This window comes from Anser brachyrhynchus (genome assembly GCF_964034855.1).
Source record: "Anser brachyrhynchus genome assembly, chromosome: 1".
Lineage (NCBI taxonomy): Eukaryota > Metazoa > Chordata > Aves > Anseriformes > Anatidae > Anser > Anser brachyrhynchus.
In genome coordinates, this window is record NC_137694.1 from 175,609,927 (window position 1) to 175,682,015 (window position 72,089).

The following is a 72,089-nucleotide window of genomic DNA, read 5'->3' on the forward strand; positions in this document are numbered from 1 at the left end:
AAATTGTAGACTTGACCCTTCAATGGGTTACGTACATGTCATGATTTTGGCTAGGATAGAGTTAATTTTCCTCCTAGCAGCTGGTATGGTGCTGTGTTTTGGATTTAGGATGAGAATTATGTTGATAACACCCTGATGTTTTAGTTGCAGAGCAGTGCTTATACAGAGCCAAGGACTCTTCAGCTCCTCATGCTGCCCTGCCAGCAAGGAGGGTGTGGATGCACCAGAAGCTGGAAGGGGACAACCAGAACAGCTGACCCAAACTGGATAAAGAGATATTCCATACCATGTGGCATCATGATCAACAGTTACTGTGGGGTGGCTGGCTGTGTGGGGGAGACCGCTGTGTCAGCGGGTAGTGAGCAATTGCATTGTGCATCACTTGTTTTGTACATTCTTCTTCTTCTTCTTTTATTTATTATTATTATTATTATTATTATTTCTCTTCCAATTAAACGATCTTTATCTCAATGCAAGAGCTTTTTTTTTTTTTCTCCTAATTTTCACCCCCATCCCACTTCGGGGGGGGGGGGGGGGGGGATGAAGGAGCAAACAATTGTGTGGTGCCGAGAGCTGCCTGCCTGCCCAATTAAACCACAATAGTACACCTTATCTGAATACTGAAAACACTCTGCCAAAGCCAGATTTAAGAGGCCAGATATCACTTCATGAAGAGAAATGACATAAATGCAGCTGAATAAGAAAGGTCTTGACAAGTATATGTGTCTTGTGGGAGAATACTAGATACATGGCAAGGACAAGAAAATGGGATGTTAGGAAAGCGTTTTTGGTTTTCCCTTGTAGAATAAATTCTGAAGGAATATCAAGAGTGTTTGATTTCTGCTTTTGAAAAGCAAGAAGCATGGTGTGGAGGGGAGGGTGTATTATCTCTTCACTAACTGTAAAAATGCCTTCCAAAATAAATTGATTGTTTCAAATTCCTATCTGATAAATATACTCAAATTACTTTCTAGCTTAAACTTTTCAATGCTAATTTATTCCCCTCTCTCCTTTCACAGATCAATTGCATGTCTCATTTTTCTCTTATTTAATTAGATTTGGGCTTCTCAGCCTGCACAGAAGAAAAAGCAAGATAGCTAAACTGGTCTGCCAGAACAGAAGGGGCATTCAGTACAGCTGTGTCAGAGTCTGGAGTTTCACTCCTTGTCAGATGTTCTTCCTGTGTACTTGTACAGACTGAGAGATTGTTTTCTAAATGTTAAATAATCTCTAGTTGAAGACAAAGCTGACTGACAAAGGTCAGTAGGCTGAGGGTAGGCAAGAGGTTGGGAGGGGACATAGCCAGTACAGGGGAGCCCAAAATGACCAAAGGGATGTTCCATACCATATAACATCATGCTCAGCAATAAAAGCTGAAGGAAAAGAGGAAGGAGCAGGGGAGGGGATGCAAATTCATGGCTAAGGCATTTGTCTTCCAAATAAACCACTATGCACACTAAGGACCTGGTTCCCAGGAAGTGGCTGGACACCTGCTGATGGGAAGTAGAGAATAAAAAGGCTGCCTGCTGATGGGAAGTAGAGAATATTTTTTTTTCCTTTGCTTAGCTTCCATGCATGGCCTTTGCTTTTCTTTTTATTCCAACCTACAAGCTTGTCCATCTTACTTACTCCCTCTGTCCAGTTGAGGAGGAAAAGTAGAGACTGACTGGGTGAGGGGTCTGGAAGCCAGCTGAGGTCATCTTACCACAATACCATAGGAACAAGATTTATCCAATGGATAAATCTTTCCAGACAGTGAAAGATATTCTACACAAAGATTAGACAAAATCTGTGTAATACTTAATCTTTAGTCACTTTTGACCATATATATATATACGCATATATATATTGTTTATATATCTTGTTTATATATATATCTTGTTTATATATATAAACAAGATAGTTTCTTTGACACTGTGATGGAAAAGAAGCCTGTTTCAGAAGATAGAAAGAGAATGAGAATTGACAGGTCTTTTACAAAGAAACTGTCGTGGTTTTACTTGGGTGGGCGGCCGAGCTCCACCACAACCGCTCTCTCACTCCCCCTCCTCAAAGAGGAACGAGGAGAAAATATGATGAAAAGGGCTCAAGGGTTGAGATAAGGACAAGGAGATTGCACAGTAATTATCATGACGGGCAAAACACATTCAGCATAGGGAGACAGTAAGATTTATTACTTATTACTAACAAGCTAGAGAAGTGAGAAACAGAGGAAAGAAACCAAAAGCACCTTCCCCCCCATCCACACTCTTCCACCTCCTCCCCCCGAGCGGCGCAGGGGAACGGGGGAATGGGGGTTATGGTCAGTCTATAGTGCTTCTTCACTGCCGCTCCTTCTCAATCACACTCGTCCCCTGTGCTGTGAGGTCCCTCCCATGGGATGCAGTCCTTGCTGAACTGATCCGGCGTGGGCTGCCCACAGGCAGCAGCTCTTCAAGAACTGCTCCAGATATGGGTCCGTACCATGGGGTCCATCCCTCAGGAGCAAACTGCTCCAACCTGGATCCCCCACGGGCAGCAGCTCCTGCCAGGTCACCTGCTCCTGCATGGTCTCCTCTCCACGGGCTACAGGTCCGGCCCGGAATCTGCTCCGGCAGGGGTCTTCCACAGGCCGCAGTCTCCATCAGTGCAGGTCCACCTGCTCCAGCATGGTCTCCTCCACGGGCTGCAGCGTGGAACCCTGCTCCACCGTGGTACTCCATGGGCTGCAGGGGGACAGCCTGCTTCACCATGGTCCTCACCACAGGCCGCAGGGGACTTCTGCTCCGGCACCCGGAGCACCTCTCCCCCTCCTTCTTCACTGACCTTGGCGCCTGCAAGGCTGTTCCTCACTCCTCTCACTCTCCCAGATGCTGTGTGGTGCAGCATTTTTTTTCCCTGTCTTAAATATGCTCTCACAGAGGCACAAACAACATCGCTTATTGGCTCAGCTCTGGTCAGCAGTGGGGCCCTTACCAAACATGGGGCAGCTTCTAGATCCTTCTCACAGAAGCCACCCCTATGGCCCCCTGCTACAAAAACCTTGCCACGTAAACCCACTACATTCCAACCCTCGCCTCTGTGAAAAGCATATTTAAGAATAATCACAATATTCTCTCACTTTACTGTCATCACAATCTTCATAAACTTGACTTACATCAAAAAAAGAAAAAGAATTCCCTGGACTTATCTTCAGAGAGATTAAACATTTCTGAGCTTCTGGGATATGAAAAGTCACCCAGAAAGCAGAGTCTCAAGAGGCATTTACTATTCACTTTGAAACAACACACCCACTAAAACAGAGCCAATAGCAGCTCAGATAAATCAACAGGTAAGCACTCTTTCCCATACTGCTAGGAAAACGATTCTACCACTGGATATGAAAGGTCCGTAAGAGTTCTCAGATTTTGGTTTTCGTTTCTGCCAACACGATCTGCAATGGCGTAAACTTGGTCCATAAGCCTAGGAAATAACTGCCTCTAAGTTTTCTGATGAATGCTTTCATCATGTTACATGTAAACAAAGCTTCAATTTCAGCCTCAGAAAGAGAAGTGCTGCTCTTTTAGGTGCTTGGAGCCATCAAGAAGGTAGATTAGGTACACCACACAAAAATAATTTTTGAAGGCATCACCAGCTAAGGACAGATGTTAATCACTAGAAAAGCCTATAGCCTAGTTGAAGGCTAAACAAGATAGCCTAAAGAAGAAGCAATGCCAATAAGTCAAAAATTATGCAATGGCCTTACAAAAGGCCTTACCTTTCATGCTTCCATCCTTAATACATCTTTCCAAGTATGTGGCAAGACTTCTGTAAACTGCAAGAGAGTAAGCCCAACAGTCACTGTGTTTAATTTTCTTTATCTGCAGGGCTAAGATGCTCTTGTCCTGCCTTAGCACTATTGGAATAGTTGGACAGAAATCAGTACCCCCTAGGCACATAAACCTTGGATTGCTTCTGGAGATGTTTCCATTAAGTTTTCCATCCGGTATGCTAGAAGGGTCACCCCTATAAATATATTGACATATTGAGCCATATAATTGATTCACTGCAGAACACTGTTATTTGTCAAAGACCCTATTGAGAAAGCTGCTTCAGGCTGTACAACTTTCAAAACAATGACTTTCGTACATTTTCTGCAAATATATGTATTTTTTGCTGCTAGTGATTCATACATACATCAAATAAAATGTCTAAAAGGCTTTTATGTTGACATTGCCAACTTGATTAATCAAGTCTTGTTGATTTTTAGTCCTTCAAGTTTTGCCTTGAAAATATTCATCAAGTTTAATCTTTCAATTATGGATGCTTGCTTTCGAAATGTCACAGCAACAGCAACTTCACACTCTCAACAGCCAGCACTTTAGAACACACTACAACTTTTATTTTGAAACCAGCAAAAATCATAAACTTTATGTATGTCATATTTCTTCTTCACTTTTCTGCTTTTTGAAAGTTCCATTAGGAACTTTATCCCATGATCCAGAAGGAAATAGAGTTAGTAAAGCATTGCCATATCTAGCAACAGTTTCACAGGCTTTATACTGAGGTTGCAGTTTCTTAGGACTGAGGCTTGTCTAACTTGTTTTGATCTATCTGCTGCTTTGTTTTAGTTTGTTTAGCTGTGGCAGATTTTTTCCTAATGAACAGGTGGCTAAACTTAATTTGTTTTGCTTTTGTTAACGTATCTATGGTACAGCCATCATTTTATATAGACAGTAAGAACAACTAGTTATTCTGTACAAAATGACATATTTGTGACACTAGCATAATGATGCAGTGCAAAGGAATATGGGCCTGATATGGCAGCAAGGGTCTTGGACTGGGGACACAAGATAGACAGTAGAGGGATTACAGGCATGGGGTGACAAGAAAATGAGCACAAACTGGCACCAGAAGACTAGAAACAATTCAGCAATGGTCATTTGAAGAAGCACAGGCATGGAGCTAAGCAAAAACAGTTTTAGGAGTAACAAAAAGAAGAAAAACAGATATCTAACTTAAGCAAATCAAATAAACAAACAAACAATAACAAAAAAATATGTAGAAATTTCAGATATAATGTGACCTTGCACACCAAGGAAGAAAAAGCAAAGTGTAGTGATTGTTAGGAAATAGATAAAAATATCCTGAATGGATCCTAGAGTAGGGAAGAAGAAATCGTTGTCATGATCATACTTCTCCCAACAAAGGTTTTGGGATGCTGATAACACATCAGAATAAAATCATTCATCTTAGGATCCAGAAGAACATTGGTAAGGTAACCATAACACCATTTTTGTGGGTTTATTGCACTCACAAAACCACCATGTCTGAGCACTCAGTATGAGACAGACATGGACCAAAAGACAGGACAGTCCAGCAAAGGGACTGGAAAATCTCATATGAGGAAAGGTTGAGAGAGCTGGGACTGTTCTATCTGGGGATAAGAAGACTCAAGGTGGTATTTTTGATATGTATAATTACCTGACAGTGGGATAGCCAGGCCCTTCTCAGTGGTGTCCATTGACAGGACAGGAGGCAATAGGCACAAACTGAAATATAGAAAATTGTACTTAAGCATGAGAAAAATGAGGGCGGGGAAACACCATAACAGAGAAGCACCAATCCTGAAGATATTCAAAACCTAACTGAACATGGCCCTCAGCAACCTGCTGTAGTTCACACCTCCTTTGAGCAGGGTGATTGGACTAGATGATCTTCAGAGACGTTTCCTATAATTCAGTGTGAATCTATGATGCAGTATGTATAAAAGTGTTAACTTTATTGTTATCGTTTTTCCTTCAATATTACTCTCTTTTCTTTTTACTTTTTTTTTTTTTAAGAATTACATCTGAACTTATAATAATTTGTTGTTGAAACTGTTAAGATTTCAAATACACTAACAATAAATTGACGGCTTTGCATATGATTTGTGTTTCTTTTCTCTCTGTACAGAGAAAAAAATACTCAAAAAGTACTGCAAATTGATACCAAACTGCATACATACTGTGGTAATCAGTGTCAAGGCAACGTATTCATACACAATTTCCATTGGATAGTTCATTTTGTCAGGTACGGTATGTATCACTGCTTCACTTCAATAGAATGATTAAATCTTCTTTAAAAAGTGTTACATTTTATTTTGTTGAAGGTCAGCCCAGTCACATGGACAGTTACAGCTCTAATACAATTTGACAAGCTGGTAAAGATGTTTCAGGAAGGTGGATGCCCTTACTCAAAACCAAGAGCAATCATGGTGATTCTCAGGTTACAGCAATAACTGCAGCATGCTTTGTAAGGTTTCTGTTGTACATGCGTAAGCTTCCAGAGTGCTTGTGGGTTTTTTTTTGGTTTTGGGGGATTTGTTTTGTTCGGTTTTATTTTTTGGTTGGCTGGTTGTTTTGTTTTGTTTTGTTTTGTTTTGTTGGTGGTGGTGGTTGGTTGGTTTGTTGTTTTTGTTGTTGTTGTTGATTTTGTTTAATGGTTATGAAACATGTTATTTTCCGATTTATATTTCACTGGTTTTGTTTTGTTGCTGACTTTCTCTACTAGCAGTAATACTACCCTAGTTTGGAAAAAAAGGAAAAAAAAAGAAAACAGAAAAAAAAAGTAAAAAAAAAAAAAGTAGATTATTATGAAGTACTTCTGAGTTGCTCTGATTATGGCCTTTGGCCAAAAGGGTGGATGACACTGAAAGATCCCATAAAATCCTGAGTAAAAGAGTAAACACAGGAGAAAATGAGAATTTGTTAGTCCTACAGAAAGAACTGAGAGACCTCACTGAATAAAAAAAAAATAAAGCAAACATTTCTGAAGCTTCAGAAAGAGAAGCAATTTTGATTTAAACTTTTGCATTCTATGGAATATAAGTCAAAAGTGTCCATCAGATTTCTTACTCAGATTTATTGAGAAAACTAGTGGGTTTTGTAGCACCACAGATATCAGTGGATGGCAATTACAGCTGAAAATCTCATGATAATCTTAAATATGAAGAGCTCTCAAAGATAAGTTCTGGTCAATGGGTGATCTAGCATCAGCCTCAAAGTGATCATCACATAAATAAGAGAGAACATCAATGAGGACAAAGGAAGAGCTGAAAATACTTATATATACTAGAAATAAGCAGTTTGGAATTGTTCCACTACTAAGCTCAACTGAACTGATCGTAATTGTCAGTTTATAATTCAAAGAGTAATGCCACCATTTAGTCAGCCTTTGATTGTGTTGATGACTCCACAAATAGATACGTCTGTAAACAAGGAACATAAAAGTCAGGGAATTACTGATTAGTCTCAGAGCTTTTTCTAATACTTCATGCATGTATTTTGATTACAGTTCACTGTTTCTATTCAGCAGCAATACTGATATGTTGTTTTTTTATTCTCTGTGTACATAGAAATGAACAAAACACATACAAAGAAAGGCATGTAGAGGAAATGTAGTGCTGTGTAATCTAAACTATGACGCTGAACCTAAACTATGGTGCATCAGTCAGCAATAAAATATCAAAAATCTGTCTGCCAAAGGAGGAATTGCAACATTTTGCTGGGGTTAAGTGGGCCAAGACCCATCTCTTTTTAAATGCAATGAGACAAATATAAAATGTGCTGCTTATACTATCATTGAAATAATATCAGCTGCAGTGGAAAATACAGGTATAACATTTGAGACAGAGAAACTAATCTGGTTGTACAATGTTGGAGTGTTGTCGATAAAACTTCTGCAAATAAAATCAACAGTAATGCAGAAGCAATTTCTGACTCTGTCAGTCAGTTTCACCCTGGTAAAGCCAACCAATGTTCAGAATACTTGTTGTGGTTTCTGTCAAAGAAAAGCATTGGGATTCTGAATTAATTCTTGTGTTTAATGAAATATTACATGACTACTGCTACTAGCAGTAACAGGCAAAGACATCAGCTTTGGTTTCTTTCACCATATCCTTTTTGTCAAATTTCATCAAAAGAAGCACAATGTCATTGTTCCCCTTTCCTTCTGTTACAGCTATCATGCTGGTTCTCCATGATGAGGGTCATACTAAGATCAATCAATATCTGTAACTGCTGCTCCTAACAGCAGAAATGGTATATCACATCATCTGTCTTTCTGGTAATTTAAGTGCATCCTTCTTGTGACATTTATACAAGAGATTAAAATATAAGGTAAGAAGAAAAGACTCTTATTAACCTGCAACTTCTACTGGCTTCTCACCATGGGAATTATCCCTAATTCAACTGTCTCACATACAATATAGCAAGTGTAATAAAGCTGTAAGGAAACCAAGAGTCAACAAATATGACAAATGGTGGATCACTTACTGAACAGGGAGTATCCTTAGAGCTGGCCTACTGGGAAGAAATCCAGAGCAGTATCTCTATTCCCCAATTTCTCTGATTTAAACACCTGAATTAAACAACTCCATCCATTTAGAATAACTACTGTTTACATATGCAAATGTCCAGGACTATTCTCTGGCATCTAACTTACTTACACAGAACAGCTCAAATAAAACTATTAAATTTCTACACACTCCAAAATAATGTGGCCTCTGTAAACCACCTATTTCAAATGACTCCTAGTTGTTTGAATGGTGATAACTGGCACATTCAACAGTATAAGCAATAGAGATTGAAACGTACAGGAACATTACCTGGCATTTCTTCACTGATACAGTTAATTATAGTAAGTACTATTGAACTACTTCCGGGAGATAGATACCTAACTGTGTTCATTGACCGTAACACAACAGCCCAAGGCTTAGAGCAGGAGTGTTGGGTCCTAGACTGCATAAAGTTTTGTTGCTATTTCAGAAGAGATAGTTTTCCCTCTTTCTATTGTTTGTAGTTTATAATGCCAGAAAGTTTAAAAATTCTGAGGCTGGGAGAACTTAGCACTAGCCTGCACATTTCACATTCATAAAAAGTCATGAACCCATATATTCCAGGTGTCTAGCTCATATAAATAACACATAAACCCATCAGTTTTGACCCTCTTAAGAGATGTGCAGGGAATAACATCAATTATAAGAAAGATTCCTTGTTTTGCACTTTTATGTGAAGAATCTCAGATCTGTTTAAAGCCAGTGAAAATTGGTTATTGAAACTGAAAAGTTGGTTTCAAATTTCTATTATGATGTAATGACACTGCACTGTAATGCTTGGTGTGTTACAGCTTCTAGGTGTGCACAGTGTGAACCAGAGACTTTCAGACATCTGGGGTGAGTAAATTTGAAATGGATATTTGTACCAGTTCATCTTAAATGCTTGCTCCCCAAGTGCTTTCTGAACGTAAGAACCATTAGGAGACTAATTGCTTTTTCCTCCCTCTCCTAATACCTCCTGTAGATTTATTGAACTCGGTATGTCAAAAAATAGTCCAACTAAAAGACAGTGAAAATGTGAATCTACTAAGCAGAGATTTATACTACCTGATAACAACAAAAATAACAAAACATAGATCCAGGAACTGCCCAGAACTTACACCTATAGAAGTTCTTCCATGGCTAATGTGCCTGATACTTTTCATGTAATGCACTAACTCTTTTTCATCTTGCACCAGAGGTGTCAGCGTTCTCAAAAAGTTGGTAGATCCTTAAAGCCCTGTTTTACCAGCCTACGCTGAAAGCTCATGCCATTGTATTTCCTCAGATGATTAAATGCTGGGTTTGGGGTGTCTGAGAACTATTTATAACTTTAGAGGTATTAAACAAAATTCTTCCCCATGTCAAGTGAGTACAGTAATCACTGAACTCATGAATAAAAGGAGGAGGGACACCTCTCCGACAGACATTGTTTGAACGTGCCTTTGTACAAGCTTTAAAAGGGGTTCAGAGTGGTAAGTCCTATCAGGGGACCAGCTCCTCTGGCAGTCTCAGAAAATGTGCTTAGTTTCTTGGAAATGAGGCAAATGACTTCAATCACAACCATTTCCTCTCTGCTTTCTAGTGGCTAGTTATGATGAGTGAACCCAAGTTGGGTGAAGCAAGTTTCAAATACTTGCGCATCTAATTCCTGAGAACTTTTCAGGCAAGGGTGCAGCATAGGTAAAAATTAGGCTTTGCTGTCGTAAATTCTTCTGGGGATCTTAACTTTCATGTCCTAATCCTGCCTGCAGCTACCACTTTCATTACATCATTCAAGGGACTCTCTGGATGTCAGCAGAACTTGCCCTCAGACAGCCTGGCAAATCATGACTTCGGAGAGAAGCTCCATCCTATGCCTCTTCTCAGGTTTGCAGTAACAAGTTCATAAAAAGTGTTCTCAGAAAAGAAAAAAAAAAGAAAAAGAAAAAAAAAAGATTCTTATTTGATTCTTATTAAGTGATGCTTATTACAGACTACAAACAAAAATGAAAATACTGAATCATTTTTAAAAGACCAGAGACATGATCTGTTTCAGTTTGGGAGCACACTTGAACTAAGCATTTTCAATGAGCAAATTGCAAATTTCTGATTCAGTATTGACTGACATAGGCAGATTTTGTCGCACTTTCCAATATTTCAGTCACAACTGAACTTTACTGAATTTTCTTCTGTATTCAAAATGTTACTGAAAGCCTGTATGAATACAAAAAAAGCACAGCCATTCTCTATCAGATGGCTACTAACACTGTGACAGGTATGTTAAACACAGATAATTTCTTCTAACCCAAGAGATAGAATGTTTTTTTGTATATATATTTGTAGCTACAATGATTACCATGTATAAGAAAGAGGATACAAGGGAATCACAGATTTCTTCCCTTTGGGAACATTTATGATTCATATTACAATAAAAAGGAGTTCCTTTTGCACATGTACAGAAAAAGGCCACTTAGTATGCAAATTCAGTCTGTCCAGCATTAACTTATCTCTGCTACTCAAAAACACTTCAGCTGAAGCCCCCCAGGTACATACTGTGGGAGTGTAGATGTATGACTTTCCTATCACTCATATAAAAATAAGTAATTAATTAAAATGGGAGTGATCATGAACAAGAAACATCAAGTCTATGAACAAATTATTATCCATGTAAACGGCCTTAATATAGCCTTATTTATGCAGAAAGACTTCCTAATTACCATAGCAAATTGAGATTTCTGAGCTGGCACAAACATTCAAAATAAAACAGGATGAATATCAAATTAACATTTAATTGCAGCTGCCAGTTACCGTCCATCATTCCCAAGTCTCTGGACACATAAGCATCCCTTTTTTCTTGCCCAAGCATAAAAGTTCCAAACTTTTACAAAAGACATTTTTTAAGAATGCAAAGGAAGTCATGCTTAGGTTGAAAGGAAAACTTTCTTTGATCCGCTAATTCACAATTCAGGGACTTCCCTGCTATTTGGTCTTGTCTTGTCTTTGGAGTTTTAAGATTTTTAAGTCCTTTTCCACAGGATTGTTATGTTCTTTCACTAAGAATTTCAAACTAGATTTTAACCTTTTGTATTTATTTGTATAATATGATGTATTTGTCAACACTAATTCAAACAACTTTATATTATAATATTTCATTTTGCTGTTTTTTATGTTATTTTGTAGTCATTCTATTTCAGAATTCAGAACTCAGAAATAAAAAAAAATCAAACTCAATCATTTAAAAATTACCACTTCAAAAGCCCAGAATTCAGGTCTCCAAGGAGAAAGACTTAAAGCCACAAGACTTAAAAAGTCAAAAATTTGCTTTCTTTATAATTATCCTTAAGATATCAGTATGGTTATACTTTAGAATTTTCTCTGCAACTATAAGGAATACCAAAAATTCCACAAATTCAGTTTAAACTGAAATCATTTAAACTCCAAAAATTAGGACTTGGTAATAAACCAAACATTATGAAACAATACCTGAAGCAACTCGGGCCATTTCAAAAAATATTAAATTTCATTTCCTTTATTAATCAGCAATTCGTTATTTTAACTCATAGCAAATATTTTATAAATTATTCTTCTAAATTAGTTTTGATTTAATGCATATAAAATATAACAATATGTAAATTGTTTTGATTTAATTAATTATTTGTTATAATTAATAGCATCAGTGGCTGAGATAAAATTCTTGAGTCTAGCAGTTAAAAGGAACTCATGAGACAAAAGCAGAATTTACATATTTATTCCTGGCAGTATCTTGTATGGTTAATATTAATGTTTCCCACGTGAACAAAGTCTTATTTCTTATAGATATCTAGATACAGCTGAACTGCTGAACATTTATCACAGGCCTGTACTTTAGAAGGATTCAAAAACTGCATTTTTCCTCCAGCCTGGTAATGCAGATCAGGTACCCCTGCACCCTCTGGACATAGTGGCCATCACTTCATTTAAAGCAGTGCTAGGAATATGTATGCTGCCTAGAGGACCTTCAACCCCGCTCTCTTTGAGAAGATCTAAATCCATAGCTCTGTTCCACCGAAAGGAAAGCTCAGGCTGTTCTAAGTTAGGGTATCTTCAAAACTTCCTACCTTTTTTCCACGCATAGCTGTTGGTTGATTCCTAGGGGTTCTGCCCAAAATGACCTCATGTTCCCCATGTGGTAGATAAAAGCCCATCTATCTCAGGTGTCTGCTTTCCATAGTAGCTACAAACTGATACCCTGGAAAAAGTAACAACATGAAACATGAAAACATGAAATAATACCTTCTAATTCTTTCCCAGCACCAACTTTTTTTTTTTTTACATTACAAAAGAAATGGATCTAGACCTCTTAAAAAAAAAAAAAAAAGAACAGTGAGCCCCTCTTTCCTATTCCAATATGTACATTTCCATGCTGCAATGCAATGCAAAATGATTGAATAATGGAAGCAAGCAGCAATTATTCCTCTCATTAAGTGAGTAGTTTCAAGTACATTAATAATTACTCATCCATTTCATATTGTACCTACAGAAGGTAAATTATGAGAAAGGTAAATTACTAGAATGCTTCCTCTATAATCAAGATTAATATTACTTGTTGACAGTGCTTATTACTATCAAAACTACCTTCATTGAACAACTACAACACTAGTGACAAATTATATTTATACTGCTATTGATCACATTTATTATTAACCATGAAAACAGTAATTTTATTACTCTTAATCACAACTATTGCTATGCATTTACATGGTGCTTTGCAAACATGCTTAAATATATTGGACAAGATTTTTGCTTCCCATAAATCCAGTAATATTCAACATAATCTGTCCACTGTCTACTGCAAAGAACTCACTTTCAGATTAAGCTAGACAAAGAATAAACACAGAATGATAATTCGGGAAAAAACTGATCAGAGGATTTAGTTGAGAAAACTGAAATGTCAGGAGAAGTCCTGAAAAAAATGTGAGATTTAGTAGTATTCAAAAAAAAAAAAAGGGGGGGTTTAGGTATGCTTAAGGGTATGTTTAATTATCTTTTTTTTTTTTTTTAGCACTGTATGTAGAAATGAAGAATCAAAAATAATAAATGATAGTATTAGATCACTTTACACTGCCAGGAGAAAGACCATCATTGCCAAGATTTTTTTTATCTGTATAAATATAATTCAAGAAAAACAATAGCTTTAAGTGTCTCCAGAACAGTAAAGTGTCTCAAACAGTAAAAAAAAAAAAAGAGTAGGTCAGAGGAAAAAAAAAAAAAAACCTGTAATTGACATCTATATAGCATATTAACGCTGGAGAAAAAAAAAAAAAAAGGCCTAGAAAGTATGAGCTTGATCCAATCAACGTCTGTGGCACAGATGAAAGCATGGTTGTATCCACAGCTAAATCATGTATGTCAACAACCATTTAATATGTGCTGAATAGCATGAACTAGATTATGGGCCTTGGAAACAAATGGTTAAGCATTTATGCTTTGTGTAAGGAGATACTTGAATGAAGGAAACGGCACATAGAGACACACAAAATCCTGCAAGCGCAATAACCAACTACACACAGTAGAATATTTCAAAAAATATGAACACAAACTTAGAAATTTTAGAAGCCAAACACTCATTTCAGAAGGTACTCTGAAGGCTCCTTAAGCTATAAGCTTTTATCTATTTCTAAGGTCACACAGCCCTGACACTGTAAAGATCAATAAATTTTGACTGGGTTATAAATTCACAAAGGTTGTGTACTTATGAGCCATAAGTAGTTTTTCTATGAGGAGTTAGCATGAGCCCCTGCAACTTCTGAACCAGAAGCTTAATGGAAATAAAAATAAATGTGCTACCAGCCCAAGTTTTTGTGCATTTTTTTTTCCTCTCATTGATATGTATTTATTGTAAAAAACTCTTGAAGGTCTCCAGCTAAGAACTAATTCCATTCCCCCTCTGTCCCTTGTCATAATCACTAGCCTATATCTACACTACTCAACTTTTTCAACTCACTCAGTGATTTTGCCTAAAATGTGATGGTGTCATTTGAATTCATAGAATCATAGAATCATTGAGGTTGGAAAAGACGTCTAAGATCATCTGGTCCAACCTTTAGCTTAGCACTGCCAAGTCCACAGGTAACCATGTCACTAAGCACAACATCTACATATTTTTTGAAGACCTCCAGGGATACTGACTCAACTACATCCCAATGACTCAACTACAGTAAGTCGTCATTTACCAAACTAACAACAGATAAACATATATATCTACATCCTCAGGAACAAAAACATAAAAGACACAATCATTCATCCACCTACTAGGATTAAATCACTATAAACAATAAAATATCCCTGTTATCTTTGGAACCACCACCACAATTTTGCTCTAGGTGTTCAGACACTTAAATCTGTATGTATCGCATGCATCTACTTCTAAGGTGTCTAGGCTTCCGTTATAGATGGTGCAGCTTTAGTCAAAAGAGTCAACAGAGCCTAGAGAGATCTCAGACCTCATGCACATCTGTTCAGCTAAGAGCTGCCTCAGCTCCAACTAACTGTATTAATTAGATCTCTCTTGACTATATGGGATCTTTTATATACAGCTTACATATAGGTATCTGAACTGCAGAGACTTTATATTAAGGAGTCTGAACCATGAACTGAAACCCACCTTTTGCCTTCTCTATCCAGTTTTTTAAACAAGATCAAACTCTGGTTTGTTGGTGCTCTCTGATGTAAAAATGCTATAGTAGGGAAGCCAATCTACATTGAAGCAACAAAGTAGAATAGGATTCGCCCCATAAATTTAAACATAAACAATTTAGATATTAACAAATGAGCTATTCACCCTAAGCTCTCTTGGTAGCGTTACAGCACCATTCAGTTGATCTGTTTTAGACATCCACTTTACGACAAGAAGAACTGTGTCCTGGAAGTATTTATTTCTCTACATTAACAGTAAGAGAGTTTAGGATACCTAGCTCAAATCTGGACACCTATAACAGCAGTCTGTCAATTACAAACATGAAATGGCAGAGCTGTGCTGTAAACATTTGCTCTGTTCTCTGAGAAGCAATGAAATTTTAAAAGCAAGGCTACCTGTGTCTTCTTTTTCAAAACCTACAGATGAGTTAATTGTAGCTTCATTGTCTGATTCACAGTGGAAATTAGCTAATGTGCAGCCCTCTGAGAATTTAAAATGAGATCAAGTCTTTATTTTCCTACTACTGCTTAAGCACAGACCAAACGGAACAGAACTATGAAATATCAAGTATGGCATGGTTAGACATGCTTTGTGTCTTCGGTGATGGCTTTCAGCCATAACCCTTTAGTTCAGTAGCCAAACACTTTGAAGCTAAAACCTATTTTTTAAAGTACTGCAACACAAATATAACTATGGAAAGACAATACTCTCCTGGACAAAAAGTTAGAAAAAAGAGTAAGAAAGATACACCAAACTCCCAGTCAACAAGCCTTACAAAGGCAATTCAACGCCATGAAGTTGCTGAGGAGCCTTACAGAAGCTTACTATAAAGTGCCCTTTTGTGAGAGTTGTTACCTTGACTGCTGTCAGCTCTGGGCATTATATAACTACATGTGCTAGTCCTGGGGAAAAAAAAAAAAAATCACAAGCAAAGCAATATTGCTTCCAAATCTCATAACTACTTTATTTCAGGCAATTGTAGAGAAAAAAGAAAAATGTCTCCTTGAACACTACAGTGCAGATTAAAACACAAGTGTCAGGTAAGCACAGTTTCATCAGGGAAAGACCAGAAAGATATCTTCTGGAAGTCTGGTCATGTACTTGCCTAGAAGAGGGAAAACTGTTGGACACTGACTTCTGCTGTGCCAATCTTACATCAAAGGAAAACTTCACAGCATCCTGACTCTGTTCCTGGGCCAATCCCCAGAAGCGGATCATAGTGAAGCCTGGAGGCAATTCTTGCAACAAGTTGAAAATTATCCCAACAGGCTGCCACCAGCCGAGTACTGCCAGCATGTACAGCATTCTTGTTACTTTTTCTTCTCCATCTTCAGTATGCACCTAATACTGAGTACTGTAGAAAGGAATAGGTTTGTTTAGCAGTGTCTGGGTTGCAGACAGAGCTTTTGTGGTCATGGAAAATGGAGAAAGCATGACAGAAAAACTGCCAAAATTCAAGACATATGGTGGACAGTTATTGCATTAAATAAATATTTAATGTTCTTATTCAAAAGATGCAACAAAATATCTCCCGGTATGCATGTGAATAAATTTTACTTTTATTTCTTTGATATGTCTTTGTCTTTTATGTCTCTGATTCTTGTCACAGGAAAAGCATGTCTGACATATTGTTTTAAAAGACTTAGTGCCTTGTGCAATGTAGTCAAAGAAATCAGCAGGCTAGGAATCTATGGGAATAAAATGTGAAGATCCATGAATAAGTCTTATTTTTTGACCCACAGTTTGAGCCTCCACTTTAACTGTTGAGGAGAGTTATGTGCTGTTTAACATGACAACTAGATTCCAAGGACCTGAAACAATATAAATGGCTATAGACTAAAAAAAAAAATAATGTATGAAAATTTGAAGGAAAAAGAATCCTTTATATGTCACTCTAGGTTCTCAAATAAAGACATACTCCATACATATTATCTCCTCTACCAGTGCTCATTGATTGACCTTTTTCTTTTCTTAACAAAAAATAAAAAAAAATGAAAAAAAAAAAAAAGAAATCTGAAAGACTATTAGGTTACCATTTTACAGATACATGTTCTTCTCAGCAAATGCCATCATATTTACCAAGTTACAGTCTTGTTCTTGATTAATTCACTCTTTTACTGTGACCAAATTATTTGCTTCATTCTGGAATAAAAATAAATAACTGTTTTTGCAAGAACAGCAAAACAATCACAAATGGTTAATAAACCATTTTTACCAAATAAAAAAAAAATTAAAAAAGTAAATATATTTTGACTTAAAATTGGAAATATTTTTACATAATTATCATATCATATGCATTAATAGCAGAATGTTTCTAGGTCTGATATTTTAATAATAAATTTCCCAATTACTTCAAAGAGAAATTCATCTTCTTTCTATTTTACGTAAGCTAACGAATCAGATACATGATCCCTTTTATATCTCCATTTTAATCTGTATTTAGGTATGCCATTAGTGTCAGAAAAATATAGCTCAAAGTGAGCGTAGCTCTCAAGCCAAAAGCATGTAACATTTCATATAAATGTCACAGGGCTGTCCACTCATTTTCAGATGATTAAAGTAGAAAGAGGATTGGCTAATAAAGAGCTTCTTTTTTAATATCTCGAGATAATAGTCATGGTTTGAAGTCACAAAGTGGAACATCAACTGCTTTTGTCTGTACAAATCACTTTGACTCATATAAGGTTTTGTCTGAGTCAAATTATGCACAAAAAAATTCTTGTCATAGCTGGAAAAATCTTGTTCAACCTCCTGGAGCACTTTTTCTCTGTAGTATTTATCACCTTGGTTGGTATGGAGTAGTAATTCTCAAGAGTACCTTAAAGTTACCATTTGCTCCACTGACACTTTAGAGAATATAGAAGTATACCGTAAATAGCAGACGAAATTCTATGTTGATAAATGCAAAATGTTGCCCATGGGGAAAAAAACAATCTTAAAATGCATGTAGACTGATGGATTCTGAAATAGTTATTACCACTGAGGAAAAAATCTTTGAGCTATAATGGACAATCTAAGAAAATGATCAGCAGCTGTCAAACAGGCAAGCAAAATGCTAAAAATATATTGGAAAAGGAACAGATAACAAAACAGGGAACATAATTATTTCAGTGTTTAATTCTATGGTGCATCTGGATCTTGCATACCATGTGTAGGTCTAGTTCTCACATCTCAGAACAGACTACAATAACCCTAGAAAATGTATGAAGAAAGGCAGTAAACTTCTTCAGAGATGTGTGGTGGGTTGACCCCAGCCAGCACATAAGCACCCACCCCATCACTCCTTATGCTCCCCACAGTGGGATGAGGGAGAGAATCAGAAGGGTGAAAGTTCCACACATAGGTTGAGATAGAGATAATTTAAGCAAAGCTACATGCACACAAAAAGCAAAATAGGGAATTCATTCACTGCTTCCCGTCAGCAGGCAGACGTTTAGCCACTTCCTGGAAAGTAAGACCTCATCACATGTAACAGTTACTTCAGAAGACAAATGTTATCCCCACTTCCTCCTCCTTTCTCCCAGTTTTTATTGCTGAGCATGACATCATATGGTATGGACTATTTCTTTTGTCAGTTGGGGTAAGCTGTCCAGGCTGCACCCCCCACAACTTCTTGTCTACCCCCAGCCTACTTGCTGCAGGGGCCGAGAAGGAAAAAAAAAAAAAAAAAAAAAAAAAGAACTAATTGCTATGCAAACTCTGCTCAAAAATATCCGAAATACTGGTGTGTTATCAACACTGGTTTAGACACAGATCCAGAACATAGTACTGTATATATAGTACTATATAGTACTGCTCTGAAGACAATTAACTCCATTCCAGCCAGATCCAATCAAGTAAAAAAAGGCTTCTGTATAAGAAACGACTACATAAACCAGACATTTTCAACCTGGAAGATCGAATACTAAGAGGGATAGAGTGAAGGCCTGTGAATTTATGAGAAGTAAGAGAAAAGGTGAATGAAGTGTCATTGTCTAGTCACAACACAAGCTTTAGGAGCATCAAGTTTAATGATCAAGTAGATGACTCAAAACAAGTAAAGGAGGAATTGTTTCACACAATACTGGAATTTGTAGCTACCAGTTGTGAATCCCAGAGTTTGCATTTATTCACAGAAGAATTATAAAGAATCATCAACGATAAAAAAATCCAACAGTAGTTAGTAAATGTAAAGGTATTTTGGTCAGATACTTATTTCCCTATACTTGCAGATCTGTGAAGGTAAAGGAAATATACCTGGGAAGAAGAATTCCCACATACTCTCCAAATTTATGTATTGTCACCTAGGTATCTACTTTTGATATTTTTGTATACAGGACTCTCCTCACTTTTGAAGATCAGATACCTTAGTTTTCTTTAGAAACAGTAAAGAAGGATAGTTTTAAAAGCAGTGAGGTATTCATTTTAATGACCTTTTAAAACATGACACTGTTTTCTTTCTCACCTATTTAGCCCATTACTCTTTAAGCTGAGTCACAAACAACAGCAAACACATTCATGCCATTCTCATGTCTCAATCCGTTTCCTCTCCTTTCCTTTCTCTATGGAAATATCAGCTTGCTATCATTTTTATTTTCACATAGTTACATAGTTACCTAGAGCTAATAGGAATAACACTTTTGCAAAGCCTAGATGAGAATGGGCACATGAGCTCCCTTTATAGCAGTATGACATCGATGCAGTGGACTGCAAATAACATTGAAAAGTTCAAAGTGAATGACCTGAAAAACATCTTAAATTTATTTCCGATCTGGTGGCTTCAGTACTTACGTGTAACAGGGGTAAGCCAAACAATAAAGGTCTTTGTCCCACAGAAGTCAGTCCTAATTAATTCATGAGAGTCCCATGACCTGTGGTATCCAGGATTTCTGTGATTTCTGACCTTAAAATATATGAAGCTCATGGTCTTCTTTTCTTTTTTTAATTAAATTGATGTGATTGTTTTGTCCCACATTCTGTTTCACCATAATAGCTACATTCCCTAAATACAGCTAACTGATTTTAAAACTGCCTGAAGTCAATCTGTACTGACCTTGTTATTGATGGTAATGACTGAACCCTGGTTACTAGAACAAGTTTGGGTATTGGCTTATATCAGTTTCATATAATGCAATCTCTTCAATAAAATACTCTTTCTTCCATACAGTTTCCTACTACTACTGAGTTCTCTGCTTGGAATCCATGACTGAATTAACAAGTGCACTGTGCAGATAATTGGCAGAGCTCTATTTCTGAAGTAGAACAAGAAGAAAACCAATTTGACGATATATTTGCACCTAGTCCAACCCTCTTTCTGCCCAAGCTAAGAATGTTGCTATTGATTTTAATAAAACAAGTAGACCATCTGACTGCTAGTGATGGTTTGACAGATCTTAAAATGACTACTGACTAGAATTCTAGTTCATTGGTCCAAACATAGTCTTGAGAAATAATGACCAAAAAAGATTGCATGTATGTTATTTAAAATAATAATAATAATAAAACTAAAAAAAAAAAATACAATAGCCAAAACCAAACTAGATTGGGGCTACCAATCCAGTTCCATGCAAAGGAACATTTATATCCCATAAAACAATCTTCCAAAGCGTTCGTCTTCTACTAGTCTCATCAGACAGACAAGAACTAAGCAATTAATTCATCTGTCTCCCATCTCTAGATCAGGAATAGAATACACGCTAAATGAAACCTGGACAATCATAGCTGTTGCTTTACCCTTGGTGTAGGAAAATGTTTGTTTCATATTGATGTCAAGGCACAGTTTTCCAAAACCATTAAGCATATTTTTGAGAAAGTCCACACCTAATGTTTTAAGGAGAAACAGTCACAATACAAATAAAATGTTGTTTAATTTACAATTCTTTTTCTAGACCTTTGTGTATATAAATGTTTCATTTGCAGTAATGTGTTACCTAGACCAATACAAATAAGATCTCACAGAACTTATTCACTTCAGCTAATAATTTCTGATTAATATTACTGTTTTGGCATATAGATCCATAAAATTAAAGACCAAAAAGGATCTGTTAGGTTATCTAAACTGTCTGCATATGACTGGTGATTAAATTGCAGACAGTCCTTTCCATAAATGAACAAAAAGCTCACATGTGACTACTGAATGTCTTCTTAAGAAGTCTTAATCTGAAGCTACAAAAAGGTGAAAAATCCACTAGTTGCTTTGGTAGAATATCAATCCACTCCTTCGTTCATCAACTTATGATTAATAATTTATATCTTACTTACAATCTGAGTTTGTTTGGCTTCATCTCCTATAAAAGGTCTTTTTGCTTGTATCTTTTTCACTTGTTTACAAAGTCTTTCATATCACTCTACTTCCCTCTCTGGGTATTTATGCATTATAATCACACCGTTTTCTCACCCTCTGTTTTAAAAAGCTAAATAGGCTAATTTTCTGAAGTGTTCCACTAATTGTATTATTTTTGGCTCTCCAACTACTTCACACTTTTTTTGTACTCTCCAGAATTACTCTGTATCTTTTTGAAAATCTGTGCATTAAAATGATCTCACTATTCTAATTAAGGTCTCAGTAGGTGCACTTATATACTGCATTATACAAAAGAGGGCCAAGGAATGAGCTTGAACACCAGTCATCTACCCTGACTGTTAATTCCTTCCCTGGATATGCTTTGGAATGCTCCAACCTGCCCCTTCAGGACAAAGCTGCTGTAGAGAAGGCCTTAAATAGCATGGATGTGAATTAGTCAGTCCACCTTGACCCCCGGGCACTGATATCATCACTAGCTCTCTTTTATTTATCTGCTCAGACAGAGGAATTAAAGCCACAGACAGAAGTAAAAATCTCTAATTCATAGCATTTCAGGATTATTGGCTTTTCTCTCCACAGCTTCATAATGGGAGCTCAAACTCAGTTTTTTATTTATTATGATCACTAGAAGACCTTTTCAAAAGGTTACATTAGAAACCTTTTCAAAGTGCAGTCCACAGATTTTAGCTAAACTCTTCATTTGTCATTTTGAAAGGGCTACATTTGTATCTGGCTGCACAGAGATACATGTTGTTGGAGAGGCCACAGATAAGAGCTCAAACTACCTGTCAAATTTCTGTGTTCCGTGCATTATTTTCTACTCCAGCAGTTTGCATGATTCTGCAAAATTTATCAGCAGGGCTTTTATATTTCCTTTCAAATTATTGACGGACATCTTGAAAACACTGGTCCTACCATTAACATCAATGAAATGTAATTAAAACTGTTCTTTTCAACGATCTTTTCCTCACTGATAACAGCTTTCCTAAAACACAGAATCAACATAGAGTGTATTTTGGTCATTCTGGATAATGATGCTCATTTAATCAGCATGTCAATAATATGAAGTTAATAGTTTTACACAACTCTAACTACATTCTGTCTACGTAGCTACAAATTTCAATCAAATATATATATCTGTTGGAGCATGAAATTAAAGGACCTAATTTCTCACATGGGCTAGCATTAACAGCTCTTTCCCTTCTTTAATGTCTTAGCAATTGTTTCAGCAATTACATATTTTATCTAGTAACTGTCTTGTGAAGGTATTTAAGATGAAAATAGAGCTCATACTCTTTCTCCTTCCTTTGTACATGACAATCCTGACCATTAAATGATTGCTATGCTCTCTATTGTAGGGCGATTATCCTTCGTATCAAGGCATAGCTTCAATATGATGGGTGGAGAGCATGTATAGACTTTATCCTGACAGGTGAAAGGGGTTGACTTTATCCCCTCAGGTGCTACAGAGAAATGAATCCGTTTCTTATTCCTGGTATGTATGCTCACTATAGCTATTTCTTAGAGCAGTAAAATATTACTGTTCTTGCCACCAAAATGGTTGGTTTTATTTTTAAGAGATTTTTTTAAGAGCTTTGTACCATCATTATCAACCTGTTGCTATGCAGAGGACAGTTACTTTCCTGCATTGTTATCAAGATGTGCAGCAAGTGGCATATGGGGCTTGTACCTGGGCTTGGCATTTAGTGGCTATCAGGATAGCTCTCCCAAAAGGATGATTTCAGGCTACCCACTGTTCAGAGTGCTGGCTATGTGGATTTCCTTCTCACGTGCCCCAAAGTTTGTGCACATGGATCCATATTGTTATGGGATGTGGGGCTCTGTAGGATCATGTCAATAAAACTTAGGCATGCCAGAGGTACACTTGAAAGTTTACAGCCTTGTATTGGCTCTTCCATGGTGAGCCTTAGCAGTTCTGCCCTATTAAAACTGGATGTGCAGAACTAAAGCTATATTTGGATTAGGAGCAATTTAGTCCCAGTGTTATCATCCTAACAACCATTTCTTAAGCAGTGTCTCCACTAACATCATATCTTCCAGCTCTTTCAAGTAAAATTAGCTAATTCAGCAAAAGCTCATTTTTGGCAGTACTACTGTTCATGTAATGGAAGCTTCTGCTATCAATCAAAAATTGTGTTCTTGATGACAATCACTATATTGGCAGAAGCTTTTGTAGCAGACATGGAATAAATTGCTTACACTGTGAAGTGCTTTGACAACCACAAACAGTTTGGGCCTAAATGTCTATAACACTATTGAAATGAGACTTGGACTTGAAAGGCATTTAAACATTTTTGAAGTTCTTACCTGGCACTTCATGTCAGGAAAAACAAAGAAAAACTGAGGACATTACATTTTAATTTTAATAGTGAGCTGGAATACTCCAATTGATTTTTCTTGATTGATTTTCAGCCTCAGTTCAACAGGCAGTCCTATGTGGATGAAAGAGCCAGGGTTTCATTTATCTACTGCCTGCAGCGCTTGATGCTGATTAAGCTGATGATTTACAACTTTGCAAAGTGTAAGTAAAATACTCAAAACATTTAATGTGTATACCTGCCTTAACCATCATAAATAACAGCACCAAGTGGTGAGCAATAAAGAATCAGACCCCAAGTGTCACACGCTTTCTTTCTGAACAACAGAATTAGCATGCTGACCCTTGAATGTTCTCCCAAATTTAGGAAATATTCTGTTCATTCTTATCACTCCAAAGCGCTCTGGAGTTAAGCGTTGTCAGTCCCACAGAAGTTTATGATTTTACATAACACAGAAATTACTGACTGCTTTTGCCTCAAGGATGTTCTTCTAACCTCTATTTTTATTACCATTTGTTCCTAGTTATTTAATGGACCTAGCATGTGTTACACAGAGAGGAATAGACCTTGAAGACAACACTTGCTTTACTGATTCTGCAAAAGTAAAGGAGGAAAGAACATGATGTATCACATAGGCCCAACAGACCATATAAATAGAAGATCACATCAAACCAGCATGTTCTCTCTACTATTGGAAAAAGCTATATGCAAGCAGCTGGGAGACATTAAAGGATAAACACTTTATTAGTGTATAGTGCTAAGTGTACATTCCATGGCCTTAACACTTTATGATGTGATCAAACAAAATGTCACAAGCAAAGCAGAGATGAGCTACTTTGGTATTTGGCCAAAAGACCTCCAAAGAACCCATCGCTACTGTGGGAAGCGCTATTAGCAATTTATGGGATGCCATTTTTCTCTGAGCAAGCATTGAAGTGTTATAAAAGGGGTGACTGCTTGCAAATTGTTGTCAGTATGTGAAGCAAAATTTGGTTACTGAGAACTTGTTCAGTGCAAGAGTCTTATCTTAGCACCAACTTTGTGAATTATTTTTACTTATGTAAATTTGCATGACTTTTCAGGCAAGCTTCAGTTCACATCAGTTTCATATCAATTCTGATCAAACTTGATGTGCAACAGGACAGAATGAATCAAAATCAGGCAAAACTAAGAATGGCAATGCAGTGGAATCACTTTTAACAAGTAATAGAATAAAGAAGATTACAATCCGAAAATAAAAATAATTTTAAAAAAAGATTATATAAGGGGAAAAATGAGTCAATAGGTAGATTATACTGATTTTGTATTGTAATATTTCTGATTAATATGAGCTATTTTCATAATAACATTTTGATCACCCAAAAATTGCTGGGGGGGGGGGGGGGTAGAGAATTGAAAAATTTTAAAATGACAGTCTATTGTGGTTTTTTTTCCAAATTATATTTTTAAACATATTAATTTGATGGTTCCAGTCTCTTGCACAGTTACCCAATAAACAAAGTGTCCCTCCAGTATGTGCAAGATCAAGGTTCAGAATTTTCCATTTGGCCCACTGTTCAGACCAATACTTTTATTCCTGCCTTTTGGAACATTCTGCAAAGGGTCATGTTCAGTTTCTCCCATGTACAAAAAGAAATTGTATCAATAGCAACTACATGTAGCATGGATCATGAAAATTAATATAATGCTCAACCTATTAGGTAAATGTCTACTTTACAGGGTCACTTGGTGTGAGATTTCATGTAGCAGCTTGCCACAGAAGTAAATAGGGAGCTTCTAGAAAGCAATTCACCTCATCATAAAGTAGGAAAAATATGCAGGTTATCCTTATAGATTTAACTGTATGATGAAAATACAGAATACAGTTCACCAACATTTCATTGTGTAAATGTATATGTCAATGTATGTATCTTAAGTCCCATAGTATCTTAAGATACCAGTTATGTCAAAGGAGATTATAGCCAATACAGAAAATGGAACCTATAGAGCGGTTCAGAGCTAATTAAAGTAGACAAATTGTTTTATTTTGCCATGTTTTAAAATAACATCCCCAGAATAATAAAATAGGTATAAAAGAGACCATCTTATTCTACCTGGAATCTGTTAAGATCTACATTTTCTTTAAAAGAAAAAAAAAAAGAGGAAAAAAAAAAAAAACTTTTGCTTCCAATCAGATTAATTCTTTGATTTGAAAACTAAAAATAAACTACTCATCAATCACTGTGCTTGACAGTCTTTCATCTAAATACAAGATTATCATGTTCTTTGTACCAATTCACTTAAAAGATTGTTGTATTTTGGTTTCAAGATCTACAGCTTTGTACCTATTTGCAAAGGTAGTTTGGATGAAATTCTTATTCTTTACTTCATTACTAATTACTATGGATTCACTTTTCGTACTAAAATCAAAAGAATACAGATGTATATAAACCTGATTTTGTAATGAGGTGGTTTTTCTTGCTTAAACTTTCTTCTACAGATTGTAAGCAATGAAACTAATTTGATGAAGGGCTTTATATGCTTTGTGAAAGTAAGTGACAGCTTGCTAAGGCACTTTGTTGGAAGCTACACTTGAATTACGATTATTTTTTACATTCATTGACATATTAACAAAAAAGATGATAAAGTGCTGAGATGAAAGACTAACATAATTCCATGTCATCCATCCAACTACCTGGGGGATAAATCATGGTTTCTCATTATATGGTATATTTCTTTATGACTATTAAATGAAATAAACAGTCAGTTTAAAAGCAACTTTATAGAAAAAACTCAGAGATGATGAGCAGCAAGTTGATCTTGGTGAGCACATTTCACCTTATGTTACTCATGGTTCTGGTAAAGACACAAATAGCTGAGTCTGATGATATGTTTTGATGTCAGTGCTATCAAAAAGAATCCTTTAACACACTTTGATTATATGGTAGCCAAGCAGTCTATTGATAATAGGTTTAACGGTGCCTTTTGACAGTCTTATGTAACCACCTCATTTGTTCAGAACATATTCGCAAACCAAAGCAATTCATATAAAGACCTTTCCTCCTTGTTCCATCTTGTTTACTCTCATTTAGTCACAGTTTTCTTCTCCACAAATTGCATTTTTCCTGTCTTTAGGATGCCTGACTCTTTTTATTAACACTCAGTAAACATCTCAGTTCTTTTATTCAGTTTCTTCTTACAGATATCACTTTTGACATCATGTCACTGAGTCCACTCAGTGTTCTGTTCCCTGCATCTTTTAATTAAAATCCTTTATACTGGTACGCCACAAAATTCAGTTCTCTTCCATACCGTTTTTTTGTTTTTTTTTTGTTTTTTTTTTTGTTATCTCAGCGTAAGCTGTTATACTAGGGCATAGCTTTTTGTATCATATGATGACACAATAATTTGGTCTTCTTTCTATGACTTGTTGACAAATCTTATTTCCATTTTATCATAGATAAAAGCAAATAAGTTGGCCCTACTGATATGAAAACAAAATCATTACAGGTTAGCAATTAATTTGCCCTGAAGAATTATTTGGTTTCGAACTTCTGTTTTTTCTTAAAGAAAAAAAAAAAAAAGAGAGAGAAAGGGAAAGGGAAAGGGAAAGGGAAAGGGAAAGGGAAAGGGAAAGGGAAAGGGAAAGGGAAAGGGAAAGGGAAAGGGAAAGGGAAAGGGAAAGGGAAAGGGAAAGGGAAAGGGAAAGGGAAAGGGAAAGGGAAAGGGAAAGGGAAAGGGAAAGGGAAAATAACATTTCAATTTCAAATGCTCATTTAAAACTGAAAGATTCATTTCCTCTTGTTTCTTAATCAGAATACTGGGCACATGTGTGTGGTTTTATTTGCTTCATTGCCACTGTTTATCTCAGATGTTTGATTCTTTGTTGCAACAGGATGCTGCATTGGCTTGGCTGATTCTTTTGTCTTCCATATTGATTAATAAGTGCTTTTGAGTTTGTCTTTCTAATTCAATCACTCAAAAACAGCAGCTTTTGCAAAGGCAAGCAAATGAGTTGACTAGGAAATTTTAATACTATGGTACAAAACCCCTGTTACAAAAATACCTAACTACCAACGTGTAAAGTTTCTCTTCTGAACTTAGAGATTCAAAATTACAAGTCCCTGATCAAGATACATTCAGAGAACATGCTTGTGGTCTCACTGAGAACAATACTTGACTAGGAATCCCAGGATTTGAGAACTGCTTCCATTTTGGGTGCCACTTGGTGGCTACTACTTTGATTCAAAGTAGAACTCCTCTTGGAAATGGACCCAGCCCAGGGCAGAGATGCAGCAATCTACTTGCATACTTCCAATAATATTAATTAAAGGGCAAAAATGAGCAAATAATTTCATACTATATACTATTGCTCTGCATGGGGAATCTCATAGCAGGTGAGATGGTATAGGTGCACCCCACCCCAAGCACCAAACTCTCAGTTGCTGTCTTCTGTTCTTGGGGTCAGCTATCACCTTCTTTTCTCTCTGATTACCCTATTTCAGGATCTTCTGTTCTATTCTAGAACAATGTCCTCTATTCATAACCATAAAGAAATACTGTTATAAGCTTTGTTTTTTATATGTACACCACCCTACCACATCTGCACCTTACACGCTTTGTAAAACCATTCAATTTCTGTTGCTTAAAACAAGTATTATGCCTGTATTAGTATGATATTTCAATGACTTAGTAAAAATTATTTATTTTTTTTTTTACAAAAAAAGGAAGAGTGCTGGGCCAGAATATGTGACCCACCAGCGGGCTGACAGCTCTCCTTACAACACTCACCAGGCTCTGTGAGCATTGGCCTGAATTTGTGCTTAGGATCCCATAGGAAGCAGAAGAATGAAAATTTATGCCCAGAGATTCAGCCTCTCTTTTTCCTCTAGACTGTGGGACCAAAGCACAATGACCTGTGCTGTTGCCTCCTGTTGCTGTGTCTCTTGATTCTACTATAGGGCCAACCCCTTCCCCTAGAGGGAAGCTGCAGAGATGGTCTTGAATGCCCCTGTGCCACTTCCCATGGACACAGAATCACCAGATGTGGGAGGCAGAAAGGCCATTTCCAAATCATAGTGAGAAGGAATATTGAAGTTAAGCCTTTTGTCAGCACAACAAGTCTGGGAGCAAGATACACATTACACACTCTTCATTTCATAGCAAGACCATGACAGCTTGCTGTTACCTCATACCATGCTTCTGCACTCACTACACCAACAAACTTCCTGTATGAAAATCAGCACTGCCTTGATATCATGTGTCAATCTGCAAGCCACTTATCTGAGGGTACTTTATTCCAGTGTGATTCAAGTAAAATGAGGCAGGACATACAGTAAATGGAGAACAGTGCCTACACTGCCACGGCATTAAGAAAACATCCCCATAAAATAATTGTTATGTCAAAAAAAGTCTTTTCATCCATGTCCTTTTGAGGACAGCAACCCTGTGACAATAATGTTTGGCATTAATCAACATAGAATGACGACTAGTTTCCCCCAGAATGGATGTATACTGATGTAGTTGCTGGAGCTGAGAGCAGTCTTTGAAAAGCTTTAGAATACCATAATGCATTCAGTTTTTCAAATACTTCTGCACCATGTATTTTCCCTTTCATAACTAGTTACCCTCAAGAACTGCCACATGATAATTCTGCATCTAGAAAATTCAGAGCTTTCTTGGGTTTAAATGAAATCTCAGTGATGACATTTCATTTGACAATTTACAGAGAACTATCCAGCCGAATTCAGTTTATTATTTATCGTCTATACCAGTGATTTTAATAGTGGTTTGGAAAATGTGTTACAAAGAAGGAGAAAGCAAAAAATATGCTTATTTGTATAGGAATTATGTATCAACCTCACAGGCATCATTAACTAACTCCTTGTGAAAATAGCTGGGTTTTTTTAACCATTTAGAAAACATGAGACGAATCACATTCTGGCAGTTTATCCTCCTCCTTTGGAGGCAGAGGATCAAAGAATAATGATCCTCCCATCTAGCTTCTAAGTAGACAAAAGTGGCTGGAGTGAGCACACCCTTAGCAAACTTTCTCTAGATTCAAAAAATCAAAACTAGTGTAATTACTTCTTATTGTATTTTGTTCATTTCTCTTTAAAAAACATTGGCTACATGTCTTTAATATTACAAGTGTTATTACAATATTACAGAAGAATTCATTATCTGTTAACTATTTTCTAAAACTGCTTGTGGGAGAATTTATCTCACATGACATTTGCAGTCTAAGCCAAAGAGTCTAGTATAAATGATCATTTAGACAATGGGGAAAAAAATGAGAGATCTTCATCTTTGAAATGGACACTTACTTGCCCATATACTACAGGAAGAACCTTATGTAGATGAGTCTTACCTTGTGTAGATAAGACTTACAAATGAATCTAAACCTCAGTGATCATATCATGGCTGTACCTTTGTCATCTGTATCTACAGGACATAGGTACTCACCAAGTACATTTATTTTCTGTTCATTTAAGTGAACTATTTCTGACAAATATATATTCCATTGCTGGAAAGTTGCAAAGAGATCTGTTTTTTCTCTCTGATGAGTTTTTTAAACTTTTCATACCATTAAATTCATTTAAAATGAAAATGTTTAAAAAAAATAAAGCCACCTGTACTAAAATTTGCTGTCAGTTGCTGCCTGTTTTTTAAAGTATTGGTTTAGATTTTGCATGGGAGAGAGAGCTAAGTATTTTTTCTGCTGAATATAATTGAATAGAAATCATAGCTATAACTACATGTCTGCTCCAAAGTCTCTTTAACACAAAGGAGACAATCTCATTTAGGATTCATTTTTAAGCATTTCTCAAAAGTCTGCCTTTAAGTAACGATGGACTCTTTCAGTGATAATTGAGGCTAAATTTGCAAATATGACTTCTGTATCTTTATACAAATGTGCTTAAGTACATCTTACTTTCAAATAACTTTAATTTGCAAGTGTCAGTTTCCACTTGAAATTTGGTATCTGGCCATTTGTATGTAGTTGTTCATGCAGCTGAGAGCTTCCAGCAAGAGATGGTTATTTCTGCAGCTTTCTGTGTGTAACCACGTGATATCACAGTAGTGACCTTTACAATTTCTCTAATATTTTAAAAGATTCTTACACAGAGTGTTGCAGAACTACAGCCTTAACCAAGATCCCTCATGCCTCTAGAGACCTCTGTGGTATGATAAATCACATCATTTCTGTTAGTATGCTGCTACTTTGTTTTGTTGCTTCTGTGTTGGGACAACCAATTAAAACCTACTGATAGGTTTAACACCCCATGCAAAAAGACATACAGAAAAAAAGCAGAACTACCATCTCCACATGTCAGCTGCTGTAAAGCACTATTTGCCTGTTTATCACACCCTTTTTGACATAAACCAAAAAAAAAAAACTTTGCAGAAGCTTTACTTTTTTTTCATTCAGTGATTTTTCCCCTATCCCATCACATTCATGACCCATCAGTCAAGACTTCCAGCAGTTTCAGAAGGCATATAGTAATGTAGATGAAAAAGCTGCTGCAATGACAGATAAAATTAATGTCAAGAAACTTGCACGCATTAAAAAAAAAAAGCATTCATTCATCTTTCTATTTTTTTATTCATTCCATATAGACAGCTATCTTCCATTTTTGATCTTGAAGTTTAGAGGATTAAAAATAACGAGGGAAAATGCCGTTATCTTTCTGCCTCTGAACTTCATTATTTAAGATAATGGAACTATGTCTTCCACAGAGGTTACTATCTGTAGTTCTGTTCTTGTTATCTGCACTTGCTGCATTGTAATGCATGAGGTTTTCCAGAAAACATTTAATTGCCTTATTTAATGTGCGCTAGCCTGCCAGTCCAAAAAGCCAAGGAAAATATTTGATGATTACTGAAGTTATTTACATCAATTATTCTGATCTTTACATCATCAAAATATTTATACCCTAAAACCAGCATATCCTGCTTAACTCAAAGTCTCACTGCAGTCAGACTGTCACACCTCAAGAGCCAGCATAGGTTTCCACAGAAGTGTAATAAAGAATCGGAACGGAAGGAAAAGGTTTACTCACCTGAAACACTGTGCCATGCTATGCGGCACCGAATCGCCCAGTGACAACTTTTAAAACATGGAACAGTCTTGAGGAATAGTTCAAAATATTAGTTAGTTGAAAGCAGTTGATAAAATAGTTCCTGTATGGCTAAGTTTGATAATAAAACTAAGTTTATAGCACCTTTAAAACAAAAATTTCTGTAAGAACTAAAATAACAAAGCTTGGTTACTGTGTATGACTGCAGAAGATATCAAAAAAAACAAATATTTTAGGATTGAAATTTTAAAAGTGTACTATTTTAAGATATCTATGTCAAACCATAATGAATCAATCAGCAGATTCACACAATAGGCATGCATGCCTACCACACAACTGAAGTATAAGCTTTATTTCTTAGAAAATTTAGACAAAACAAACAAACAAACAAAGAAAACAGTAGCATCTTCCAGTGAAATTATTGTAATCTCTTTATGCAACACGTTGTTCCTGATTAAATGGGTGGTATATAATGCAGAGAGGAGAATGAAAGAGAAATGTGGAACTTTGCTGGTGACTGGCAATTCAAAAGATTCAAGAAAATTCAATGGAGAAAGGAAAAAAAATCTAAAAGGGGAATGACTACAGACTGGTTACCTGTGGATGTTATCAGCACAAATGGTGCTTATCCATAAGAAAAAACTTGCATTGCTCACACTGCACATATGCAGTTTTGGCAAAGTGCTTTATATATCAATTATTCTTTGAAGAGAATAATTTTGAAATATTACTATTCAATAATATAGCAGCCAATATGGCTAAAAATATAGAAAACAGATTTAATAAACCATCAGTTGAACAAATATATATATGTATGACAGAGCTCAACTACTTCCAACAAATGTATCTATTTAAAAAAAGAAAATAAAATTTTTCTTTCATTCTTCTTTTCCTAGAAACATTGATTAGATTTTGTAACAGTATTTTAATATCAAGTGAACACTCCTGGGATACGTGAGCAATAGTCAAAGGAATCCCATAATGGAGGGCATTTATTTTACCGCATCACAGTGAATTGCAATTTGGCCATCAACATATTAAATTTGAACATTCATGTACATACTGAGAATTACATACTTGCAATAACAGAATTTTTCACCTACTACCTGGAAACTAATTTATATTTCAAAAGACAGGTGGCTCACTGAAAAAAAGAAAATATTATTGCCCCCTAGATCAGAAAAATGCATATGCTGATATATCTTTATTTTTTTTTTCACAAATTGAATATATCTTAGAAATGTAACTTTTCTGCCAGGCACTTACTGACAGAACACAGTTTTTCCAATTTTTTTTAAAGCTAAAAAAATAAAGATAAGTGAATAAAAATATTTACATAAATATATTTTATAATTAGGGGAAAAAAATCAACAGTATAACATCTTGGAAAATGCACATATTCTCTGAAAAGCAAAATACCTTTCAGGATATACATCTAGTTTATACACAGGGAATATAAGCTCTTTTTCTTTAGCTGTATGTAACTGCTCAAGTAGTGAGCTGTTACTGAAACTCAAGCTCAGCAGAGCCCAAGTGGCAGACAGTGTGTTAATGATTTTTAATACAACTTACTCTGACTTCATGCTATTGGGCTAAGAGGTCCCAGTAGGGTCTGCCCAATTTGATCATGTGTTTTCACTCCCTGTTCTTCATGCTGACCAGGTTGATTAACTCATCCCACATTCTTACTATATCAGATGTGACTTGGACTAGCCATGAAGTTCCCCGCTATCTCGGCTTGCTGTGAGATCCTGCTCACTGTGTTCTGTGCTAGTCCTTCCCACTGTCACTTTCCCCACTAGCTGTGTGCATTGCTTAGGACTGCTAAACCAAATGACATGCACATCTTCACATCATTTTGTTTCTTAGGAGTGGTATAGCTGTGAAGGGGGAGCACAACCAGCCTAAGTAAATCTTTCAAAAAAACTCACTGAACTTCTTGCATTCTCACGTATGTGCTACAAAGCTGTGCCATCGGATTAAGGTATCTGTTTCTCTCATTTTACATGGAGAACAGTAGGCTTCTCTGCATTTCACCATCTTCATAGAATCATAGAATGCTTTGGGTTGGAAGGGACCTTAAAGATCATCTAGTTCCAACCCCCCTGCCATGGGACACCTCCCACTGGACCAGGTTGTTCAAATCCCCATCCAACCTGGCCTTGAACACTTCCAGGAATGGGACATCCACAACTTTTCTGGGCAGCCTGTGCCAGTGCCTCACCACCCTTTAAGTAAAGAATTTCTTCTTAATATCTGCCCTTTTTTGGGTAGATCTTAATCTCACATTTTCTCCAACTTTTTAATTGGCTTTAACAGAATCACCTTCAGATGTTTCAAAGCCCATAAATCAACCTGTTCCAGTGTGCCTGTTGGACTGTTCTGGATGAGTTTCCTTACCAGAGTTTGAAAACCCTTACAAGCTTCCATGTCAGTGAAACTCATGCAGAAACCAATCTTCTTCCTCAGACTTCAAGCTGCCAGGTTTACCCAGGCTCATTCTTGAACTCTGTGGGGAAAAAAATGCAGATAGTCTTTTTAAAACTGGTACTTTCTATGGAAATTAACAGGTATCAGAAGGTCTTCGGGTGATTTCAGTTTTATCAGTTGGCTGGAGACATGTGAGTACAGTCCAGATTCACAGCTAGAGATGAATTTCACTATGGAAATGCATATGGAAACATAGTTATGATGAAAGTTACTCCGAATTTTGATTTATATCAACTGAAACAAGGAATATGTTCACAAGTTGTGTACTGAATGATAAACTTCTGTCAGGTAGCTGTTTTTATCTCACTGCCATCTTAAGAATAATCATGTGAATTAAAAGGCAAGGCAATTTAGTTTTAGAAAAAAAAATGAAAGCTATATAAATCAATATACAAAATGCACAAAAATGTGAATCAATTTCTTGCATGAAAGACATGTCACCAGACGAGTAACCAAGCAATGAAACCATGAAACCACTGTTGCAAAATGATGGCTAGAGCAGGAAAATGAACTTCTTCACAGTGTCATGCCACCTGGACAGCACAGCAGAAAATACTCTTTTCATCTTACACTGAATCCAGACACTCCATAAACAGACTTGATGTTGTTTTTCTTTTGGTTTATGCTCATTTTTCCTCATGACTATTTTTTTTATTATTATTATTTTTCTCATCTCCTCCCTCTCTGAACAGCTGTAAAAAAAATTTAAAAAAAAATACTGCTGATAACTTCATGAATGAGGATATCATCGAATATTCTTGCTGCACAGGAATTTGTACTGAGGGGATAAAATCAATAACAGGAAAAAAAAAAAAGTGGACTCATGGTGTGAAGCGTGCATTTAGGGCATAGTAATAGAAGCTAAATGGGTACCCTGCAGCATCCACTTTGATTCCCAGAACAAACTTAGGCATTTTTGCCTGTTTCAGTAGAAATGATTATCAATAAGGCAAGTCCTCTAAGCTGAAGAAACAGCTACATGCTCTGCTGCTGTGTTTTGAGGATGCCTGCAAAATGGTGGGAAAACATTCTCTGAACTCTCTTGTGAGCTCACGGTATTTCACAGAGAGCATGCCTCTAAATGTTGTCTGCTTTGAAAAGCATGCCGTGCCTTCAATGTCTAGCATACTTGCTCTCATTTTGGGTTGTGCTCTATGCTATTTTTCTGGGCAAAGGAAGGATGTGTTGCCTAAATGAGTAGAAGGTAGGTCCTGAAGTTTTAATTTCTTTTCAGTACACAAATGTAGTTAAATCAGTTATTAAAAAACTACAGTTTACAATATTAAGCCAGTTGCCCAACAGAAATATGCTTGGCCACTTTTCAACTCTGCAAGAAAACCTTGCAGCAATGACTATGCAGCTGGATGAATACTCAAGCTGACATGGTGAAGCTTTTGAAAAAACTTAGCCACAGCTTTCGGAGTACTATCCCAAAATGGATGAGACAAATACTTGGCTGCACATTAGGTCTGCATCTTTCACCATTCCCCCCCTGTCAAAGGACAAGCAGACAAACCTCTCTGCTGACAGTCAGCTTAAGTAAGTGTTTTCACCAAACCTTTGGCAAACTGCTTAATGAGCTGGACAGAGGAACACCTAGGCTGGTTTTGGAACAAACAACACCATTGGAATGCTGTTTATTTTTTACTTAGCAATAACACCAAGTGCTATGCACAATTGTAGGTGCAAAAATATCTGCAACAAAAAATTACTTCAGGTTTTCTTACTATCTCAGGTACACAGTAAATCTGAATAAATCTGTGACCATACATATAGACAAATACATCTTTCAAATTTTAATAGACTTATTATGATCCTACATCCAATTGGATATAAGGTAGTGTAGATTATCTACAAATTACCTGAGTTTGAAAATGCACCATGTTAGGAATTTGATAACTCATCAGTTCTCCTCTCAAGTGGAAGAATTAGAAACATATACAGAAACACATCAAACCACCATATTCCCTCTACTTTAGGCCAAGCTTCCATTGTTCACTTTCTTCTTTTTCACTGAACTTCTATTGGAGAATATTTGCACTGAGGTTAGAAAGCTAGTGACTCAGTATCTGTTATCAGCCGATTAAAGAAAGAAGCTTCTCCAAATAGTGATATAAAAGTACTTAAATTGGGGTTCCATTATAAATCCTCTGGATTTATGAGCAGCCAAATAAATAGATAGATAAATAAGATCTGCTTGTACAGAAAATTTACATCCTGCAACAATATTTTATCTTATTTGCTTCATCCAGGATGGGAGGAAAAACAACTACAGAACTGAAAAAAAAAAAAAAAAAAAACAAGCAGAGAAAGTAAATGCTGAGAACAGATGGCTGGTATTAAAGGTCCAAGTCAGGTCAGGGCTTTTGGCAACACTTTCTCATCAGAGATAATATGTGTTTACATGGCTTAGAGAGAGTTTTGGTATCCTGGGTTCCTCAATGACAGAAATACAATCAGACAATATCCTTTCCTATTTTACAGAAAAACATGCTGATGCATAGCTCTGAGAAACTTATACCCCAAAAATTTCAGGAGACAAGATAGTTTACTGAGATTCCCATTCTTATCCAAACATAAGCTTTCTCTGATACTAGCTAGAAGCAAGAACTATTACTTTCCAATGAAAATATCTTTGTATCTTCCTGATTGCAAAGAAGCCTATGTGTTTGGAAAGGAGGTGGAATCAGTAATATTCCTCTGTCACACCCTCTGCCTGTGTCACTGGTCTCTTGATCATCACAGCCAGACTATACCTTCTCATCTGAAATAACATTACTCTCTCTCCAAGGAGTTTCACCATCTTCATTGTGCTCATCTGCAGAATAGTTTCTACACAAAAGAGGTAAAAACTTCCTACGAATGCAAGAAAAGCATTATTTTTGTTATGTATGGTGCCATCTCTGACACCCCTGGAACTGAACTGTAGAGGGACTGTGCTGTCACAATGTCTTATACTAGGTAAGAGAAAAAAAAAATTAAAAAAACAAAAAATTAGCCTTGTGACTCCCTATCAGGTATTGAACTGATTCAAGTCTATTTAGTGCTAGGCAGCTGAACCATGCTAGGCAGCTGAACTCCACCACAACTGCTCTCTCAGTGTGACATCATACGGTATGGAATATCCCTTTGGTTGGTTTAAGTCAGCTGCACTGGTGAGGTTCCTTTCTCACTTTTTTGCCCACGCCCTAGGAGGGCTAGAGAGAGTCCTGATGCTGTGCCAGCACTGCTCAGCAGCAGACACAACACTGGTGTGATACCACTGCTGTTCTAGCTGCAAGTGCAGAGCATAGCACTGTATGGGCTGCTGCAGGGAAAGTTAACAACCCAGCCAGACCCAGTACAACAAGATGTGGAAAAACAGCAAGAAAAGTTTAGGAAAGTTTGAAGTTTTATCACTCAGTACAAGCTCAAGTCAAGCTACAGTCTCTCTTCTGATACTGGTTAAAGTGTGCTTAGTTCCCAGATAATCTGTCACTGACACCTGTATATCACACAGTTCTATCTGCTGAACTAATCAGTTCCTCTCAGTCCTTGAACTGCAAGTCTGAATTTAGAGAATCATCAAGTGTGTCTTACATTCACAAAATAAAGGAAACATAAAATAAACTTGCACCTGAAACTTTTCCATTTATGTTTCTCAGTTGTCTCAGGCTTCAAAGAAAAAATGGAGAAGGTAAGATTGTTCTTTGATTGTGTTTTGCCACGGCAGATGATAATATTCAGGGAAGTCTGACTCCTGGGAAGCAAAGAAAAACATAACATTCATAGTTCTTTCAAGAATGTAATTACAGTTCCTTTCTGCTACTGTAAAAAAAAAAAATGCACACCTTCCACTTCAGGACTGCAGATCAGACACAGAAACAAGTATATTATAAAGTGACAGGAGTGGAAAATGTTCTCTTTCTATGCACATTTGCTTTCATCCTTACTTGTATATTGTCACTGTTACTGAAAACACTAAACTAAGCAGGCAATCACAGCTTGTTTGCCCCAGAGTTTGAAGTTTAAGATAACATTTTTTTTTCTGAGATTATTTTTTATTATTATTATTATTTAACTTGAGATGTGTTTAACACTTCATCTCCTCCTCTTCTGTTATACACAAGTTAGATACACAAGTTAGATTATCAATGGTTTAAGAGTTACTCCAAACCTTTTAAAAGAAACCTCTATCTGAAGTCCCACAAACAAAAAATGGCATCCCCTTTATATTTTATGCAAAGTTCTCTCCAAGATTGCAGTAACTTTTATGTTATTTTAATGCATTGGGCTCATTGGCTTCTATTGCTAAAAAAAAAAAAAAGCTTTCTTGAATCTCATACCCTGAGGCAAGACAAAAAAAGTAGTTAAGACTATGGGATTCAGATGCCGCTGTGCCAGCACAGCTTAGCAGACCAGACACTAGCTGATGAAATGGCCCTTTATGCAAGGAGGATTTCAAGCTGCATGAAACATTTCTTCTTCTGTTACAAAAGCTTATCAGGTTCCAGAGGTTTTAAAAAGTCCACATGGGAAATTCAATTTATATAGAGGCACTTTAATCAATTATGTCAAAAAAGGCTCCAAAAGAGTGAAAACGTACCCAAGTGAACAATATCCTACACAAAACAATGAAGGAAACTAAGTATCTGTGGAGCTGCTGGGGCAGATCTGAAGGTCAGGACTCCTCTGCTGTTGTGGGTATTTACACTATTTACACAATATGCTTACAGATGCAGTCATCCATGCATGATTTTTGAATTAACAGCAAAGAAAGCTGGGAGCTAATCAAATGCTAGGTGTTTGGAACAGAGTGATAAAAGCTCATCATTACATTCAAAATCCAGATCACAGTTAACCTATCATAGGCCATACTGGAATCACAGAAAGTAAAATTTGCAAACATTTTATTCTGGTCTCATCATCAGACTGACAGTACCAAAGAGACTGACTGAGTCCTACTGTTGAAAGCCAGAAAACAACTATTGTGAAACCGTAGACAACAAAAGGGAACTTGGATTATAGCAATGACGTTAACACCACCAAAACAAACTAAATCCAATGCAGTAATTTTCTATTAATTGATTAACTGTTAAAATAAATAGGTATTTTTGAACTATTGCTAAAGAGAATGAAACTAATTGTGAGAGGATTTCATGCCACAATAATAATTGCAAATAGAGAGAAGATACAGTATTTTATCTTATGTGGAGACCAGAAGAGAATATTGATAGATGCTTAAATCATCTCCAAGATGATCAATATATATTATGAGAGATGCATAGTTCATCATTCCTCTTGACTAACAGGAGTAATAAAATACTCGATAGATAGGTGTAAACCCTGAAATACTACTCTTCTAGGGTATAAATATGCCTCCTGTAAAAGAACAGGTCCCCATTTTACCAAATGGATTATCAGAAGTCAATTCATTCATGGCAGTAAGTCCATTTTAAGTAAATGATGTATGTCATCTGGGCAGAGGAAGCTACTAGGCCTCATTTAAAATGGGCAATTGAGCCCTTATGGGCCACCAAAAGAGAGTCTACATTTCCAATGACTGCCTGCACTTAATTTACTCAGTTAATTAGTAAAAACTTGAACTGAACACCAATCTCGTGTATAAGATGGTACACTGGAATGACACCTATCTTACATCTCCTGTAGTTGTTCCCTTCCTTCCACGAATCTATTGCACTCATCAGATATATCCTTATTTCCAAAGGCTTACAAATGCACATGAACATTTACAAGTATAAAGCAAGGGTCTGGGCAAACAAAGGTATTGCAGGATAAATATGCAACATTTTATTTATTAAAACTTCATTATGAAGTCTGAAAAATACCCCTTCAAACTGTTAACTTCCATTCAGGAAGGGAAGAGGAGATGCTTCATAACTTAAAAAAAAAAAAAATCTGGGCTGTTGACTGAAAGTATGCACTGAGCAGTGCTAGCCTACCAGGGCAGCAAGCAATCTGCCCTGAACTGACTCAAGCAGCACCTACTGCCAACACCCATAAAAAAGAGATCCTAGTGTGTTTGTTATTTAATCAGCAGCCATGCACCTTGTGTTGACTGTATAACACTGCTCAACAAATGAATGTTAGCTTTGCCCTGAAGAAAGCAATACAGTGGGACATAAAATTAATAATAAATGTCAGTACATATGAGTAATAAATAGATTTTAATGTTTTCAGCTCCTTAGAGGAAAAAAAAAATCAATTTCCATGTAAAAGTTGAAAACACCCCAACATTTTCAGCTACAAACAAAAAGCAGTCGTAACTCTTTCACCTAAAATGGCTTATAATCCTTTCATAGACTTTTTTTTTCTGAATTCTTATAACTTTAGTGTAGCACAGAACAGCCTCGTGATCAGATGATCTATAAATAAATTCGTGAATAAGTAATGCATAATACTTTACTTTTTTAGTGTACTGCCCAAACACAAAAGATGACGGTGTGCGGTTGAGGTCGATTTGAAGAAAAAAGCTGGAGAAATAGAGCCTACTTATACTTGGTAAAGAAATGCCTTGGCAGATGGAAGTGTGCCCTGACAGACTTCCAGAAGGCTCCTATCCCTCTGCATTATCTTTTGTTTGCACTGCAATTTAGATCTGTTCTGCTCTAGCTTCGGTATACACAACAAACCTATCTTCGTCTCTGAATTCCTCAGATCAGGAACTATGTCCCACAGGGCATCTTATCTACCAAATTCATACAACATAGCTTCTGAATCAGTGTAATTAAGCAAAGGTATCTGTTGACTGTGACCACTGGCATTAAGGGAATAGAAAATAGATGTAAGGCAACAGAGACCTACAAGGGAAACAGAACAGAAAAGATAAGGCAGCAAGTAAAATCCACCTCCCCGAAACTGAAAGAGGGAGACACCAGGCCCCGGAGGCCGAAGTGTTCAGTTTTGAAGTTAGAAAGCCAAAGCCAAAGAGAACTTCTCAGAGATGTTGCCTAGGGAAATCTGTGTAAATCAGGTGTTGAATCTATTCCACAAAGAGCTTTGATAATTGAAGAAAAAGTTTTAAAGCTTTTATTGTTTTCCTCACTGAGGTGCTGCCAATAGTTAGCAATAAATAGTTAGCAATAAAAGCTTCCCAGAACCATTTCTGTCCAATTTCTGTTAAGTTTCATGTTACAGCAGGACTTAGGGCAAAAATTAACTATTCTTTTCCACCTCTACTCTTTGATAATTATAAACAAGGATGAAAAAATCACTAGGAAAATACATGTATATACATGCACATTTGATGGATGTGTTACTCTGAGGCTCCTGATTATCTGTCCAAGAACATGGATAGATTATCATCCACTTCAACAGCTAAAAACTGCACCAGGGGCTGAGACAAAGACCTTGTAGGAAGAAAAAAGATGAAATGCTAGCCCAGAAGAACATTTTAGAAAACAAAATAACAATCCTCATACATAACGTAAAAACTTGTCAATTACAATGTCAAAATATTTGTCCTTCAAAACAATTTTGAAGAGCTATGGTTTCATAAACTCTTTGCAGAACAATGTGGAGTGACTTAGCAAGCATGGCAGCACCATCCCCAACTTTTACTTCACCAGCTGCTTACAACACACTTGCAAGGATCTGATCTGATTCTCCCCCTTTGATTACAGAATTGAAACATGTCATTTAAAGTGCTTTTGTTTTCTCTGGTGAAATTTGCTCAGGAGGAAAGATTAAATTTTTGGTTTAGCAACCTTTTCATTGTAACTTGTTTTACAGAACACTTACCTTTTTTTCCAAAAAACTAACTGATGGAGTCCTTCTTCATCTCCTCTTCTTTCCTCTTCTTTCTTTTACTTCAGTCTAAAAATAGCTAAATAATTTTTCCATACAACTATGACACTCAAAGATAGGTTCAGGAAAACAGCACCTACAATAGAAGGAATGATTTGTAATTCTCACATGTTCAAGCATATTGTATCCAACAGGCTGAACTGGTGGCAAAGGGGGAGACTGTATATTTATAGTAACAGAGCTGTCCATCACATATTAGATTAAAAGTGATTATTACTGATCCATTAAAGTCAGTATATAACCTGTTCAATCCTTGCCCCTAGATATCTAAATACATCAGAATCCTTTCCTGGTAAGACAACAATGAGCACAGTGATAGTTACAAACCTGATGAGTAATGTAAATTTAATCAAAACCTTCCCCTCAGCTATCAAAGTAGTAGGAAACAGCAGAACAAGTTACATGCTTCATCAGTGAAGGATAGTGACCAACACCTGTTCTTCGATGAAACATCATCATAAGATTAGAAAAAATCAGCACATACAGCTAGCAGCATATACAGTAAAAACTTTACAGTACTTTTCTGTTGTTTTGTTTTGTTTTTAATGAAAAGTTCATCAAAAATATGGATAGTTGAGTATGGAAACAACAAATGTTTTCTCATAGTAGCTGATCCCTTGAATTTGTGGCTACACCAAAGAACGGATTTAACCTGACACTATCCTCATTTTGTGTGTGTTGAAAGCAAAATGCAAAGTCAGTGTCCATAAATTGTGTTTTTAATACAGTTCTAAATGGATATTTCCATGGCTTATTGCTATTTAGTTCTTTATCTATGGTCTGGAAGAAACAATCCAACACTAATTTCAAAAAAAGGGCACAAAAATGTGTTGCAGTGACAAGAAATGAAAAACATTCTAGTAACTGTTTTTTTGAAATTGTGATAAAATAGGTAAGATTCAAATGGAGAGGTAAGATTTTATTAGGAATGGCAAAATAGGCCACGAGGTGAAAAATTTCTACACTTAAGCATCTCTATTTGTCTAGGTGCATGAGTTGATCTAACAAAACAAAAAAACACTACTTATCCATGCAAACCTTTACCTCCCTACAAAATAATCTCAAACAATCTTGTTTGTGTGACCTGTATTTTAATAATGCTGTTATAAACTTGATTTTACTCCAGAGGGCACGTACCTTACAAATTCCTTTGCTAAATACAGAACATAGATTTAATGTGTCCTTTTCCAAAGCACTTAAATCTTAATTGTAAAGTCATAGATTCAGATACATCCTACTTCTTCTGGTAGACCTCCTCTATCTTGAAGAACCACTTGTAGAAATCTTGACTCCTACAATACCTATCTTCCTCAGTCCTTCCCTCAAATAAATCCAGGAATTTTGCTTAAAAAAGGCTTTTAAATACATAACAGATGTGCCAGTAAGATCAAATGACGCTACTGAAAAAAAGACTCAAAATAGTCTTTGTGAACTTCATCAGTATTATCACTGATTTCTTCCTGCTTTTGGAAAAAATCACTGAACTGTGAGGACTTGCTTATTGCTGCACATTTCTCCTTCATACTGTGGAAGCACTGTGTTGACTATGAAAATTAATTTTTTTTCACTCTGAAAGGCATAGTTTATATAGATCTTTGACAATGATAAATTACCTAGACTGTATCACCTAAATGAGCTCTTCATAAAAACATTTTTAGGTATTCACTATAAAATGAAAACACAAAAAGTTTCTGACAGTCTCAATTTTTAAGAGAAATAAATATATATATATATTCCAGATAATACTACAGCTCAGCTACATATTTTGATCAAGCAATTTCTTCTTTAGATAGTCACTCATGACATAGCACTTAAAAGAAAGAAGAAAAAAAATTAACTACCCTTTCTGCTTATCCGAAACACATCAGCTTTACTAAGATGTCAAATTAATCATTCTAAGAATTTTAGGGAATATTTTTCTTCTGAAATTAGTATTGTTGGGTCTGTGGAAAATTGGTACAAATTTTTATAAAATAAACAATGCTCAAACGGTACTTGACTTGTGCATCTGCTGCCTCATTATGAAGTACACTGTAGATTACAGAATCAAGTAATCCAGATTGACAAGTCTACATACTCTCCCTCAGTTGCACACTTTGATCTCTGCAATAGCTGGCAGATACACAAGTTACAAACAGATGAAAAAAAAAAATCTGCAAAATCCTCTGGGACAAGGATACTTCAGCGCACAACAAACTCTAACTCAAAGCCAAAACTTTCAAGTTAAAAATGCCGCTCTTTTTCTGACTCAGTTAAGTTTTTCCATTGATTCTATCCAGTTTGAGACAGATGTTCCTTCCATCTAGTGCTGAATGCAGTATACTTCTGCAGATCCCTCCAAATGGGAAGAAAACTTTAAATGGGATCCTCAGCCAAACACAATGCTAGACTTTTAGCTCAGAGATGATCCCATTCACCCTTTACACAAGATAACTCTACGTGCTTCTATTTTAGTACTACACTCCCCCTATAGTGTTTTAGTTCTTTAAGAGTTAATGAGCATGAGCCCAGAAAAAAAAGGCCATTAATGTATTTATTTAGGTCAGATACATTTTAATAACTATCTTTTCTCTCTCTGTTTTAGTTTTTTGTGTGTGTTTTTTTTTTCCATTTCCAAGGAAATTTTATAAACACCTCGTCTGAATACTGGATGGGGAAAAAAAAATCCTAACATGCTGAAAATCTCTAGAGTGAGGGACAGGGTTGCTTGCTTGTTCTTCTTATCTGCCTACTGAACTCAAAATGCTCAAAATGTAATACACAAATTTCTGTGCAAGTGGATCTTCAAATATTAGTCCACGGGCAATACTCTGTTCCATGTTGATTGCACTTGATTGTTTTTACATGCTTTAGGCCAAAAATACAACTTTCTTCCCTACTAAGCATTGTGTAGCTCTAAGCAGATGTTGCTTTAACCCTGTTTTTAACATAGGAACTAACAGAAACTTCCCAGAGTTCCTGTTTTTTGCCTTATGGATAACTTAAATGACTGCAATATAAATCTCCATATAAGCTCCCTGAACTTAGTTATTCATTATTGCTTTTTTTTTTTTTTTTTTTTAAGGACACCTTTTTTCTCCTCCCTAATTCCCTCTACTACATACACAGTAACACTCCAACTGCTAATAAACCCCAGCTGACTACACATCAGGCTGAGTCTGAAAGAAGATAGCTGCTTTTCTAGCACCTTTTAACAAACTCAAATCCTATCACGCTATTATATAGCTCATTAACCAACATTTCTCACTTTTCAACTACATAAATTTGGCATCATTAAAATCTGGCATTACCAAGTGTGAACACTATTCTGAAAATTGCAGTGTCTCCAGTGACTGAAGATACTTATATGGCAGAATAGGAATAACATATTTGTGTACATCCTGCCAACCATACTTTCAGAGCCTCTATTTTCATAACTTTTTTTTTCTTTTATTCCATCTCAGTAACTCCAAGAGAGAGATTTAATAAAATAATAATAAAATTGGGGTTTAATAATAATACAATTGGGGTTTAATAAAGAGAACGTGCAGTTCAGAGATATATATAAATGATGTATTTGCACCTTAAACAAGATTTACAACCCATCTAATCTATTTTTGTTGATAGACTCCAAACAAGTATAAAGGAAGGTTTCCAGAGAAGAAAGAGCTAGTCCTAATAGTCAATCTAATTTTGTCTGGAAGAGGTGAACACTGTGATATGTGGAGTTATAAGTATTGACAACACTCGACATTGTCAGCATAAGAGTGCTGACAGTGGTGCATGTGAGGATCTACTGATGTGAAGAAAGCAGAGAGACACTGACTTCATTTATGAAACGTGTAAAATGACCAAAATATATATATATATCTTAAGTGTGTGTTATTTTTTACTATTTAAAAACTAAAAATGGGAAGTCACATCATGCATACAACTTGCTGATTTGTTTTACACAGTTTCTAAGCTTGCTCAAAAGTTAAAGCTGCACGCGCAAAAAAAATAAAATAAAAAATAAAATCACAGTATCTGTAGGTAAGTTTGTAAGTTTTAGTGTGAGCCCTTAAATCAAGTTAATGGAATGAATCAATATATTGACCTCTTTTAATAGAATCTAATCTACAATGTCATATGAAAAAGACAGAGTCATGAGATAACACAAATGACTGCCAGGAAAGTGGTATAACCTGAAAAGATAACATACTAGATACCCTATAGTAACATATGCAATGTTATGGTTTAAACTGAGTTAAAGCCATCCGTCATCTGCTCTCCCAGCCACAAAATCCAACAACCCATAAAGTGAGAAAAAAAGAAGTGTTTAATGGTCCAGAACCCCTTACTGATAGGCTCAGCAAGCTACAGCACAATTCACCCATAAGAAATGCAGAACATTTTGAAATGGGCTGTTAATTAAAAGCAAAGCACCTGAAGATATGTGCATTCAATGTCACTAGCACTTACTGCTAAGAAAGCTCTGAAGAGATGTTACTCAGCTGAAAATGTGGGAACTAAGATATTTGTGTAGAGATAAAAATAAGTCTTTGGTAAAACCACAGTGTGAGAGACAACACAACTTTTCTATTAAAAAAAAAAAAGGAAAAAAAGAAAACTGCAGTAGCCAAAGATAAATGGAAAGAGAAGAAAAATGAAGATGTTGAGAAGGGTATCTTCCACACTAGGCAAAGAAACTGAGTGACTTGATAAAGGGTTGATCTAATGAATTCATGGATTCCATGTATATATGGAAACATTGTTCAGATAAGGTTTGAATGTTCTATTTAAAACTCCTTCCTAAGGAGTACCTCTAAAATGTAAACTTTTCACATTTAAACTTCATCTGGTTGATGTCTCCATATGTATCATCTCTTACTCCCGTAATTTCTCTCTTTCATTGAGAGTAGTGTATACATATACCTGCCCTGACTGATCTTTGGTTTTGCAAAGAAACCAAAACGCCACAGTCCAAACAGCTTAACCACAGAGTACAGTCTAGCAAGTAGTAAAAAAGGAAGACTTACTACAGATAGTAAACTCAGAGAAGGTAAAAAGCAAACAATGAAATGAGGGATACAATATCCCAAGAAAACTGAAGAAGGTACATGAAGCCTACTGATAAGCAAGCTATAACATTTCCATTAATATTTTGACTAACCTGATAAAAGTCCCTGCAAACCTGTGCATATCTTTTTTCTCTACCTTACTAAATTTAGTAAGCCTCCTTTTGTACATAAAGCTACCCTACAGAAAACAAATTGCTGCTAACTTCCTTTAGCATGTTGTACTTTTCAAGGTTGCATGACCATGTTTATGTAGCCTTGTCACCATTTTTTTATGTGAATTACAGAGTTCTTTTCACTCTCCACACTATGCTATTTACAGGTTGGATTTCCCAACCGATCAGGTTATTTTTGGAGTGAATGGGGAAAGGAAATCCATGCGCTCAAATGGACAATCTGTCCGATGAGGGAAATAAATCAAAAAGACTCAAGACCAATATCAATAAACTTATGTAAACCAAAAAAAAAAGTATTAGAGCTTGATAGGTACCTCCCAGGTTAGCTATACATTCATTTTCATTACATGCTGAGAAACTCAGGAGAAACTCACCAAGCACAACCCGACAGATGATAGCTCATCACAGAATACTAAGAGAAGGGGGGGAAAAAAACTATTCTGATGTCACAGGAAGAAACTGCTAGCACATTACATGCTTCTGGCCATTTTTCCAATGAGATCTAACTTTATTCAATATCCCAGTGAAATTATCTATGGTACATATAATTATTTCTTTAATGACCAGATTTCAGACTGATTTCCAGAAGCAGGACATTGCTACATCCATTCTTGCTGTTAATAAGCTAGCTAGAGAGTAATCAACTCATTCCCATCTTCATCTAGGCTTCACAGGACACTTCTTATTTTGATGCCAATGAAATTAGTCAAAAAATTATTTTCAAAAACAGGGATACCACAACCAGCATTTGATTACCACCCCAAATGTGTTTTCTTTTATATGCTACTAGTTATTTCATAGGTCTGTAGGGGAAATGAAACTGGTTCAAAATAAAAGAGCATATTTTAATTTTCAAAATCATCATTATAACTTGGAAATAAATAATATTCAAAGACAGTTCACAAATATAAGGTGCATTTTGGTTACGGTCATTATTCACTTATTTCACAACAATCAAGTGCTACAAAACAGTGTTTGGGCATTGATACACTATTTTCATCTGTACTTCTCCTTCAGAAGACAATTCACCAAACTATCTAACTTGCACTTGGGTAGTCAATATAACACGTTCCGTACCACAAAACCAATCAGCACTCTAGGCTTGGTTTCATACATTAATATAGTGATGATATAGCACTTATCTCATTGAGAATTGAAGACTTTTTACTGTTGTTTAGTCACTATGCTTCAAAGAACACTGTGTTCTTAATTTCAAGTCTTGTGAGTACTGCATAATTACCTCTGCTGTAAACCAAAAAACGTAAGACAGTGGCTGGCAGGTCAGGCAAATCCACACATGAGGAGCACAGTGGAGAATGTAATTTTGAATAATCACACAGATCTAGTGCAAAGTGGGGAAAAAATCCCCATGCAAATGAACATATAACCCAAAGAAAAGAAACATTTGTACACAGAAGCTCTTCAGACAGAGATAGCAACTGAAGCCAGCTCTCCTATTTCTGGAATGAGTGAGGCAATCACTAGGCTGCTAGGTGACTTTTCTTTCCAAAACAATGTTGACATGATTGGTTTTGGCAAGGAACAAAATTTGTGTTAAGCATCCTCAAAACGTAACAGTTAGGTTTGGCTCTTTGGGGAACATAACAGGAATATCTAGTTTCTGGATCTAAGGTAGGAACTATAAAACAAGATGCTATAAATAGAGTATGATAACACAAAACAAACTCTGAAATAATAATTAAAAATATATATATCTTTTAATGATTTCAAATACATTTAATGTGAAGCAGTACCTGACAACATAGTGGAAGAGAGATAGAAATGGTGATTCTCTGGAAAACAATTTTACATCTGTTCTCCTTGGTTCTAACAGCTTGCTTTAGTCACCACTCCTTTTCTGGATATACCCTATCATCAATGCAGAAAAAAATAGCAAAAAGTAGCAAGCAATGCTTTGTTTGCTAGGAACAGAGTTTTAAGTATATTCACCATCTATCTTTGGATTATGTCTTTCTTTTTTCTATTCCATCCTTTAATAAGAATGTCTACAGCTCATATAAATCAACAGCATGAGTACCATCTCATTTAGGTAAAAATACACTGTGACTTTCACTAGCATCTGATAGCAGCATTATTAATGACTGCTGCATCATAAATCCAATTAAAGACAGCAGCAGTCACAATGACCGTGACCTCCATAAAACTGATTTCACTGAACTAAATGAGTTAAAAACACACACAAATAATTGAAATTTAACATAAAGTTATCAAGTAATGAAATCCTTTTCTGAGAATGAGCTCTCTCTTTTGTCCTTATTGCACTATACCTAGAAACTAAGCTTTAAGAATGGGTAAATAGACTGGCTTTTCCTGGAAGGCTAGAAATAGCAATAGCAGATGTTGTAATCACCTTTATGCTCTAGAACGGTCTGTTATTATTCCATCTCTGTTCCTTCCAGGTTCCCAGGGCACAATTGACAGTCATGCACGTATCTCATTTCACAGAGAAAAGGATGCCTATCAATAAGACCTAATGAGATATTATGAGAACTTAATACAGACAAAAGGCTGCTACAAGTGAGATACGTATTACTACTGGGTCAAGCTCAGCAGAAAAACATTATGGAGTTCCATGGTGAGGGGAAGACTGGACTTAGAGGGCCCAGAAACAAATGGACGACAGGAGGTGAGGAATTGAAAAATTAAAATGAGCCAAGCAGAACAGTGAAAATGCAGGTTCAAAACAAGGTATCAAGCTAGATCAGCACTCAGCAATGAACTCAAACTTACATCCAGCTCTGCAGTGACCTACAGCAAACACCTCGGTGCATGAGTGGGAGATACAGGGAAAAGTTCCCAAAGCACAACTGCCGTACTAGCTTCATCCTCGTGTACTGATTGACGACCACCTTCACCAGCACAAAGAAGATGGAGAGATCTTAGGACTTCTGTGGAGCTCACAGAAGACCATACCGATGCAAAAACAACTGCATCCCCCATAAAAGCTTACAGAGAAACTGGAAAGCTGCATTTATCAGGAGTATTACTGCAGTGTCAGTGCCTTTTTGTTTGTTTTTAACCAACAGTATTCATCACTACCACAAGCCTATACAGGGTCAGATGATTAGATTTTAGAGCATCAGATTTGGACTTCCTGCCTCCCGGCCTTTGCTTAATAGCAGTAGGTACTGGGGCAGGATATGGGTGGCAAGAAAAGCAGTGTAAATGCTACTAAATGACAGAAAGCCAGGGCCTGTTCGCTGGTCACAAAGCTATATGCCACAAGGAAACTCACATGCCTTTTGCTCAGGGCTGGCCCATCTCTTCACCTTCCCAAAAGCAGAGCTCATCTAGACAGAGGTAGCCAAGGCAGGCCACAGCAGAGTGAGGGAATGAGCAGCAGAGACTATCAGGATACAAGTGCTTGAACACATTTCCAGCATCTCTTTTATTACCAATATGGATGTAATTATGTGTGGATTAGCAGCTGCAGAAATAAAATACCTATCCATCCCCTAAGGGGGCTAGACAGGTACAGGGGAGTGAATGTTTTCCATGCTTCAATGTGCCTCACATACATTACAAAAGGACAAAGGATGAAGCTGAAGCAATTCACTTTCAGAACTGCTTGAAGAATCTGTCTTTTCTCCAATGGCTGCTAACAGTACATACAAGAACTTCAACCAACACATCCAATAACAACTGTGGAGGAAGTTTTACGGTGTGGATATCTGTCTCCTGGGAACAGAATTGAACCTACCAAACCAATCTGCATGGACAGCCATGCAGTCTTCAGACAGTAATAAATTAAAGTGACTACTGCCAGCTAAAGTCTTGGTACTCTTATAAAACCCCTGAGCAAAACAGACAGTATATAGATTTTGAGACTGTAAATCAGACATATTTTGTTAACATGGGTCGTGGCATTTTGTATCTTATGTTGTGATGGAGACAGATAAGACAGCAGTCTTTAAAAGGTGTTTGGGAGTGGGGAACGTCAATCAGTACATTAAAAATTAGCTGAGCACAACACATTATTCTTAATATGCATTCACAACACACTGCAATGATTGAGAATGTTACAAATACTGCATATAAACTACTGCTAATGTGTCTCACAGACACATACCAGGGAACACATTCAGTCATGTTTTGAGTTTCAATTGACAGATTGATGGATGCCAATTGACAATAAACTGTAGTGGAATTCTTGACATTGCTGTTTTCTATTATGGAGTAGAGATGCATATTCACAGCAGGACACATTTCCATATGAATGAGCAGTCATAGGAAGTGGTGCATTACGATGTTTCAGTAATGCTGACTGCATAGAAAATTAAGGATGATGAAGACAGTGTGACAGTTTTCTCTATCATTTCATAAAATGTTGCAAGGAGTAGTTAAAAGAAAAATACTGATATGAACTAATAAACTTAAATGTTTGATTTACATAATCAATTTGTATCTGGAAAATCAATGGGATGGAAGCAGAAAAGTCAAACGTGTATTTATACTTCAGATCTTAAAAGTGGTTCATTTTAAATTGCAAAGAAGTCACTCTGAGGCCCTACAGCTCCTCCTACTGAAGCTTAATGACAAAATAAAAGTTTCATTAGGAATTTGAATAGAAACAAGATAGTCCCTTGAAATTATTTTCCTTTAAGATATATATATACACTCATACATATGTATGAATATATATGTATGCATGCATCTATGCATACCTGCACAAAATGTCCTGAGAGTATGTTTATAACACAAACTTAACTATGGCTTGCATTAGTGTGGACACCAAAACATAAGATGAAAGTCAGAAATGTTAGATTAAAAGTAACATCAACAGGCAGCATGACAGTAAAAAGTACTAAAATATGCCTGTAAGAATTGTTACTCTCTATACATATTTTATATGTCACATTGATCTTTTTTTTTCTTTTCTAGATAACACATTATCATATTTGTCAACAAATTCTCAGAAACAAATGCCACAGGAATGAAACAAAGAAGTATCGCACAAATTATAATTTTAGAGGCAAAATAGATTCAGGCAAGCACAGAACATGCAGTTCTCAATAACACTCCATGTAGGAATATAATAAAGACAGAGAAATTGAAGGCTTTTTGATTTGTAAGGAAATGAACCCCTAACAAAGTAAAAGACAGGTAAAACTAAATATATAACAAATTGCTTTAATAGATATTTCAGTAGAGTGTAAATCTGGATTACTACATAAAAATGGTTTGAAATTTGAATTAAAATGTCATTGTATTACCAATTAGATGATATCACCATAGTGTAAATCAATCAAAACAAATCACAGATTTCTTGTTATTTGCCACATTTAATTAAAAATCATTCTCAGATCCATACTTGTATAATTTCCTAGACCTCCTGTGGCCACCAGTAACAGTCTACAGATACAATAGCAAATCAGTTCATACAACAATGCATACTAATGAAGCAACTGATGCAGCATTCACCACCAGCACAGGAGAAATGACAAAAATGTTGTTGCCTTAATCATGCAGATCACTTGGAATTGTAACAGGGTGCTGTTTTTTTCTGTGCTATTAGTATATACTTTAGTGTTCAGCTGCATGATGTCACATCAACATGTTAATTCCTCGATGCAAGTTGCTTGCACAACCATTATAATTATTTTCTTTTTCCTCCTTTCTTGTCTTTACAGAGCACAGTTCAGCATAATCTAAACCTGTGTCACATATGGGAGAATTACAGGTGTTGTTTTGAAGAAATAAGATACCTTGAATCGTCCCCTTCTACCCACCCCCCAACAGCAGCACATTCTCACTCAGACACTGGATATAAAGGAGTTTAAAGAGATGGAACTGCAGTTAGTAGTTTTACCTTGCTATGCAGCTGAACTCCACCACAACCGCTCTCTCACTTCCCCTCCTCAAAGAAAAAATGGGAGAAAACATGATGCAAAGGGGCTCAAGGGCTGAGATAAGGACAGGGAGATCACTCACCTGTTATCGTCACAGGCAAAACAGACTCAGCATAGGGAGATTAATGTAATTTATTACCTATCACTAGCAGACTAGAACAGTGAGAAACTAAAAACAACCTAAATACACCTTCCCTCCATCCACCCTTTTCTACCTCCTCCCACCTAGCGGAACAGGGGAACAAGGAATGGGGGCTGTGGTCAGTCCCTGATGCTTCGTCTCCGCCGCTCCTTCACGGTCACTCCCTGCCCCTGCTCCCCGTGGGGTCCCTCCCACGGGATGCCTTCCTTCCCAAACTGAGCCTGCGGGGGCTGCCCACAGGCAGCAGCTCTTCAAGAAATGCTCCCACGTGGCTCCGTACCACGGGGTCCATCCCCCAGGAGCAAACTGCTCCAGCACGGGTCCCCCACGGGCGGCAGCTCCCCCCAGACCCCCTGCTCCTGCGTGGGCTTCTCTCCACGGGCTGCAGCTCCGGCCCGGGGCCTGCTCCTGCGGGGGCTCTCCATGGGCCGCAGCCTCCTCCAGGCCACATCCACCTGCTCCACCGGGGGCTCCTCCACGGGCTGCAGCGTGGAGATCTGCTCCGTGTGGGACCCGTGGGCTGCAGGGGGACAGCCTGCTCCACCAGGGGCCTCTCCACAGGCCGCAGGGGAACTTGTGCTGCGTGCCTGGAGCACCTCCTGCCCTCCTTCTGCACTGACGGTGGGGTCTGCAGGGCTGCTTCTCACTCCTCGCTCTCCCAGCTGCTGTTGCACAGCAGTTTTTTTTTTTTTCCCTTTTCTTAAATCTGTTTTCACAGAGGCCCAACCAATGTTGCGCAACTAAGTTCTAGCAAGTTGTGTGTCCCTTTGGAACCAGCTGAAACTGGCCCTTACATAACATGGGGCAGCTTCTAGATTCTTCTCACAGAGGCCACCCCTGAAGCCGCACTGTTACCAAGCCTTTGCCATGTAAACCCAAGACAGGAACTTAAATTAGTCCAAAACAAAACTTTGAAAAGTACAGTTCTTCCTGTCATTTCTTTGCAAGATGTCTTGTGTTCTAGTTTGTCATTCACATTGGTCAGGCTAATTCTTACCCCTTCCTACAGAGTGCAAAAAAAAAGGGATTAAACCAGCTGGATTATGTGAAGACAAGCACAACAGAAATGTGTCTGAAGTAGCAACTAGAAGTTCAAAGATTCAGAACAAATATGGAGCTTAGGGAAGATAATATTCTAACAGATTCAGTCCTCATGATAGTCATAGTTAACACGTAACAGTTTGGTATGCCTAGAGCTAGGGGTATGCAGAGCAAGGGTGACTAAATTGTGGATCAAACTAGCCCATAAAGCAGTTTATAGTCTCGGTGAATGCTGGTGGCCAACCACTCAGCTCACATCTGTTGACCACCCCAGAGACAAAGCTCATGAATTTCAGTAATTCCCTGACAGATTGCAAATCATCTGTGTTAGAAAATAAGAGTATTTTTTTTTCTGCTTCTACAGGTTGTCTGTGAGCTCCTATGTGAAACAAAAGAGCTAATAATAAGGCAAATGATGAGATAGGAACAGATGTGGGCCCAAGCCTTGGCTCACATTCTTGTTGACCCAGAAGGGGACACCTGGTTGAGAAAGACCAGATCTCAGTTTGACTCCCAGTCAAAACCTGAAGTATCAGAGAAAAAAAAAAAAAAAGAAAAAAAAAAGAAAAAAAAAAAAAAACATCCCGAACTGTAAAGGGATGTGCAGATGGAGCCCAGCCTGGTGCCTGGGGACCCAGGGTCTCTGCACAGGCTGAGGGATGCAGCTGTTGCTTTCCCCTTTGGAGGTTCAACCATGTATTCAAGAGACACACAGCCAGACACACAACACTGACAAGACCTGTCACGCAGACTGCCAAAGACAAGGCAACAGCACCCACACACAAGGCTCACACACCACACCAACACAGACAGCCCAGTCCCCTCCTCCTCGCGGGCTGGCACAGGCAGCAGCTCCCTGGTGCAGGCACACACACACACACACCCGTCCAGGCTCACCAGCGCATGCACATTCCTGGGTGCCCCAGGCACCAGCCCAGCCTCTCTGCCAATCCAGCACCCCCGCCTGCATCCCAGCCTCTCTCACCTGCCCCACTGGTCCCCTGCTCTCTGGCTGCTCCCGTGCACACCCAGTTTGGGGCAGACAGACACTGTCCCCAGCAGCCAACACCAGGCACATGAGCTGTGACCCACAGCCCTGCTCCAGCTGCCAGCACAGAGCCCCTCACTCACCTCACTCACCCCCATCCCCCGGCAGGAGGTCTGGGGACACACAGTGCTCCTGTCCCAGGGGCTGGAGGATCAAGATCTCCACCCACTCCAGGAGCTGATGCTAACACCCCACTGGCTACAAAAGCTGCCACCGCAGGCTGGGATGCTCACACTCCAGCCTGACTCCAGCAGCCAGCACCCAGTCCTCTCTCACACACGCAGGTCCCACCAGGAGCTGGCACTGAGCCCTTGTGGCACTGACTGACACTAGGAATAGGGAGCAAGATTACAAAGAGAGAGGGTTAAGAAAAGATTCAATAAGATTTTAAAAGATGGGACAAACTGCAGTGATCAGGTGCAGGGCTTCTAACCCCTTTTATACTCCTGTCTGGCTGCTCCCCTCCTTATTTCTTCCTGTTCTCCCTTCCCTCTAGTCATCACTGCCTCCCTTATCATTTGTTGATCAGGTTTGTGTCCTTGTATGTTCTTGTTAATGGTTTCCTCCTGTTCTTATTATCCTTTTTTTTTTTTCCACTGACAAAAGTCCTTGACCTGATACCCCTAAAAGAGCAGCTACTCTTTCCACACATCCTTAGACAAAACAAGTTCTATGCCCAAAACAAGAGGTATTCTGCAACCCAGAATTTTGATGAATTAGATATAAAGACACAAAGGTTATATCCATACAAGTAAATCAATCATGTCTGTAGCAGTTCTCTAGTACTAAGGCAGTATAGCAAGGAACAACCCATAAACTCATTTTTAAATTCCTTGGCCTCAAAAATCCAGTGGTTATATACAAACGGTTTATTGGTAATGGACATTGGCCTATACTAGCTCTCAGATTAGTTCAGACAGTGCTAGTTGGCACAAGGAAAAAACATGCCATCTATACAGTTAAATTGTTAGAACAGTTTCTAATGGGCCCCCAGTTCTTGGGGATGTTGCATGGTATTTCTTAACTTACCGGTGTAAACCTAGCTCATATAGCTCTGCAACAATCAATTTGGATTTAGTAAGACAAGGACAGAGTTAGAAGTCATACAGCTAAACAGACTAGAGCTGTTGTAATACCGTCTTGCTGTCTCTCCACTGAGGCCCATAGATAACCTTCTTGTATTTGTATCATCAAAATTATCAAACTATTTCTGACAAAGAATCACTTAGTTACTCGTTTTTCACAGTCACACCCTCAAATGCATATTCATAAAAAGAGGACAGGATGACAGACACCCATTTGTCTGAAGTTTTTTCAGCTTCTGCTTACATAGTTTCAGCAAGAGCTTTAAGAATGGTCAGAACACCAAGTCCAGATTAAGGAAAATATAACAATAGACTGCATGTGTAGAAGTGAAGTGACAAGTCTTGAGCTACTTTCTGAAAATGCTGCTAACACTCAATTAGTGATGAAGGAGCATTGAAATATCCATGGTATCAATGCAGTTATGTTTAACAGATTGCTTTATTTATTAATATTGATGAGCAACACTTGTGAGCACTTGTCTGTTTCTTCAGACACAGAAAATACAAAGTATTGTTATCAATTACTTACTGACATTAAGTACAGCAGGACACTGTACAGCACTGACAGAACATTGTACAGCAATGACAGTACATTGTACAGCAATGAACAGAACATGCAAAGGACTTAGTAGCACAAAGATAATGGTTTGCATAACTTAATAAAGACACTGAAATAGTCTACAGTTTGCTTCTGGTAACTTTTGAGTTGTATTTTTCATCTACTATATTTTGTATATAACAAAATTAGAACAAGGCATTCTTATTATCGTCTGTTTTCCAACTGTGCTTTCTCTTGACAGGAGGCTTTTTTTCAGTGGGACACTCATAGATGAACAGAATAAAGTTTCTAGCCATTTAGGGAAAAGGTATAATTACCCAAGAAATAAGTTGCATATATTTTTTCCTGACAACATCACCAAGCAACTGCAGAATTATTGCCTTCTTGATTTGAGGTATGCACCTCATTTCAAAGTCTTATTCCTCAGTGCCTTTGTTCAGCTCAACCTAATAAAAATATAACAATTTAAAAAAAGCCACCTCTCTGTGACATTGAGGGTTCTTTATGGTTTTCTACCAAATGGGCAGTGATTATAAACGACAGTAAGAAAATTAAAGCTAAAGAGTAAAAATGTGACAACGCATATAGCACATATACCATCAGCAGCATTGCACAGCATAGCTGATATATGGCATGATGTTGAAAGTCAGGACAAAGCTCAACAGTACTTGCCTAAACTTTTTCCCCTACACAGATTAATAGATAATAATGAAATAAGTCTTTAAGTAGACTTAATATAAACTGAATGGATAGTAAAAACCTTAAATTTCTAAATTGTCATTTGTACTATGATCTCTTTTTCTTTTTCTTTTTTTTTTTTGGGGGGGGGGGGGAGTGGGGAGGGGATGGGGATTACTACCACCTATAAATTAGACTCTACTATATTTATTATTAAGAGGATAAAGGAGAGAGTATTGAGATTAGAATATCGAAGTACCACAGCAGTAAACAAGTAGCTGCTTTCAAACAGCTCAGCTTTCAAAGAAATTTTTATCCTACAACTGCAGTAAAAAAGGGCACGTGATGTTTTGCTGGGAGCAGAGAAGAAAGTTATACATGATTAAAGTATTTCAAATGTATACTAACAAGACAGATCCCCTTCTAGACAGCATAGCAGAACTAGAATCAGGACTTCAGACATAAAATCATAAGTTTATACTAAAAAGCCAAAAAACAACTTTGGCCATGAATGTTCTAGTAGGCTCACATTCCATAACTAGCCACCTGACTCAGATAATTAATGCATTTAATAGTTTCCTACTTATAGTCAATATCCCATGTCCTCCCTTGCACCCACTTTTTAATGCCTAATTTTAGGTAACAGACTTAAATGTTCAAGTTAGTAGATAGTAGTTAGTAGTAGTTAAGTCTAAATTTCCCTTGAGCAGATTACCTTGCTGTGCAGATGAGGAGAGCCCCAGTGCTCCTAGCTTAAGTACCTAATACTAGGTAGCTTAATTCAAGTCAGTCTGGCCTAACACACCTGTACATTGCCTATTTTTGAAAAAAAAAAAATAAAAAAAATAAAAAAAATCCACTTTCAGCTTTCTGCTCATGGAGCCAGTTTTGCACTGGGAAGGAAGTAATAGGCCTTGAATCGCAGTGAAATAACCAGGTCTGTAACAGGGCAAGACCAGCAGCTGGCTCATTTTTCCTTCAGCAGCCCAGGAGAATTCATCAGGCAGCTGATAGACCAAGGCTAGCAAGTTGATGTGAATATATTTGGACAGACAGAGATGATTGAAATTGATTGCTGGCCACCAACGCATGGCAAGTGTTGCATGAACCATCCATGGGGAAGAGGTTCATGCTTGTGTGTGTATGTGTGTGTGTGTTTATACAAAGATTGCAGCAGTAGAATAGAGTTAAAATTGTGCAAAAAGATGATGTGCTAACCTCCTCAAGAGCAACCCAAGGTGTCTGCCAAGAATTAAAGGAGTTACTTTAAAACGGAAATATGAGAATCAATAAACCACCTTCCATAACCTCTTTGTGTGACCCCATAGAGTAGAATTCCTCGCTACAGAGGGCTATTAATGTTAGAAGTTTAGGTAGGTTCAAAAGTGACAGGACAATATATGGAGAAGGGGGAAAATAAATAAATAAATAAATGAACACCAAAGGCTGTAAAATGCAGACACACCTAGCTCCAAAGTCTACCAGTTATAAACAGGAATTTGGAAGAGTTATTCTTGAAAATAACAAATATTAACTTTATTCATATATTCTTCCTTTGACTACTGTTAGATAACAGATATTCACTCTGACACAGTATAAACATTATGTTCCTTGTCATATTCTTAAATACTCTTATCAGACTGGGGGTTCTTTCTCACTTCCTAGAAAATCTTTTATCACTGTCTTCCTCTAGAATGAAGCCAGTTAAGGACAGTGGGAACACAGGAATGTCTGGAAAAAAGTCTCCCTTCATCAAGGTGCTCCAAAGACAAGAAAAGATGAAGTACTTGTTTTTCATAGACACAAAGGAGATGGAAAGAAGATACTCCACACAGAAAGCAAACAGCTCAGTGGGAAGAGATTTAGTCTCTCTCTCCTACACTGACTTTTATACTTTGAGTATAAATGCAAATCTCTGGATTCGGGACCGGCTACCTAACTTGATCTGATTTTCTGATTTTCATCCTGTCATCTAAAATATTTTAAGTCAACATTCAGACGCTCCAAAGAACTACTAAACCATCAAGAGATTCCTGTATCTGTTAACGTTCCGCAACTCATCTAGATATTTGACTGAAAGCATTGTGAAAGAAACAAATGCTTGGTCAGCCCAAAGGTGCACTTCAATAAAATACTTACCTTTAAGCTATGTGGCAGTTCCATTTCTTTCACTCAGACCAAAGTAAATAGTGAAGTGCTTTACTGAATCAGGGTCCAAGTACGGTATTTCTCTGAAATACTGAAAATACATTTCCTGGAATTTTTCTAACAGTCTGGGAAAATGACTGTGGTAACATGAAAATATTTTGGTATATATAAATTCTGGTACATGTAGTACTCTGTTGAAAATATTTCTGTCTACTCTAGAGCAGTCAGCTAGCTGTCCGCCAGATTAAACTCTGACGGCTGCATAGAGATTACCAGTGAAAGTCATTTTATTTCATTTTATTTTTCTCCTTTATTCATACTAGGCAGCTCTAAAATAATTGAAAGTTGAATTGGATGTAGGTGCCAAGGCATTCCTAGCACAAGAGCTGCAGGGTGGCTTCTGTGAGAAGAGGCTGGGGCTGCCCCATTGCGGACACAGCTGGTTGCAGCCCACTTCAATAGCCCACTTCAATAGCACAGGGTATGGCTGGGCCAAGCAGCCAAGGTGGTGGTGCTCTGGGGAGAACGTGCTTAAGAAATGGCAAGATATTGCATGGCCATGAGGAGTAAGGGAAAAGTGAATGATACAGCCCTGTGAACACCAAGGTCAGAGAAGAAAGAGGGGAGGAGGTACTCCAGGTGCCAGAGCAGAGAACCCTCTGCAGCCCTTGAAGACCACAGTGGAGCATGTGGTCTCCTGCATTTCCCTGCAGCAGCCCATGGAAGAGCCCATACTAGGGCACAAGAAAAGTGTGAGAAGGAAGGAGTGACAGAGGGGAACTGCTATGGTCTGACCACAGCCCCTCATTCAACCTATGAGATTTTTCATCCTATTTTCATCGGTCCTATTGAAGTACTGAGTGAGCATCTGGGAGGGTAAGTGGCTGATGGCTAAGATTAACTCACCATAAAGTTTTCCTGTATAGCTGTGGTGGTTTTACCCTGTTGGGCAGCTAAACTCTACCACAACAACTCTCTCCCTCCCCCTCCTCAAAGGAAAAATAGGAAAAAATACAATTGAAAAGGACTCAAAGGTTGAGATAAGGACAGGGAGATGACTCAACAATTACCATCATGGGTAAAACAGACTTAACGTAGACAAATGGCACAAACTGAAGCACAGGAGGTTCTGGTTCAATATGAGAGGGCTCTTCTTTACTGTGAGGGTGACAGAGCACTGGAACAGGTTGCCCAGAGATGTTGTGGAGTCTCCTTCTGCAGAGATATTCAAAACCCGTCTGGATGCCGTCCTGCACAATGTGCTCTAGGTGATCCTGCTTGGCAGAAGGTTTGGACTAGGTGATCTTCAGAGGTCCCTTCCAATCTCGGCCATTCTGTGATTTTGTGAAATTAATATAATTTATTGCCTATCACGAGCAAACTAGAACAGTGAGAAACTAAAAGGAAACTAAAAACAGAGTCATAACCAACATCACTCAATAGCTTGGTTCTGGCCAGCAGCAGGTCCCTTTTGGAGCTGGCTGGATCATGAGACAGCTTCTGGGCAGTTCTAACAGAGGCCATCCCTGCAGTACCCCGCTAACAAACCATTACCTCATAAATCCAATGCAATAGCAACACTTAACACAAACACAGAACAGAAGATCATAGACATCATAAAAAAAATACAAAAATGCTGTGTCATACTTTCTGCTGCATTAAACACCAGGAGCCAAATCTAACCTTTCTTACACAGTAACTCAATAAAACATAAGCATATGCTTTCCTCCTTCTCTATTCAGCAAGCATTCTACTGCACACACATGCTTTAAAGATTCACAATTAAGGAAGATTGGATGAATCAAGGTTCAAACAGACACACTTCTTTGTAAATTAGAGTGCTACTTAAGCTCTGAGCTATAACACAGTCCATTGCTATATCACAGTCTATTTTGTCATGTAATGTAGGCCCCGTGTTTTAAGTCCCGCTTTGGGTTCAGTAACCATGATTGAGCCAGAGCATATCAAAAGGGTTTGGCAAGAAATAATTAAAAAGGAAACAGGGCCAAGATACTAAACTTTTCAAAGCTGCAGGGAAATGACAGTTCCTAGAGAAAGAAGAAAATATATCCCAACAAAGAAATCTAAAACATGAGTGAAACTGAAACTGGAGAGTTGTAAAGATAATTCAGTCTTATGTGTTCAATGAGACAGAAAGCAATAAAGTACTCTAACTGTGCTAGACCTAGATATTTCAGTTTAAATTATAACCCTAAATTGGAAACATTAGTTTCCTTCCAAAGGCAAACAGAATCCCCAAAGCATCTGGCTGTTTTGAATAATACATAAAGAGGAAAAAATTATTTAAACTTCCTTAGAAAAACAAGCAGCTTTTTTGTTAGAATTATAAACTTTACAGGACTATTTCAGAAAAAATAAAAATGTCTTGAGAGACATAAAATATTCTTAAACTAAAGCATATATATTAATTTAAACAATTCATTCTGGTTTTATTCAGTAATAATTGATGCACCATATTTAAGTGAGACTAACTGTACACACCAGTTAGTCAAAGGCTAAAGAGAGCTAAAAGTTGACATGATAGCACTGTTTTTGCTTCTAATTGGCTTATTTTAATAAAAGTCTGATATCACAAATATTTATATGTGTGCTTCATTGCTTGTACTGTGAGTAGTCCTATCCACTTCAGTAATAATAATCACAAAGCATAAAACTGAGCATGTCTCTATGTAGGATGGGAGTTCAATACATCTGGGTAAAAGAATTTAACTATTAGCCTCTGGGCGAGAAGAATGTGAAAGGCATCAATCCCAAAAGAGATCTGAAGATTTTAATTGGAAATGAATTATATTACTACGTAATATGACAGGAAAACAAAAATGTACTGCAATTCTTATTAAGGCATCTCATCACAGAAGTAGGAAGAAAATAATCCACTCTGTTTTGGTCAGATAAGGAAAATAATAGCTATATTTAGGGCAAAAATACATATAATTACATTATTGCAAATGAAAAGTTTGAATAATTATTTGGAAAAAAAAAAGAAAAAAGAAAAGAAAAGAAAAGAAAAGAAAAGAAAAGAAAAGAAAAGAAAAGAAAAGAAAAAGATATTCTGATAAGGGGAACTATTAAGCTATGGCATAATTACTTGCAGAAAAGCATAGAAAAGCCCAGCAGCACTTAGGAATTTCAAACTCCACTGGATATACTGTTAGAACACATACTCCCAGGACAAGTCTTTGTGGGCTGGAAAACAAGGTAAGTAGCTTCTTTTCTGTATTTACATTTTTTGTTATTCCATGAACTTCCAGCTGTGTAAATAGCACTAGAGACTCTGAGCCAGTTTTGGATGCAGTGGCTTACACATGATATAGATACACTATGTCTGAGAGTATTCCCTCGCTGCAGGCAAGACACCAAACATGTCTCATGACTGAATCCAACTGTGCTGAATTATGGCATAATTAAATAATTATAATTACTTACATTAACCATAATTTAATATAATTACCTAAATGATCACTGTAAGTTTGTCTCAAATTAGCAACTTTTTCTCTTATTCAAAGACAGATGTCCTTTGTGGTAACTGTCAGTGCAATTTTATGTTTGTTACAACCTGTCTTCCCATGACAGTTTAACTGAATAACAGGTACCTGCCCCTCAGAGAATTTAGCTCATTAGTTAAAAAATTTGGAATCCAACTGTCATAAATAGACTTGGAATTACAGCTCCTGTGCAACTGTAACAGCACAGAGGACAAAGGTTTGCAGCACATCCTATTATAGAAATGATTTTTGGTTTTTATGACTTTAACAAATTGAACTATTTTGGCCAAAATGTTCTATGTGCCGTGATTTCATTTTTATTGTAAAACCCATCAAATACTCAATAACCACTGAGAAAACTTTGTAACAATTTTCCATCCATGTGGAATCACTAACTCCCTCCAGCTAGGAGCTATTGGAGACCAAGACAGCTCCTTCTTGGATAGTTTATGGCATTTGCTTGGACAGATAGCAAAAACAATGAACCTGACCCACTTCTTGTATAAGAGACAACCAGCTTCCCCTCAGTGCAGGAAAAGAAAAAAAAAAAAACCTGCAGAATCTGGTAGGGCAGAAACTGAGAGCTTAATGAGAGGACCATGACTGCCTGTTTCATAATTTTATTTGGAAAGAAGAGGATAGAGAAGTAAAACTACAAAAATACAAGGCTGAGGAAAGAAGAAACTATCTCAGTGGAGCTAGATAAGCACACACGTGAAGCCCGGAGCACAGCACCATGCTTGCAGAGCTAACCAACTCTAAGCAAGAGGTGAGTTGTTTTGGCCCAGTGCATTTGCCACAAGGAGCCAGCCAAAAGGAAAAATCATGGTACACAACAATGGCATTCAGGAGGTGACTAAGGCAGGACATTTGAGAAAGCTGGGCAGGGCAGCACTGAAAGGACAACAAGATCGGGAGCTCAAAACCCTAATAGGAAATGTTCCCACTTGAACCATTTGGCAAAGGTTTCTGTAACATCCCATTTTTCTTGATTCATATGAGTTTGCTTAATAACCTAGTTCAATTGCTTACATCATCTAACAAGCACTACACAGAGCAGATATCATGTATAGAATAGTTGGATATGAGATTTAGAAGCTCTTTAAAATAATAAGAATTCATAAAAACTTTAATGCATTTCTGGCTCACTACACTAAAAAAAATATACACAGCTAATAGAATCCTCTGTGTTGTGAACACAGCAAGTTTCTTTTACCTCTCTGCAAGGGCCAGATCAACATGCCTGTGAAGCACGAGACAGTGTCTTCAGCAGTCCTTGGATCAACTCCCTGTTCTCCTTATCTGGTAATATCAGTGTCTGGGAGAAAGGGATATATATGTGCACCTTATATAGAAGTCATTTATTTTTTTCTGTTTCACTGAAACATACTCTGCCTTTAGCCCCAAGAGGAGAATGCAGGAAACAAATAAACTGGATTCTGTGATCTAGCATGCTGCTCCCCAATCCCCAAAAAACCCTCAGTTTCAATAAAGTCATTTCTCCAACTGCAGCACTAATTTGTGAAAGCAAAGTGATCATTGTTATAACATCACATTTAAAGAAGAAGGAGTTTGGCTTGTACTGTTGTTCAAAAAAGGCAGCTTAATAAAGTGAGTTCCCCTATTCTTTACACTTTATGACTTGTGATTCTTCTGCTTGTCAGTTCATTTTTGAGTCTCTTTATTCTATGAAAATAACTGGTGACACAATCATAATAAAGGAAAGTCTCTAAGCATTACAGAGCAATGTTAGCAGATATATGAATGAACCACCCTCTACAAGCAGGAGGTTTAAAAATGCTTGGCAGTAATGGATCCATCTCCAAAAATATTCTTATACATGTTGTTTTTTTTTGTTGTTGTTTTTGTTTTTTTAAACAAAGTGCTTCACTTGCTTAGACTAGAGTTCTCTTTTAGAAGCTGCTGAACTGCATGGCTGGTATGCATAAAGGTTCTGCAGCTCTGTGACCCCATCTCCAGCCAGTAGTGAGGCTGAACATTCATTCCCAATAAACACAAGTACACTGTATAGTGTACATATATAGATGAATATCTATCCACTCACATAAAGCTAGCCACACAGATAAGCACCGACAAAAATACACAGCACTCACAACAAATATGAACAGCACAAGCAGCCCGATCCCTGATCCTTCTCTCCAGATATCAGGATTTGAAACTGTCAGTAGAATATAGCATACTGTTATGTCCATATACATAGTTATAAATACATATACTTGTGTATGTGTGTGTACAGTATGGATCACTCCAGCAGCTCGACTTTGATACTCAGTCTATCCAGCAGCTAGTCCCAGATACTTTGGTCATCCCTGCTCTTGGCATACAGACTTATGAGCCCCGAGAGTTTCATGGTCCCACTTCAGTTGCTGGTACTAAGCCCTCTTCTCCGCTCGATGGCTAGTCTGGTTTTAAATTCATTGGTATTCACATGCAAACATACAAACACACACACTCAGGATGGAGAGCTCACTCACACAGACAGTAAAAATAGGATTTAATAAAAAGATATGGTAAACTATGGTAATCAAGCACAGGGTTCAGTCATACAACCATATTGACCAGCAACCTGAATACATTTGACCAGGTCCTTTAACCCCTTCTCCTGTTTTCCCATACTAGTTCCTCCCTAGTCCATCCACCTTTCCCTACCTCTGTCTGTCCCCCACATAACATAATATGTCCCACATTTTGACACAGTGCCCTTAAAACATCCCATAATAAGTTTTACACAATTGTCAAAATACTCTTCTGCCTGTATCTCACAATACATCCTATTAGCCCTGTAGGCAGTAACATACAATTAAAGAAGTGAACGACTACATTTCCTAAGCCTTTTCCAGCTCTTATATAGCTGGCATATAATCAATTACATTTTTAAAGAAATCTGAAACTGAGCAGAATGTAGTAAGAAGAAAAAAGAAAGAAAAAAAAAAAAAAGGATTTGCTCATACACAAATCATTATATTAATATTAGCAATTCTTTACTCTGTGGGGTGGATGAGACAGTGGCTGCAAAGCATATATTTATTAAACTATTTAATGCAAAGTGTTAAACAATGAAAGCATTTCCCTACTGAGGGTTAATTACAGACACTTCCCCATGGAGCTAAGAGGACTAAATGTTTGCATTAGCCACAGAGAAATTAGCAGAGAAACTGTCTGTACCGGACCATAATCTTCCTACCTTTATGCAAAAGGTGTCTGGAAATTTTGGAATAATCATTAAGCATCCTCTTGTGAACATGATGTTTAACTGCACTAAAGCAGATGCAAAATAGGTTGTTATATCTGAAGCTATTTTTTTACACTGAAATGGTGGAATGGACCTTGTATTTCTTCTTGAAGGAGTATCCAGGTGTTCCCAAACATACCGAATTTGGTTTCCTTCAAAGCACGAGGCATTTCTGAACCTGCAGGTAGTACAGATTACTGCAGTTTGCTTTCATGGAACTCTCTGGTGAAGAGCTCTGCTTTCTGACTTTCCAGTAAACAGCAAGTTTTTCAGTAAACTTGCTGCATTTTGATATAAGACTTTGACTTTAACCTGTAAGACTCTAAGTGATTACCTTCAAATGATGATATGAAAGACTGTTTATAGCTACAGCAGATAGTAACAAAAGAGCTTGATCTGAACCCCCGTTGCTGGTGGCAGGACTTTCTCTGGAAGACAACCTTAGTTTCTTGCAACTTGTTTGCCTTTAATCTCTTCCTTTCCCCAGAGCACAAATTTGTTTAGGTTTTCAGATATGCAGCACACCCAACTACTTCTCAGGCTATTTCTCAAGAGCAGACTGAAATGATTAACTTCACAGCCCCTGCTTTTCTCTCTTCTTAACCCATGAGATTGAATATATTAGATAAATAATAACTAAGCTTCATGTTGCAAAGCAGCCAGGCAGGGGGAGGTTTCATACACATGGCTATCTGAACTGTTCGTGCTGGGTACTCAGAAAAATGAGGCCATTTTGCTTTGAATGGAAAGAGAGAGGTGCACTGTGAGCAGAAATGATCAGTGCTCAAACATTAAAGAAAAAAAAAAAAAGGCTGATTTTTCTGAGCATACATCATACTTCATAAAGCTAAAGAGGAAGGAGAGATAAAGCTTCCTTAGTCTGTCATCTGAGCCCCCCTAGGAAATCATCCTTCAAGTCTGTCAAGTGAAATGCATCAAACACATACTAGACTCTTGATCCTGAGGAGCTTACAATTCCAAGAGGCCTTTCAACATCTACTACAGGTACATACAGCAATAATAGAGAATAAGATTTAAAAAATATTATTAGAAGTCAGCATTAAGGAAAATATAGTACAATTTTAAGAATAAATTGTAACATTTTACATACAGTCCTCAAATGTAAGCTTACTGGATTCTGTGTTATTGTATATGTACAGTAATAACTGTAAAAATATCTCAGATTATTTTGATGCGATAAATGTCAAGCCTCAAGTATTTTTCAAGTAATACTGCTTCTCAAATAGCAAATAAATTCATTTCTCTTTTAAATTTGTATAGCTTTAACTTTAAAAGATCTAATTTTATCTCTTTAAAAGATTTACAAAATATTTTTTTCAGAACAACATATTTGGCCATAATATGAAAGAGGAATTACATACATTCTCTAAGTGCATATATATATACACATACATATGTATGTATATATACACACACACACAAGAGTCTCTCTAGTTCATATCATTCATAATTTCCTCTTTTTTATGGAAAGAATCTATCAAAAACTCCATGAACCTGAATTATGACAGCCTTTTTTAGAGCAAACAAGTGAACCCTCAACTATTAAAACAATAAATCTCTTAGTGTTTCCTAGTAAAATTTTTAAATGACATTCATCACCACACTGCATGTTTTAATATATTATGTTTTTCTATGAATATGCAATAAACCAATGCTAAATACTGTTTTATCCAAAGACAGCTAACAAAACTCAGCAAGAGTATTCATTGTTTTAATATTCTTTTCTAGATATTGTGGATAGAAAATTACATCCATGGAAGAGCTGTTGTTACACCCATAGATGATAGCTTCCAGCAACATACACCATGGCTCTGTAGATCCAGAATGGAACACATAAGGGAAGAGACAGCTTTTTTTTCAGCTCAGCAAATCTCCCAATGGTTCATTCTACAGATGACTTTGTTAGAGAAAAATCATAAAATTCCCTCCTAGCACTCTCAGTCACTATATTTATTCTTTTTCATTTCTTAAGACATCATGTTCACATAATGCCCGGAAAGCCTTTAAAGACCTTTGATACTTCCAGACTTACAGCTTGAAAATCATTACTTCAGCCATGGTTCTCTCTTTGGCAATCTGCTCTCATAATGTTCTGAAGTACACTGTGTTGCTTGGAGGGTAGGGCACAAAACTGAGTGACAAAATGAATTAGAAATAAAGAGGAAATGTGACTTTGAGGTGGGAGGATGAAGTAAGAAGAACAGACAGACTTATTAGAAGAGCCCTGATTTTTTTTTCCCTCTACATCAGCAAGCTTTCAACAGTAGAAGAGGAAATATTGTCTGTTCAGATGGACTATTGCCTAATACCTAAAGCAATCTGTGGGAGATGCAAATATGATTCCCATAAATGGAGGATGGACTTTCACATTAGCTGTGAATGCTCTCACATCATTACCACCTTCTTCTGTTAATGTTCTGTTATGTTTTAATATGAGAACATAAACAGAAGAAAAGTTCTGTTTTTCTCTGGAAAGTTTGGCAAGTGGTAGGTGCTAGCATAAGAACAAAGTTTAAGACATTTCTGGGCATTTTTGAAATTTAGGGTATGAACAAAGCAACAACAACAACAACAAAAAAATGTTTTGTTTCTGCTGCCATGGCGGTGTTGGCATTAAAATGTAATCAATACAGTTCTGTATGCAATCTTGATATAGCTTCAGAAAGGCATATAATTGGATTATCTATTGAACTGCAACCTGAGAGCAACTGCAGCTGTGGCTTCTATCTTACTCAGTAAAGGACAGGTAAAGTATGATGGCATGTTATTGAAAACAGGAAATTTTATTAATATATATGTTTCATACTTTTCAGTATGACTTGAATCTCCTTAAGTCTGAAATCTTAATCTTTCCTTTTCAATGTATTAGCAGAGTAGCTTTGACTATATGAACAAAGGAAAATAATTAATGAGAGAGGATGCAGTCTAGGAATAGTCCTCTTTTCCTACTCCTCCATCCCTACCTCCAGAAATGAGATTTTTTCCTTCTATGCATTCTGCTAAGGACTAAAGAGCTCATTAGTTGTCAGATAACAAACAAACAAAAAAAAAAAAACACAGTCTTTTAGCTTTCACACATAAATAAATATTAGGAACTATGTTAACACTTCAGGCTGTAACCTGGCTTTTGCAGATTTGTTGGATTAGTAGTACAAAGTAAAACACCTAAATATTACCTGAAGTTTACCCTACAGGCTTGTCAGTCAAATTATTTGTGAAGCCTTCTCAGCTTTCTGGCTGAGTACAATATCCTAAATACAACCCATGAGTTAAATCTTAGATCTTTATTCTGAGTGTTCCTACCCTGCTTTAGGGCTGGGGCAAAACAGAGATCTACTGTCCTTTGGAGGGCAATAGAAACTTCTGTACTATTTCATAGGAACGCTGATTTTAGTAATAATAGTCATATGAGCTAATTACATAGGACTGAACTTTCCCTGAGCACTTTAACTAATGAGTTCTCAATTTAGAGAAAGGCAAAACCAGTGGAACTAGTACAAATATTTGAAAAGGCCACATTTGCAGCACTGTCCTCCCCTAACCTCAAGCAGCTGAGACCAGAAAAGAGCCCTTGGTAGTGGTGATGGGGGGAGAACAGTTATAGGGATAATCTTTTTGTACACTGGGACATAACAGCTGAATGGGGAAAAAAATAAAAAAATAAAAAAATCCCTCTCTTTGTTGCTTTCTAAAATGCTTCCTTAGTTTTGAGACCCTTATTCTTATGTGGTTGGTTGTTCAGTGTGTTTCACAGGGAAGCCCCACTACCTCTTTCAGGACTAATGCTGTCTTTTGGTAGTGAAGTATGGAAGTGTGCATGTAGTCCAAGGCGCTTCCACGTCAGAAAAGGAATGGGGTTGAGGAGGATGAGAAGAAAGAGGATTGTGCCTTTCTCTAGGCTTCATACTATGACTCAGCACACAGCAAGACACTGTCACAGCACCTTATGCTGACAAGTCCCAATATCTCAGTATGTCATAGCCAGAGAACTACCTGGTTAGGCTTAATTTAACTACTACCTCATCCGTAGCCAGCTTGGTTTTGCCATGTTTATTGTGCTATAAAAGCTAGAGCAATTAATACCCCTATGTACTTTTTATTGCTGGGTTATAGCGGGAGCCTGTAGATGAATAACTATAGATTTTGGAATATCCCAGTAAGTATTGCTGTGAAACAGTCACACCAGCAATTGGACAAGAAAAGCAGAAAAAGGCTGAAATTCCAGGACGACATTCAAACCCACTCTGTTATTATGTTGTTTACACTGAAGCCCGTGGCTCTGCTGCTGTTAAGGGTCCTGACAGATTTTCCATTATTCGTTCTTATTTTAGGGAATTTGTTGGTCAGAGATTCACTCCAGGCAGAGTGTGAATCTTGGGAGACTAAAATTTGGCCAAAGGCAGAGAATATTGCTTACAGCTTATAAATTCACAGCTGGACCAACTCTCTGCTTTAACAATGTCATAAATAAATGGAGGAGTAAGCATGTCTTCCTATAAAATGAAACACTAAGAACCAAAGCCTTTTTTTTTTTTTCAGTTTTTGTTGTTGGTTTTTTACTGTATCAGAACATATTAAGCATTAAAATGCTGGTGAACAAGATAAATATTCTAGGTAGAGCTTTTCGGTATGGCCACATGCATTGTCGCACGTATCCCCAAATCAGGATTACAGGGTAGGAGCAAGAGTACTTTAACATCTTCACCCATAGATTCAATGTGTATGCCTGCACATACAAATTGGATTCAGTTACATACCTAAAAGTACAATAAAATCACTTCAAAAGAAAAAAAAATGTTCACAGGTCTTCAAAAGCCGCAACAATCTAGATAAAATGGATGGTCCTAAGCTGTAAACAGAGATCCAAATATCCACAAACTTTGGATACAGTCACACTTCAGTTCACATGCCATCACTGGTATGCATGAAATCAGAAATATCTACAAAGCACCTCTGACAAAAAAAAAAAAAGAGGTAAAATTTAAGCATCACCTACGTATACCTGCAGATAATGATTCTCTACATTGTTATAAAAGTAATTCTTATTAAAAGATATATATTAAACAATCTGGTAAAGATAGCTGTATGTTTTGTTTCATTTTTAATGGTGATAAACATAAATGCTGAAAAAAAATTTAGAGCTTCACTTTTTCAGAGAAACTATTCCAACATTTTCATCACCTGATCGGTATCTAGAAAATAAAAAAATGTTAATTCACAGATAAGTTTATTGAGAGAGAGAAAGAGAGAGAGAGAGAGAGAGAGAGCAATTTAGGAAAAACGGTTTTAAAAACAGTGCATGTTTCTGAATAGCTTCTTAGGTTCAGAGAAGCATATAACTTAGAAGTCACAGATACTTGGATTTAAATAGGTTTCCAAGATTTCTTTTTTATTTACTCATGTCTCATGGTGCTCTCCTTTTTATTTACTTTCTCATGGTGCCAGCAGGGAAAAGAACATAACACAGGGCTGGGAGTGAGGACACCCATTTCAGTTTCTGAATGTGCTGTTTATTTCCTTTGTGACCCCAGACAAGGTCCTCTGCTATCCTATAAAATGGTGTCATAACAATTTTT

The 72,089-nt window shown here is 37.1% G+C and overlaps 1 long non-coding RNA gene across 8 annotated transcripts; it reads right to left on the reverse strand.

The window, feature by feature from the left end:
• Positions 1–1,821: 1,821 nt before the first annotated feature.
• On the reverse strand, positions 1,822–54,056 carry LOC308188223. 8 transcript variants are annotated; one of them, XR_013945270.1, is made up of 9 exons: positions 52,993–54,056; positions 41,885–42,026; positions 37,761–37,883; positions 34,055–34,163; positions 31,637–31,703; positions 17,052–17,114; positions 15,828–15,868; positions 12,394–12,524; positions 1,822–5,510 (listed from the first exon to the last, which is right to left on the reverse strand). It is a non-coding gene; the product is annotated as an uncharacterized lncRNA (long non-coding RNA). The 8 variants fall into 8 exon arrangements; XR_013945272.1 differs by having other exon boundaries at positions 1,822–3,793; positions 5,443–5,510; positions 31,637–34,163; XR_013945267.1 differs by lacking the exon at positions 37,761–37,883.
• Between the last annotated feature and the right edge of the window lie 18,033 nt (positions 54,057–72,089).